Source organism: Indicator indicator, chromosome Z (genome assembly GCF_027791375.1).
Source record: "Indicator indicator isolate 239-I01 chromosome Z, UM_Iind_1.1, whole genome shotgun sequence".
In the NCBI taxonomy this organism is placed as follows: domain Eukaryota; kingdom Metazoa; phylum Chordata; class Aves; order Piciformes; family Indicatoridae; genus Indicator; species Indicator indicator.
The window spans coordinates 7,826,920-7,899,008 of record NC_072053.1 but is presented as its reverse complement, the minus strand read 5'-3'; positions in this window follow the sequence as shown (position 1 = coordinate 7,899,008).

Sequence of the window (72,089 nt, the reverse complement as noted above, 5' to 3'; positions counted from 1 at the left end):
TAGGCCAGACACAGATTATTCATTGGGTCATCAGCAATTTAAACTCATCTGGATGCCAAAGATCCAGATCCAGCCTGCTGTGAGGCCAGGCTGAGAGAGTTGGGGTTGTTCAGCCTGGATAAGTGAAGGCTCCAGGGAGACCTGGTGGTCTTTCAGTGATGAAAGAGGCTGAGAAGAAAGCTGGGGACAAACTTTTGAGCTGGGCCTGTTGTAACAGGACAAGGGTTGATAGGTTTAAGCTAAAAGAGGGAGATTCAGAATGGAGAGAAGGAAAACATTTTTTTATATTGAGGATGGTGAGACCCTGTCCTAGGTTGCCTGGGTGGTGGTAGATGCCCCATCCTGCAACCACTCTAGGTCAGGCTGTTTGGGGTCCTGAGCAACCTGCTGAAGTGGCAGATGTCCATGTTGACTGCAGGGGGTTGGACTAGATGGGCTTTAAAGATCCCTTCCCACCCAAACCATTCCATCATTCCGCTGATTATAGCCACAAGCCGAAAAGCCTTTGCCAAATTTTTTCCTCCCACAACCTGTTTCTCTGGTCTCAGAGAAACGAGCAGAAGCCTCCTTATTCAGAATAAATCATAACATATGACTCATGCTCATTTCTTTTAGATCCAACCCCAACTCTACTCGCCATTAGCTGAAGCATGAACCTAAATTAAGCCAGACGAGTGAAAGACACTTCGTATGCCTGTCAAATATAAATAGCCAGTGCCAACAGCAAGCATCTCTCCTCTTTCTGATAACATCCTAAAAAATCCCATGTGTGCCTTGAGGATTGGCAATAACAGAATGGCATTTTATGGGATTCCAAGTGTGAGACCTCTCCAGAAAGAGGAGTAATTGCAATTGCTCTCAGACACTGGAAAAATTAAACAAACCTCAAAAATGGATGTTTTTGACTCACAGAGAGCAGTTCTATTCACTTTTGCCAATACCTGCAAACAGCCCAACAGTGTCTCAAGGAGTGAATACAGGTGGCAGATACAACAGCAGTTCTCTGGGTGCCTCTCCTCTGTCTATCATGAAGAGATTATTGATCTTTGCCTATCTAAACCTCAACCCAAAATTGTCACAGATCAAGGAGATCTATGACACTCAGCTATTTGAAGTTGGGCTCAAAGGTTGTTCACCGACATCATGCCTGAAACAACAGTTTGATTTTAACCAGCCTTGACTTAACCAGCTTCAGGCTATAACTTTCTGAGCAAGAAAGACTCAGTGATCATCAGCTGGCAAAGGGTGTTGCTCATCTCTGTCCACCAGGAAAAGCTGTGGGCCTGGAAAAAAAGGTTTGTGTGATGAGGCTTTTGACGTTTTCATGGTGCCTTCAATACTGACTAGCATCTCTGGTACAAAATTAACAGATTCTGAGACCTCAAGCCCATGATTTATTTTACAGCAACACAAAGGAGTTGCTATCACACTTCTAGAACTATTAAAGTTGTCAATTTATTGTTTGCTTTATTGATCAGTGAGGATTGAGTTTCCTTTGCAGAGGCTATACTCCTTGTACCTCTTTTAATTCTTCCATCGATTTAATTGGTTTTGCAAGTGATTTTCCAGCCCTGTTTTGAAAAATAAAACAAACATTTCTTGTTTCAGAAGAAATCAATCCTCTTATCCCATGTACCTCTAAGAAGTATTTTGTTGTTACAGTTCTCAGACGTGCCTTCCCTCTGGCCTTGATAAATTGCTGTGTTTTTAGGTTCTCCTTTAAGGCCTTCTGACCTTCACTCTTATGATGGTACCCAGCAAATATCATCCACTGATATTAAGAATGATGGATTCTTTCCCCTCCTGCAGAATATAGAATTGCATTGTAGTACAGTCCTCCATTGCTTAGTTCTCAGGTGTTTTAATTTTTATTTCACCTTCTTGTTTGTAATTTAATTTTTAAACAACCAATACTTGCACAAAACCAGTCCCTGAAAGTGTTGAAATTCTATTTCCAAACATTGCTTTTACAAAACTGTATTTCCAATTGTGTTTATTTCCAAAATCACATTTCTGATTGTATTTATTGTCAAAATTACATTTCCAGTTGTATTTATTTCCAAAATTGTATTTCCAACTGTATTTATTACTAAATTATCAGACTATTTTATATGAAAATACCTAAAATCATTCTGTCTGTCTTATTGACGACTTCTTCTTGTCTTATTGACTTCTTCTTCTTCTTGATCAGATTCATTTGGGTGATCAATATCTGTCTTGGTAAATCTGGATTTGATGTGGTGGCTCTAGAAACATGTTCTAGAACATGTGTTCTGGAGGTCTGTTCAATCCACAGAATGGTTTTCCATTCATGAAATGTGTTGGATTTATCCCTCCATTTTCAACATCAACTTTTTCAACACAATCAGTCTTCAGTGTAGTTTATAGGTGAGTATTCCACCTCCCAAAAGTATGAACCATTCTATTATGCTTTTGTTGTATCTTTGATATTGAGGTAGGGGCTGAGGTGGAGTCCATCCCTGTTTTCTTCTCCAAGTATCTCAACATGTTTTTTGAGCATGAAGTGACAGCTGCTTTGTTTTTTAGCTCTATTTTTATATTACCCCAAATTTTATGTTGCTAACTCTGCAACTCCTACCAGCCCTAAGTGTATCTTTCTCCTTTTCATGTTAACAGTCTCATTTGCAGTGATTAGGAGAGAACTATTCCTTTTTATGATGGTCTTTTCATGACATTCTCTGCTGTGTTTTCTTAATTTTGTCAAATATAGTTTTATCCTTTTAACCTATCTTTGCTGTCACATGCAGAATTTTCCCACATGGGCATTAGTGGGTGATTAATCTTTTTATTCCATACTAAAACATAATCCTGAAACAGCTTATTCATACCCTTAATCTAATGAGTTGTCTCTGTGAATTCAATACAATAACTGGAATTCAAACCAGATTGTGTGTTTGCAGACTGGGACTTGAGAAGGAGACTAGTTGAGATTTGCAGTTTCTTTGGCTGTCTTTATCAGTGGTCTGCAAACAACTGTTTGCCTGCACATGGTCTATATCTATCTAAATAAATACAGTGAAAACAGAGGCTATAGGAATCTGAATTAAAAGCTGAATGATATCTTTTATGGGGCCCAGAAGGTATTCTGGGGGTGCAGTACTCTTTTGTTCTGTAAAATAAGGCAATAGTGAACGATACCATTAGACTGTCCATGAAATCTAGTCAGTCCCCAGAGCAGCTCTGAGAGATTTCTTTTTTTTTTTTTTTTTTAACCCTTCAGTTTGATTCAGTTATGATGTATTAGCAATTATTATTATTGAATGTCAGTAAAACATGCAACTCATTCAAGGACAAACACATTGTCCATAAAATGATAACCAGCTTCAGAGCAGTAAAATGTTTAAGTGAGTATTTACCATGAGGCAGCAAAATAGAATTTTTAAAGAAGTGATGCTTTGTATCTCAAGCACCAGGTTTTGTACTGCTTTATTTTAATCTGGGGAAAATACTCTGTGTTTGTTGTTTTTTGTTTGTTTGTGGTTTGGGGTTTTGTTCTGTTGTTTTTTGTTTAAGAAAGAATATTTAGTCACATAAATTTAATCTTCTAATTATGGTATCATCTATTCTTTTGGAATGCTAATGTTTAGAACAAGTGAGGGTTTCAACAACACACTCATTCTGCCTGCTGGGCTAAGAGTTAGCAAAGTCATGGTTTCACAAAGTTGGTGTCAAATATTCCCGTGGTTACTGTAATAAAGAAATTAGAATGAGTTTTTCCTGCTGCACTGAAGCAGCTTTGGAAGAGGGGTGAAGAAAGGAAGGTAATTTCTCTGTTGCTTAAAATACTTTTCTCATTGTTTATTGAGATGATGAATAAGGAGGCTGAAAGATGTAGAGCTTTGGTATAACTGAATTAATTTAGAAGGAGCTGGGTTTGTTGCAGGGGGTGCACACCCTGTGGACCAAGTGGTTTTTGTTTTTTTTTCTTTAATGGCATTTTCTCAGCATCCAATAATAACATAAAAATAAAGCCTTTATATTTTGTGAAAACAGACTTGCCAGGTTCTCCGTGGCATCTTATAATCCCGAAAAGTAAAGGTATGCTTTAACCTTCCTCTGCTAAGCATCTACATCGAGGTCTTTGCATGCTTTATTTTCCTCCATAGTTTTAAATGCGTGGGAGAATTTGATCAGTGTCCTTTTTATATTCAAAACAAGCCAGCTTCTGTCTCAAAAGTGTCTTATTGTCATGATGTCACCGCATCTCAAGATTTGTGACCTTTTGCTCCATATGGATTCATGGTAGACCTCGTTGTGCTTTCGCAGGCTGGATCGCTTTTGTCCCCCCGCTAGGGGGTATCAAAGCCTTTTGGACTCCCATTTCCACATATTTATTTGCTAATAAGTAAATAAATGGAATAAAAATAATCTACCAGAAGTACCCCAACAGCACCCCAACAAAGAGACAAACCTGAAGTTTATGTATAATAAGGACCGCCAGATGTCGCAAAGGCATCATTGATGAAGTGTTTTTTTGTCCAAAATGTGGCACTTATATGAGGAATGGTAGCATTGTGTGTGAGAGTTGCAGAGGCCATAACAGGTCAGTGAAATGTCCTTCAAACATTTGATTTTTACATTTGAGAATAGGCCAAGATGAAAAGATAACCACATATCTGACATTGACGTTACTACCATTTAGACAACCGATGCAATTGCCTTAGTCAGTGGGATCAATCAGACCTTTATTACTTTGAAAACCACATAAAAGATTTAGGTTTGTTTTTAGAGTTTATTTTTGAAATTTTTTTTTTGCTTTTTGTTGTTGTTTTGGGTTTTTTGTTTCTTATAAAAATAAAGGCTGTGAATATCCTCAGATTGCAAACTTCTAAACGTAAAATTATTACAATACACATACAGCTTTTTTTTTTTTCCTCCTCCTTGTTCTTTTAAAAGTCAAATATTGCCTAAAAAAAAAAAAATTAAGAAAGAATAACAAGTAGTCTTGGAAGAATTAGAACTGAGCTGAGCAGTATGCATAAATTGGCAGTTTAACAAGTAGAATTGGAAACAAGTATTTGATGATTGATTTTTTATTGAGACAGAATGAGAATGATAGTGGATAAAGTGATTTTTCCTTATTGAGAGAAAATATAGTGTTTTTCAACATGTCTTCAGTGTGAATGGAAGCCCTGTCAGAAAAACTGAGCAACACATAATATCTTTTAAAAGGTAAATTAACATAAGTATATCACTTAGTTTATGGATCAAATTTTACACTTGTCAGTTTTATTCAGAATGTCATAAAGTTTATATTGTAAAGATAGTGTTATTACCTTTGTTATGTCCTGGAAAAGCCTAATATTAACTGAGTTCATTGTGGAATTTAAAGTGTATTCCGCTAAAGAAATGCAAGTGCAGAAAATTAAGTCCAAAATATGTATTCATGTGCAGATCTTAGTCAAATCCCTGGTAATTTTAAGTACTTGAAATACATTATTCAACAAGTAACCTGCTGTACGCTTGCGTTTAATGGGCTCTGCCTGAGTATACAGAAGCTGTCAAGATAAAATATGGAACATGCATCATTCTAATTCAATTATGATTATTCTTAAAAAATAAAATAAATGTCTGTCTGTGCCTGTTTGTGTTGCAGGTGGGAATGTGCAATCTCTATTGCTGAGGTCAGGCTGGAATTTGTTTCTTGCTAATTTCTCTGTTGGTACAGACCACATAAAATTGTATAAATTACGTTTATCAAACTGCTGAAGACGTTCAGAACCTTCATTTATACTGAGTGCATGTATTTACACTCAACATACATTTCCCATGTATACATTTTAAAAAAAATAATTAAAATTAGTGATATAGTTATGCTTGAATGTATTTACATAATTGTTATTAAAGAAGTTAAACAGGCCTTGGACTTTTCCTCCAACGAAAATGCTTGACGCGTTGGAAGCAAGTGCATCGTTATCTCTGATTATGATTTCGATGACATTTGTGTTTTATAATTGTGATGTCAGTGAAGTTCTGAACTTAATAGGCAGTTCCCAAGCTAACAGACACAGTGGTGTAATATTCTGAACTCTTTAACTTCTACCTTTGAAGTCCTTGCCTGGCAACCGAGGGGTTTTCTTGGCCATGGGTTTTTTGGCAGCTGTGGGTTTAGGTATCTCTGCGTTTGTGTACTCTGCTTATGAGCTACATACATATGGAATACTTTTTGTTTTGTTCTAAGACTTTATGTATATTTAACCTTTAATTTAACTAGCAGGTTGTAAGATTTCCATAAAAAATAGATGAGCTTTGAACTCACTGAATGTTATTGGTGTAGCACAATCAATCATTTCTAAAGGTTAATGGTGTTAAAAACAATGAGAACATATGTCTTATTTTTAATACTGTTATATTAGTAAAATTATTTAGCATAGATAAGGAATTTTTGTCCTGTTCTTTGTGTCAAATCAGGATTTAGAGTTTCTGAGTAGCAGATAGTAGGTTTTATTGTCAGAGATGGGCGGGGGGAAACAAGTAAGTATTTATATAAACTTTTTTGCTATGAACACGATAATTGGTGATAGGGTAGCTGTGGCATCTTTTCTATAGCTAAGCTGATCTGGAATGTATGACAAATATTTTGAAATGTTTTTACTTGTCTCCATCCCTTCCTGCTATCTTTTAATAAAATATGACTTACATAGGTGTTATCCTAATTACATCATACACGCAATTCCTCAATGAAATAAAAAGTCAATACTTGAATGACAGTGTGGCAGAGGCAGGGGGGAGGAGGCAGCACGGGATTTCAAATGGCAAAAACCTGCTGTGGTAACAAAGACTGAATCCATCCCTGTGTTGCATAGCCTCCTGATCATATCTTTAAACCTGATAGTAACAAAGAATATTTATTTGTTGCCAGGCTATTGTAGGGTTTATTTCTGAATTCAAATCCCAATTATCAAGGAAATTGCATCCTCTTTATCTCGCAGAAGGGTATACTGCATCATAGCATATTTGGTTATTTGGTACTATAATATTGTTACCTTGCCTGAAACACATGGTCCCTCTTGATATACAAGGAAAAAAAAAAAACTGAATCCATTTCAATAAATTAATAGGGATGAGAATCCCAATCCATCGTTCTTTTCAGAGGTTCACATACATTGTAATGAAATGCATTAGGAGTTTTCTTCACTTGAAATCCAAATGAGACCCATTTTGGCTCACACCCTTGACAGTCTCTTTTATAAGCACTGCTGTCTCCTGTTCATGTGTGGGCTTAGTAAAATGCTTCCTTTGTAAGATGCACAGAGACAATATAATGCCATGAAAGACGAAGGTGTCAAAACACAAAGTTAGAGGCAATCTAATCAATGCCTCCTGATTTAGCCTTTGAAGGCTCTCTTCATTAAAACTCTTTAATTGTGAGGCTTATCTTGAGGTAGAGCTGTTACTTAATATTTTTCAGTGTCATTCTTTGGACAGTCATTTGTACCTTTTAAATGTAATTTCAATATTCATTGTTTAGTAAATTGGATGCCTTGTTAGCAATAGTGGTGGTATGAATGACTTGCATTCAAGTGATTGAAGGTAATAGTGTATAAATGCTTGGTTCTCTCCCCCTGAACTTTAATGTGGTTTATTTCTATGTATGTCATTATAAAATATATGGGTTTCATTATGAGTCTTTTTATTTTTATGTATAGGAATGCAGGTTAGCATATTTTGAAGTTATGCTTAGAAAAGCTCCAAGCTGAATCTTTCTGGACTTTTAAAAATGTTCAGATCTAGTACAAAGATAAATCCTGTGTAAGCAGTGAAGAAATGAGATCTCAGGCTATGTTATTCTGAATAAATTCTGAAAAGGTATGGGATTGGGGGAAAAAAAAAAAAAAGATGGCACATAGGCCATTTCTTCACAAATGATCACAAAGTTGGTTAGTGGCTGTTAGAAAGCAACTTCCTGAAGCTGGCTGAAAACAAAGTGTGTGTGGAAAATGCTTTTAAAGGAAATGCTTGGTTTCCACCTGAAAACTGCCAACCAAAAAAAAAAGAAAGAGAGCCTGCAATAGTAATTTTTTTTTAATGTTTTGCTGTTTTTTTTTGTTTTTTTTTTTTTTTTTGTGAGCTAGGTGACATATTTTGTTTTTAAAACAGATGCATGTATATCTGGTTTGTGTGTGTGTGTGGTGAATTGTGCTGTAGCACTGCATGTATATGCATGCAATGCATGTATGTGCTGTACAAGTAAATGAATTTTCATATTTATAGCATTTGCTCACAGCCCTCTTAAAATCTGGAAGGCTGTAGTGGAAAACAAATATTGCATGTTCCTGTAATATGTCCTACATCTATTTCACACCTGAAATATCAAGAAAGCTAAAACTATCTGATATTTCCCTTTGTAATAATTACCTAGAAAAAAAAATATTTTAACACATGGGGGGGTGGGGTAAGAAGACTAAGAAAAGTGGCTTGCTGAAATCCTTGAAAATGGGAAAGAAAGAATTGAGGCAACTTTGACCTGATTTTTAAATGAGTAGTGTGGTGAGTACAGCTGCTCTAGCTTAGTAATTATTTGTGATAGGTTGTTTTTGAGTCCCATATGTATAGAAGCTCCAGGCCCAACTACCTCATTTGCTGGCACACAAACAGATTCTTCCAGGTGCTGAAAATTAAATTTTAATATATTATTTAAATATTAAGAGAATTACAGTTTCAGTAATTTTACTGCTACAGCTGGAGTGCAAAGTGTGCCTGCACACTACAGAGGTTGTTGCATAGTCTACCAAAATGAAAATTCCCATTGGCTTTAAATACTTTCAAGGAAGTAAATATTTGATGTATAGATAAAAATCATGTATTTGTTATACAGTGTATTCTAAAAACACTATCTGGATCCTGACATATTTGTAGAATAAGATTTTTTTAAGTGTTACATTGCCGTTTATGGGGATTCATACTGTAAAGAGGCTAAAAGTTTTAAGAGTTAGTAAGGAAAAACTTAGCTACCCCTATGCTTCAATAAGGCAACAGTTCCAAAAAGCTGTTAGGCAGGTGGTTAACCTAAAATATGTACTTAATTACATTGATACCAAGTTAATATATTTTCTGGATTAAAGTTCAGGCATGCAACTCCAGTGCATTTAATCACATGGAGAAAAATGTGTGGCTGAATTGGGGATCCCAACCCTACTTGTGGGGTTTAAGAGAAATATATGGAGCTGACAACAGCTTGTGCCAGTTTTCTACCCTAAGAAAATCAGGGAAGTTGTCATAAGAAGGTAAAGCAAGTTTTAGTTAAGTTGTAGGAAGGTGCAATGGCACTGAACAGAAAAAGTGCCATACAATGAAATATATTTTCAGTTCCAACAATTTTCTGTGATGCCTGTCCCTTCTGTTTCCTCATTTCAGCGTATTTTTAACTGTCCTCAGAATGAGCAGCAACATCCAAGTTCAAATGTGGGTTAAGCAGACTTGGAATGCACTTCAGAGAGCCTTTTTCCCCCCTTTGTTTTAAAATATTATAACTGAATGTAAATGTGTCCTGAAAAGAAACCCCAAACCTGCTTATTCCACCCTGATTAGCAGTTAACAAGCATTGTCTTCTAAGGGTGGCATCTCCTGTAGTTCTGTGGTCCTCTAATATTGCAACCTGGAATCTTTTTCTTAATATGACATCAAAGAATTTGTTAATTAATATATTGATTTTGACTGTGCATCAGCAGACAACATCCAAGGCTCCTTGGACTAAACATCAGCCCTGCACAATGTCCTGTGAACTTACCCAGTTGAACTTTCATTTTCACTTCTTAAATCCCATCCTGTTTAAAGGGCTTTTATAGAGAGGACTCTGTTCTCAGCAGTCTGCAGTCTTTTAATTTCTTTCCTAACTGTGTGAATTCTGAAAAGTCACCTAGGTGAAATTAATTCAGTTATGGATTTAAGTTCTCCACTGATCATGCTTTGTGAAGGGAAATTCCTTGCATTTGTTTTGATTATAGTACTGAATATTGATTGGGATTCATTTTAATGGTGAATGGATCTTTTATTCCATTGTAACAAGATCATCACCCCTGCTCTTGTCCAAAGCCTGTCTCACTAAATCCATTAATCTTTGGATTAGCTGATTTTACTGAAAATAAGATAAGATGCATAGTCTCAGTGCTAGGTTGTTCTCGAGGCAAAAGTTACAGCAACTTTTTAAAACACATTCTCCTCTCCACAAATCATTTTGGAAAGAAGGAAATCGCAGTGCTTTTATCTTAATTATGTAGTTGCATTTCATGATGCATAGTTCACAGTTCCTCTTACAGCAATATCTTCCTACTATTTTTAATAGTCACAGAATTTCTGCGGCTGAGAAGTTGGAGATGGAACTGATTTAAAACAATGCAGCAATGTAAAACTAGGCAAATTAACCCCAGAAAAACAAGATCATCACCACATGTCTTATAATCTTTTACTATCCATAAATCTAAACTTCTCCACCTATCCATTGCCTTACTTCCCCCCCACCCCCTGAAGCATCCAATCGTGTGTCATATATAGACTGGTTTTGGGCTTGACTTGTGCTACGATTTAAATATTTTTTTTATCTGCTAAATTAAAGCAAATATTTGTGGTTTATGAATAAACTTAATTAAAAAAAAAGAAGTAGATGCTTTTTTTTTTTCTTTTTTTTTTTTTTGGTTGGGCCACACATTGATTGCAGTGATGCAGAATCAGTCCCTAACCTTCTGTCATACTTGAAATACCTTTCAAGTGTAATGGACTATTGCTGTTAATAGTTAGCATAACATATTTTTGAACAGTTCCTTTTGACTGCTGTAAGGTTTTCTTCCCCTACTGAGAGATTCCTTTTCTTGTGAAGGAGGAGTGTGTGATTCAGGCTTGCAAAACGCACATACAGCCCTATACTTGTGAAATAAATTGTTCCTCCTCAGTCCCATGTGCTAACAATGCTGCTGTTGGGCTTTTGTACCATGACAAGATGCATTTACCCAGCTTCACAATGAGATGGTTAAGGACTGTGATGGAATGCTTATCACCAGGCTTGAGGGGATGTGGACCATCACGTGGTGGGACGTGTGCCCCAGTCCCATGACACAAATCCACACATCTCTCTGGTCAACATCAAGGCTGCCTCCAGCTTAGTGATGCCTCTGATCGTTATCCAATCAGATCGCTTATGCCCTGCAATTTGATGAGCACTACTAATGAAGCTAAAGTAAATTGCATTTTCCCTTCCATCTTGTTAACTATTATTAATGTTTACACTGACCAGAAATCAGTTGTCTTAACTGGGTTCTCTCTGATAACTGAGCCTTGGAAAGAAAGACCTCCAGCTGCATGATGCTGCGCAAAATGTTTTGATTTTGGGTTTTGGTGGGGATTAAGCAGCCTTTATTTTATTAAAAGCACATAATCTATAATTCAAACTATCTACAGACTAGATATTTCTATGTACAGAAGTGGAAAAAAATAAAAGGTTAAATTGACCATAGTCAAAAGTATAAATGCTATAAATACCTAAAGAGAGCACCACTTTATTAAATTGAAAAAAAGAAAAGTGGTGTGTGATGTCATTTATGCCTCTTTTTAAGGAAAAAAAATACACACAAAACCAAACAAAACAGCAGAAAAAAGAAACTGCAACAAAATAGCTACATTACAATCTGTCTTAAGAACTGAAAATGCATTATCTGAAGAAAATCCAAAGCCTAATTTTGTAATCTCACCATTAGAAGACAACAACCTTGGTAAAGCAGAATGCTTTGCTCTTAAATGAAATTTCACAGTGGCCTAAGACTTTAATAGGAGGCATTCCCAGACTGAAAGTGTGAGTCTAATGAAGACACTGAGCTGAGAGAATTTCAGTAAGGCCGTGATTTCCTCTTGGGTGACAACATACTATTGTTATTTTTAAAATTTTCATCTAACATTTGAAGTCTTGTAAAAATTTTCTCTGAAACCTCTTAAAGAACCTGTGGAGTTCCTTACATGTGAAATAATCAGAGGAGGCAAGAGGTTGCTTGCTTTTTCTTCCTAGTAAGCATCATCCTGAGAATGTAAATCTGTACATAAAGCTCACAGAATTAATATGGTGAAAGAGGGGTTTAAAGTTTTTCTTTATAACACTGTGACTGGTTCTTGTGTGATTATGACCCTGAGACTGCTTAAGAGTATCTTCCCCTCAAGACAAGGGCAGATATACTGTTAGATTTCAAGTGAAGTACTTAAAACATAACCTCATTTCTCAGGGAATTGTCAAATTTTAACTTTTAACTGAATTTTCCTGAACACTGAGATATAAGGGATTGACCCTTCAAGATGGAACAAGTCTAATTGGAAGTAGCATAAAAGATGATAATATCAATGGATTTCAATGTAGTATAATTATATGTTGAGGCAGAACCCTGAAATTCTATTACTACACATTGACAGGCAGGATCTTAAAAGCCAAAGTCAGGAAGGTAATTTCCAGGGAAAAATAATAGTAGACAGATTAAAACAAAATATGTATTTTAATTACAAACCATCATAGCATAATCACCAGAGCTGCTTTTCTTTTTTTCTCCTTTATTTTTTCCATTTTATTTATTTTTAATAATTATTATTTTTAATAAATTTTTTAAACCCAATCAACTGTTGTGGTTTTTTTCATTGTTTCCTTGTATTTCAAATGAGATTTTAGTAAGAGCAGAAATCCTGTCATTCTCAGATTGTAAAGGGCCTACAAAACTTATGTTCAACATCTCTCCCTTTCTTCATGCTCAGTAATTAAAAATGGCTATGGGCATTTTTTCATCCTTTGAGATTTACCAACTGCTATAGCATTTGTAGAATGATTTCTTCACCTGCTTTTACATGGAATAACCAAATATCAGAGCAGCTTGAAGTACTTACAAAAAAAAAAAAAAAGTAAAAGTTTACCTCTAGGCTGCTCATCTTCAGCACATAGGCAGCTCTATCACTGTTCCACCATTCAATTAATTTTGAAAATCCTAAGAACAAAAGTCATTAATAAGTCTTTTGTCATGGATTAAAAAAAAAAAAAAGGGGAAATAAAAAGAAAAAAGAGAGAAAGAGAGAGAGAGAGTGATTCCTTTTTAGTATTTGTATGTCATCATGCCAGGCCTAGAAAATTAGCCTAATTTATTATTTAAAACACTGGTGGGATTCCTAATTGCGTTCATCATTAGATATGACACGTTTAGAACCGGGAACCGTACCCCAGTGAGAATTTTCCAGTTTGAATTTTGAAATAAAAATATTTTCCAAGAGATCCCTAGCTATGGCTTGTTACCATGGCAACAGCCCTATTTGTCTGAGAGCTCTGCCCGCTGCCAATGGGAGCCCGAGCGGCGTCAACTAAACACACGAATACATCAAAGACAAATTCATATGCTCAATCTGATCAGCTCAATTAATGTAAGAACAGAAGCTGAAGGGGGTTAAAAGAGGGCATCCATTCAGGATAGATGAAGCCTCTTTTAGCAGAATATATACGCCGGCCTTTTGGGGGAGGAATTTAGCACACTGTCAAAAACATTATCAGAAAAGGAAAGTACTAGGCCTCCTACACCTAACAGATATGAAGCTGTCAGACAAAGAATAGCACTATTCATTAAATGACACTTATTTTCTCCCACTTTACAAGAATACAGTGAACAAAACAAGCAGGGGAGCAGCTGAGAGAGACACTTTTTTCTTTTCCTGGTGATGACAGACATGCAGCAATTATGGTGATAACTAAGGAATACTAAACAAGAAGCCAGGCTCCATTCTGTTTATCACCTAAAATTTTACGTTGCTAAATTTGCATGCGACTCTTAGTTTTGTTTTATTATTTATGTCTGGGACAAATTAGGTCCTTTTTGGGTTTTTTTGTTTTGTTTTGTTTGTTTTTTTAACGTGGTGCTTTCAGTTTGGCGAAGAACTGCCGCTAAACTCTACGCCCCCTCTCCCCTTTTTCTTGTTTAAATGGCCACATCGAGTTGAAGTGCTTTTGAAGTGAGAAAGTTTCAAAGCACAACAAAACTGCTGTTACCAGTGGGGAGGGTGGAGGGGGGAAAAGGAGCATTGGAGTAATGGCAGGTATTGTGTGCTATTTCTGCTGAACATAGCTTAGAAAGGCAGTTGGTGAAAATCTCTGCTAATTCTCACTTTGACTTGCAGAACCTGGTGGGGCTTTGCCACTTATTTTTAGTGTTGTTATTTGCAGGGCCCCATAAAGTTTGTAGGTGTTAGCTAAGTTTGTTTTACAGCAGATGGAAGCGAGTGGGGAAGTCCCAGCAAGGCTACTGGCTTTTAAGGATCTGGTGCTTAAGCCATGATGATCTGATTTAAGGCCTATTATCAATAGTCTGCTACTTTTATCTGCATGATCATGGCCTGATTGATACTGACTTGGTAGCCATGTACTCCATAATACGCTGTCAGGCAATGCTGACAGCTGCAATGAAAGAACAATAAGTGTGGGGCAGCAGTAATGTAAAGGTCCAGCCAAGCTGTATGAAAACTGATAGCTGTGATATTGGCTCCTATGTTACCCCAGCCCCTCTGAGAATTTCTCGGTGAGTGAATTAAAATGGTCTCCTGATACATGGAGAGAGGGTGGTGGTGGGGAAAACCTTCACTTAAAAATCCTGCTGATGGAGGAAAACCTTGCAATAAAGTCGATGGGTAGGAACAAACTTACTTCCAAAAAAAAAAAACCCACAACAAAAATCAAGAAACGTTTATTCTCTGAAAAAAAATAAAATAAAATAATGGGTGCACAAAAATTGCAGTAGGTGTTTATATACTGATATACATGAGACATGATATGACTGAATCTATTGCAGTGCTTTAAGTGTCTTGGTAAGATATCTTTTAGTGTTCCAGCTAAGTTTTTGAGCAACCTTTGAATTCCCCTTTATTTCCACAGGTGTTAGTTGTAGTGCAGCAAGAAACCTACAGTTTACAATGATTAAAGCTCCCTGATCTTACAGACTAATACTCCTAAGATGACTTGAACTGGGCCTTTATTTCAGCTAAGGCATGTGGTCTACTGAGTTCACTGGATTTTTGTTCCATGTTGTGAACATACGTAGATGTTCACAGTTAAATTGGTGGAAGCCTCATCCCTGGAGCTTTTTAAGGCCAGGCTGGATGTGGCTCTTAACAACCTGACCTAGTGTGAGGTGTCCCTGCCCATGGCAGGGGGTTTGGAACTGGGTGATCCTTGAGGAACCCCAATTCTGTGATTCTATGAATTAAAGAAACCATTACATGAAACTAAAGAAATTATTAAAATGAGAATAAAGCAAGCAGTATGTAAGTCCACAGCAGAGTATTGTGTTCCTCTGCCTTTGGTTTCTTGCACTTTTATGGTGACAAATGTTTCAAGAAACTGTAGGCCAAACCACAATATCTATCTTGTAAAGACCTTAGAAAAGTGTGTTTTCTTACATTCTCTCCTTACCAAATATGTAAACAAGTGTCAAAATTGAAATATAAATATACACATTTGCATTTTGTTGATTATTTGTTTAGGAACATATAGAAACGATGAAGCCTCTACCAAGTTCAAGTCCCAGTTGTGTGAAGGATAAAACCCAGGTTCCTTGTCTTGAATACATGATGGTTCCTGTTATCAATAGGTACAATGAAAAGAAGTGTGTCAGAGAACTTCACTTCTTTAGCAGTATATTTAGTTATTGTAATATAGGTGAGGTGGATTGCAAACTGGCTCCACAGCAGAGCTCAGAGGGTTGTCAGCAGTGGCACAGAGTCACCTTGGAGGCTTGTGGCCAGTGCTGTCCCCCAGGGATCAGTGCTGGTCCAGCTTTGTTCAATATCTTTATCAAGGACCTGGCTGAGGGCATTGAGAGTCCCCTCAGCAAGTTCTGATGATACAAATCTGGGGGGGGTTGGCTGACACCCCTCAAGCTGTGCAGCATCCAACGTGACCTGGACAGGCTGAGAGCTGGCTGCAGGCAAACCTCATGGAGTTTAATAAGGACAAGGTCAGGGTCCTGCATCTGGGGAGGAAGAACAACAGGCACCAGGACAGGTTAGAGGCTGCCCTGCTGGAGAGCAGCTCCACAGAGAAAGACCTTGGAGTGCTGGTGGGCAGCAAGTTCTGCATGGCACAACAATGTGCTCTGGTGGCCAAGAGAGCCAAGGGGAGCCTGGGGTGCAGCAAGAAAGGTGTCCAGCAGGGCTAGGGAAGTTCTTCTGCCTCTCTGCTCTGCCCTGCTCAGACCACCCCTGCAATCCTGTGTCCAGTTCTGGGCTCCCCAGTTCCAGAGTGACAGAGACCTGCTGGAGAGAGTCCAAGGCAGAGCCAGGAGGATGATTTGGGGACTTGAGCATCTCCCCTGGGAAGAGAGCCTGAGAGCCCTGGGGCTGTTTAGTGTGGAGAAGAGAAGGCTGAGAGGGATCTGATCAATGTCTATCAATAGCTGAGGGGTGGGTGTCAAGGGGAGGGGGCCAGGCTCTTTTGGGTGGTTCCCAGGGATAAGCCAAGGAACAATGGTTCAGACTTGAACAGAGATTTCAGCTGAACATGAGGAGAAACTTCTTGACAGTGAGGGTGACAGAGCCCTGGAGCAGGCTGCCCAGGGGGGCTGTGGAGTCTCCTTCTCTGGAGCCTTTCAAACCCCACCTGGATGCATTCCTGTGCAGACTACCCTCAGTGATCCTGCTCTGGCAGGGGGGTTGGACCTGATGATCTCTGGAGGTCCCTTCCAACCTCTGATATACTGTGAGGCTGTGAGACTGTGATATCTTTTTGTGGTAACTGGCCTCAGAAAAGCATTACTTCTACAAAAAATTTAAAGCATTTATAATTTCTTCATAGATCTGTCCATCTTTGAAGAAAAAGAAAAAGAAAAAAGCAAGCTTCTTCATGTGATGTCCTTTAAATATTTCCTAGTCTTGATACAACATATTGTTCTTTTTGCTGTTACTGAGAATTAATGTGTTTCTTCGTGTTCATGTGCAATGAACTGGAAGAGGAATAAGTTCTTCACCATGAGGGTGGTGAGACACTGGAGCAGGTTGCCCAGGGAGGTAGCCTGGTGGAAGCCTCATCCCTGGATGTTTTTAAGGCCAGGATGGATGTTGCTCTGGGTAACCTATCTAGTGGAAAGAGAGGTTGCAACTGGATGATCCTTGAGGTCCCTTCCAACCCTGACATTTCTGTGACTTCATGGAGCATTGACCAACCTGCACTAACCCCTAATGCGACCATTTTGCTCTTTGCTCTGGCCACCTTGCATTTTGTATGCACTGTGGATAATGTGCATATTTACTGTTAGCTTGGGGCAGTTTGTGTGCCATTACCAACACCTTGAGGTCTAGGAGACACCACTTTAGAAGTGTAGAGGATGTCAGAAGTTTGTGACTTTGTGCTAATCCACTCTATGAACACTGTAAAGCATAGGGTTTACAGTATAATGTTATATAACATTTACATACTCCTGGTGATGTTCAAAGATACTTTATATGCCAACATGCAAGAAGTCCAAAGGAAGGATTAAAAAGTGGAGCATTTCCAAGACTATGACCACAGATGTAATCTGCTGATCAATGACACCATAAGGCCAGCTCCCTCTGTCCTTAATCATGAAATTGGGTTCTTTGTCTAGAGTATGATTAGTTGAATGAGGAAGGCAAATGGAATGATTTGACTTAAATGCTGCAATGGTGGTCTTTCTTCTACTTTGGATAATCAGTATGCAGCACTCAAGTTTCTAAAACAATAAGCTGCTTTTATATTACTGCCATTGGGAAAAGCATATGCTCCTATCAGCTCCTTCCTTTTTCTGTAGGTGTGGGTTAAAATGTCTAAACTTGGTAATATAACAAAAAAAAAAAAAAAAAAAAAGGGAAAAAAAAAAAGCCCTCAGTTCTAGCCTGATACCTTGCACAATATGCCAGGAATCAGCCTCAAGCAAATTTTAACATTCACATTATAACCCTCTGAAAGTAGGGATGTATAATGGGAACACTGACAGACCCTGAATGACACTTACATTGACAGACAGTAGCACCACTAGGCACCCATAATTAGATCTTTTGTGTGCTTGCAGTTAGCTAAAACATGCTCCCTATTTTATCAGGAAAAAAAAACTATTTCAAAATTAATTATCAAAAGGTAAGTTTGTGTGCTGATGATGGAACCAAAAAGGAATGTAACAATAAGGTTCTGAGGTTTTAATTCACAATGATGACCTCTGTCAGGTTTTCATTTAAAGGTACCCCATTGACTAAAGGTTTCATTCAGAGATACCCATCTGACACAACTCATCCATATAATGAATTTACCTTTTTCGGAGCATGGGCTTTACTTTGTTGTTCTTGTTGGTGTTGTTGTTGAATAGATGATACTCAGCACAGGGTTTTATGGAGTTTATTAGACACTGTACCAAGTGGTTAGCTTAGTAAGGTACCGGTGCATATCTTTGTATAAGTTCCTAATGGTAGTTTTGGCTTCTTTGCATTGCTGAGCACTCTGACATCTGCACAGGTTTGCAGTGAAATGCTGTGTGAGTTGAGCTGTGAGCTGGGTTATTTTCTGCACAGTTGTTGCACCATTCATCTGTCATGCTCTTGGTTTCTTGAAAAATAGGAAAGCTTCTGCAATACATTTACTAACTACAATTACTCTTATTCCAGAAGAAAAATTCAGACTGGGATTATCTGCCTTTGGAGGGGAGCAAGAAGCAAGTTTCCCAATTCTTGTGTTTAGCCAGTTGTTTTTCAGGGTGTTCCCTGTAATACAGGCAAGCTCAGGATGTCTTCTGAAGAGCACAGCTCAAAACAGAAGGCAGAGTTTTGAATTCCTGTGTTGTGCACAAGAAATAAGTATTTGCTATTTTGGGATGATAAAAATTAATGACAGGTCAAGAAAGTGTTGTGTTACATATAAGATGCAATGACATAAACTTACTGCACACTGGAGGTCACCCTTGCTACTCCAAATTTTTTTATGTTTTCCTAAAAAAAAAAAAAAAAAAAAGGAGAAGAAGAAAAGAAGAAGAAAAGCAAGCAGCCCATACCTTTTACTAAGCATGCTGTGCTTTTCTAATGACTTCCAGCAATAAAACAAGTGTTATGTTTGGGGTTGTGTTAACTCTTTAATTGGTTAAACACAGTCATGGACCTGTGGAAAAACTTCCCAAGTGTGTGTTTGTCTAAAGTCCCACGAGGACTCTGTTGCAATCTCTGCTACTGGCACTTGCTTTTAGCACTCTCCAGGAAAGCCATTTTAAAGCTGCTTGTAGGACATCTAGCTGAATTGCCAGTACTTTGCTAGATTGCCACAAGGACCCAACCATAGCTGTATACAAGTGTTAAATTACTATCAAAATAACTGTCCTGTCCTTAGGTAGGTGTAATTACATATTTTAGAATCACAGAATTGTCAGGGTTGGAAGGGACCTCAAGGGTCATCTAGTTCCAACACTCCCCCTGCCATGGGCAGGGATACCTCATCCTAGATCAGGTTGCTCAGAGCCCCATCCAGCCTGGCCTTTTACTCAGTTAGTGAGCATACTGTTGATTAGCATAGGAACAAAGCTGAAAGGTGTGGAGAGAGCCTGTCCACTATAGCCATAGGAGTCTCAGAGTAGTTTAAAATTAAGTAAGCTACCTAAAAATTTCCAGTCTTTTCTGTGTGAGCAGTCCTTCTGGTAGATCAGGATGGAAGTGGCACGTTCTCCAGGTTACAGGCAAGCAAGGTCTTAAATTGAAGAGCTGCCTTCTACAGGATTTGAGCAGAAAGAAAAATATTCTCTTTGACAGTTTCAGCACTCACGGAAAGATCTAAAATCCTGGAAAGTCCAGCTTTCTGGTTTCTAACAAATATCAGGCTATCAGGTAGTGATAGGACTAGGGGGAATGGACCAAAGCTGGAAGTGGGGAGATTCAGGCTGGATGTGAGGAAGAAGTTCTTCCCCATGAGTGGTGAGAGCCTGGAAAGGGTTGTGCAGGGAGGTGGTTGAGGCTCCATCCCTGGAGGTGTTTGCAGCCAGGCTGCATGAGGCTCTGTCCAGCCTGATGTGGTGTGAGGTGTCCCTGGCCATGGCAGGGGGGTTGGAACTGGATGATCCGTGTGGTCCCTTCCAACCCTGACTGATTCTATGATTCTATGATACAAATATTTGCCACTAAAACATTGTGTATCACCTTCCACTAGAGGAAATACAACACTCAACAAATACTACTTGACAAAAAGCCCTAAAACTTTGTGACATTCTCTGGTGGTGTGCGTGGCAAGTGTTTTCACTTCAGAGAGTGAGACACATAAGGCCAAAATGAGATTCCTCCACAGCCTTGAGTGTGCATGGGACAACCCACCTGGCCCCACAACATCAGAGCTGCTTCACTGAATCAGAACTTGCCACCAGCATCCAGTCTCTAACAGAATCTCATTCCAGTGACTTCAGAGGATGCTGTGATAGGTTTTCTAAGTAACTGATCTAATGATTGTGAGGTTCAAGATTATGACCCAGGTTTTGGGGCTTGCTGGCCTGTGCTTATGAACAGGAGTAATTGACTTTCTTCAGGGAGCCATCTGTGGCTCTCCCAAGTTCTGTCTTTTCATAGATGAAATTAATTTTTTGTCAGGGAGAAGTGTTTGCCATAATAAAAGACACATTGCAAGTGTATTGCTAATATATTGGGAAATGCGCTTTGTCTGGAACAAATACTGTGGTTTTTAAACAAAATCATCAAAGTTTTAGGTTCTTTGTTAGAAGGTGGGGACACAGTTGTCTTGCCTTCCTCTAAACCTCATCCTTGGTTGGATACACTCAAAGAATTAGTCACTTTTTTCTGCACTATCAAATTAGCATATCTCCCAGTACCTGTAGTGCAGTAGCTGTGTAGCACCACTCCTCTCCATGGTTTTTAAATCTCAGAGGAAGCAGCTCATAGTCACTACAAACAGTCAGTTCTGGAGCCCCTATTACAAGAGGGATCTGGACATGCTGGAAGGTGTCCAGAGAAGGGCCACCAGGATGAGCAGAGGGCTGGAGCTGCTCTGCTATGAGGACAGACTGAGAGAGTTGGGGCTGTGCAGTCTGGAGAAGAGAAGGCTCTGAGGTGACCTTCTTGTGACCTTCCAGGATCTGAAGGGGGCTCCAAGAAAGCTGGGGAGGGACTTTTTAGGCTCTCAGGTAGTGACAGGACTGGGGGGAATGGAATAAAGCTGGAAGTGGGGAGATTCAGACTGGATGTGAGGAAGAAGTTCTTCCCCATGAGAGTGGTGAGAGCCTGGAATGGGTTGTGCAGAGAGGTGGTTGAGGCTCCATCCCTGGAGGTGTTTGCAGCCAGGCTGGATGAGGCTCTGGCCAGCCTGATCTGGTGTGAGGTGTCCCTGGGCATGGCAGGGGGGTTGGAACTGGATGAGCCTTGAGGTCCCTTCCAACCCTGACTGATTCTATGACTCCGTGATTTCCTGAGTCTCTGGTAGGGCTAGCCATCAACAAAATATTCCCTGCTCCCTTCCTGCATCCAACCCCCTAAAAGCTCTTTTCTCTTGCTTTTCAGAAAAAGCATTCAGAAAGAGCTATCATTATACCAGTGCCACCAGTTAGTGTTCTCTAGACTGCAACCCAAACCTGAAAAGATACTTGCCCACAAGGAACTTCCAGTGTAAACAAAGCATGTCTTATAAACTGATCTACAATAAAGGTAGTCATGTGTCTTTCCTAGCACATGTTAGCTCAGGATCCTGTGGACTTTCCAGGTGGAGATATTTAATCACTCAACACCTGTCATCCAGACTTTTCACGCTGCTCCACATGATGCTTCCACTTTGCAACAGTGTCTGTCTGAAGGGATGTGTAGGAGCTGAGTATCCCAGCTCTGTGCTCTTCCATAGTGCTAGATGGGGTCTTAGCAGTCACCTTCACTGGGAAGAACAACTAGAGAAAAACAGGCCAAGGGATCAAAGTAGACCCAAAGTATTGATTTGTTCTTCATTTGCCACCGTTCTACCTGAAAATCTACATAAGATTAAAGAGGCCAAAGGGTTATTTCCTCAAACTTTGGGTAATTGCAGCAGGAAACCTCTTCCTGTTACACCTTCCACTCTGCTATGCATTTCAAGAATCAAGAATCAAGAATCAAGAAGGTTGGAAGAGACCTCAAGGATCATCGAGTCCAACCTGTCACCCTACACCTCATGCCTATCTAAACCATGGCACCAAGTGCCACGTCCAATCCCCTCTTGAACACCTCCAGGGATGGTGACTCCACCACCTCCCTGGGCAGCCCATTCCAATGGCCAACCACTCTCTCTGTGAAGAACTTTCTCCTCACCTCCAGCCTAAACCTCCCCTGGCACAGCTTGAGACTGTGTCCTCTTGTTCTGATGCTGGTTGCCTGGGAGAAGAGACCAAACCCCTCCTGGCTACAACCTCCCTTCAGGTAGTTGTAGAGAGCAATGAGGTCTCCCTTGAGCCTTCTCTTCTCCAGACTAAACAGTCCCAGCTCCCTCAGCCTCTCCTCATAGGGCTTGTGCTCAAGGCCTCTCACCAGCCTCATTGCTTTCTCTCAAACTGTATTTCTCCCACCAGTTGCCTAAATTCAATTTCTGAGATACCACCCTACCTCTTGTAGTTTCTGAAACAATTATTTGTGTGTTTGAGTTGCCTTTTCTCATCAAAGTGCTTTTCCCTACCAAAATCCAATAGTGTTTACTCCTTAGAGGTTCTTAATGGGTAGCACCACCAAACTCTAAGGAATCTGGCTTGTCTGTCAGTGGCAAAACCAAACCCAAACCCATCCTGAGAAGTGAACTTTGGGTTACAGAATCCCTCTGGAATGTTGGAACCACCAGCATGCAAGAGATAAAACTTTCAGTGCAGGACAGAATGACAAAGACAGGATAATCTGAATTAACTCCCCCCCCAAAAGGTGTGACCATCCCTTCTCAATATATGTAGACAGGAGCTGGAAGCAGAAGAAACCTGGAGCTGTAGAGGGACTTCAAGCACACAATACAATTATTTTATGTAAGACTTGTAATACTATTACCTGCAGCTGTCAGTGTACAAGCAGTGTAAGGAAAATATTTGGGGGGGCTTTCTGCTAACACAGTTAGTATTCAGTAAAATACGAATTTTATGGTCCTGGAGGATGAAACTGGTCTAGGTTTTGTAGCTGATGTGCTACTGCAAAATACTGTAAACATGGTTGTGCTAAGAAAGTCAAAGTTTTTAGCCTGATTTTATTCTATTGGGATGGAACAATAAAAGTCACCATCCTGAAAGAGGCCTGTAAGTGTTAGGTAGCATTATCATCACCAATTAGTGAAAGATGCCTTTCCAGTAGCTTCAACTGAACAGATAATGAAGAGGTGGAAGATGGGAGGAGAATTTGTCATTGACTGAGAAACAGGAATGCACTCCCTCCCACCAGTTCCCCAAACAAGGACTTCTTTTTTATTTGTTGTTGTTGTTGTTATTATTATTAATAATAATTATAATAATATAATATAATATATAATTATAAAATATAATAATAATAATAATAATAATAATAATAATAATAATAATAATAATAATAATAATAATAATAATAATAATAATAATGCCCTGGCAGCATGCCAACATGAGCAAGTCATCCTCCAGCTGCCAATTAAAGAAGTCCAGCCCATTTCCTTGCCAAAACCAAATTGTGGCCCAGTAAAAGTACTCACAGTACAAACTCTGTCATTGGAAGAGTCCTGAGACTGTTGAGAATAATTGTTTTTTTTCCCTTGGCTTGAACCAACCAGCCAACAAACAATCACAACTCCAAAAAGTGCATTATGAGGGTGAGATTGCATAAGTTCTATAGAAATGTGGTATCTCAGTGTATGGATTTAAATTATCCAGCAGTACAATTTTCAGTCTGACTTCTTTAATACTGTGTAGGCATTGGAGTCACTGAGTCATACCTAAAACCAAAGTGAAATCTGTGGCTGAGGGGAATCCCTTGGAGTTCAATAAGGCAAACTCTAAGGTTCTGCATCTAGGTCAGGGCAATCCTAGATGTCAGTCCAGGCTGGGGGATGAAGAGATTGAGAGCAGCAATGCAGAAAAGGACTTGGGGGTGCTGGAGGATGAGAAGCTAGACAGGAGCCAGCAATGGGCACTTGCAGCCCAGAAGGCCAAGGGCAGCCTGGGGTTGTTCAGCCTGGAGAAGAGAAGACTCCAGGGAGATCTAACAGCCACCTTCCAGTACCTGAAGCGGCTACAAGAAGGCTGCAGAGGGACTGTTTACAAAGGCTGCAGTGGCAGGACCAGGGGCAATGGTTTGAAAAGAGAGCAGAACATATTTAGATTGGATGTGAGGAACAAGTTCTGAGGGTGCTAGAGCACTGCAACAGGTTGCCCAAGGAGGTAGTTGAGGCTCAATACCTGGAGATTTTCAGGGTGAGTCTGGACAGGGCTCTGAGCAACCTGATGTATTGGAGGACATCCCTGCTAACTGCAGGGGGGTTGGACTAGATGACCTTTGGAGGTCCCTTCCAACCCAAGCCATTCTATGATGCTAAAAGTGACACAGCTAAAGAAACAGTCACACAAACACAGACACACAAATCCGTCAACAGACACACAAAATCAGCAAGATCAGTGGAAGAATCAGTAGTGTGCCCATAATACTGGAAAATACATTAGAGTTTAATTGTTGCAGATTTGTGGGGAAAAAGACAATATTCAGATTCTTCATGTTCCATGACAATGTGATCTCTCAAGAAAACTTCTCAGATACTTCTCTTAAATAGGACTTATTGCATCACAGCAAGAAATAATTGGAAAACCAGAGTTAGATCAATACCAGTTCTGGCTTTTTTATGATTATGAGGAAAAATGAAAGCTTAAAGTTATTTATTTCTTATGATGCTTGTCATTTTATGATGCACAGCTCATTAAAAGGCCACAGATGACCTCACATCCTGTCTTAGTTATTGACATCAAATCTGGTTTTAGCTATTTTGAGTTCTTCCTTCACACCAAGACAAAAAACATTTCAGCCAGCATTTGAGTTATTTCCAGTCTTTATAATCCACAATTCAAACTATGTTTTCCTCACTGATGAATTGTCATAATTAGAAGTAAAACTTTTTATCTAAGTAGACAATAACTCCCTTGCAACAGAATGGAGCTGGTCCATGAATTTAAGATGAGAGAAACTATGGTGACAAATGGCAGGAAATAAGTTAAAATTCTGCTGAATGAAGAAACTCATAAGGTAACAAGGATGCTTAATAATGGTGGAATTCAGTCTTTCTGGCAACCTGTGTGGTTATTTTTGCAAAAGAGTCTTGATGGACACATAAAAACAGGAAGGAATTAAGTGTGACTAAAAAGCTGTTGTCACTGTCAGTCATGCCAGCTTATTACATCACATTTATCCAAAATGCTGGAGATGTAAAGCAGTGGTACAGGTTACATTTAGAATCATAGAATTGTCAGGGTTGGAAGGAACCCCAAGGCTCATCCAGTTCCAACCCCCCTGCCATGGGCAGGGACACCTCACACCACAGCAGGTTGCTCACAGCCACATCCAGCCTGGCTGCAAAAACCTCCAGGGATGAGGCTTCCACCACCTCCCTGGGCAACCTGTGCCAGTCTCTCACCACCCTCATGGTGTAAAACTTCTTCCTGACATCCAATCTGAATCTCCCCACTTCTAGTTTTATTCCATTTTCCCCAGTCCTACCACTGCCTGACACCCTAAAAAGTCCCTCCCCAGCTTTCTTGTGGCCCCCTTCAGACAGTGGAAGGCCACAGTAAGGTCTCCTGGGAGCCTTCTCCTCTCCAGACTGAACAGCCCCCAGTCTCTCAGTCTTAGGTTGATCTGTCTGTAAATTTCACAGCACATGCTTCAGGATTTTTTTTCCCTCTTTTCACATGTTTACACCTTATCCATAACATCATGACTGCAAAACCACAGTATGTAAAGAAAATGTTCGGGCAGTACATTTGAGGCCACAGAGTCCTCATAGAATCACAGAATGGCCTGGGTTGGAAGGGATCTTAAAGATCATCTAGTTTCAAACCCTGCTAGACACCTCCTATTGGATTAGGTTTCTCAAAGCCCTGTCCAGCTTAGCTTTGAACAACTTGGAACCTCCACAACCTCCCTGGGCAACCTCTCACAGTGCCTCACCACCACCTCATGGCATGGAATTTCTTCCCATGTATTCCTTATGTATTCTTCTAATTCTTCTTGCATATCTTAGATCTTCACAGAAACAATTTTTTGTTTCTCTAAATTACTCCAGTGTAAGGCAAAGCTAACATTTCTCTTCCAAATACGCTGTTTGTAAGTATCCTTATTGCCTGATGCTTCTCTTTGGAATCATAGAATTATAGAACCATAGAATGGTGTGGGTTGGAAGGCACCTCCAAAGGTCACCCAGTCCAACACCCTCTGCAGTCAGCAGGGACATCGTCAACTAGATCAGGCTGCTCAGAGCCATGTTGAACCTCACTTTGAATATCTCCAGGGATGAGACCCCAACCACCTCCCTGGGCAACCTGTTCCAGGCTACCACCACCCTCATAGTCAAGAACCTCTTCTTAATATCCCATCCAATTTGCTATTCTCTAGTTTGAAGCTATTGCCTCTTGTCCTGTCCCTGCAGGCCTTTGCAAACAGTCCCTCTCCAGCCTTCTTGTAGCCCCCTTCAGGTACTGGAAGGTTGCTCTTAGGTTTCCCTGGACCTTCCTCTTCTTCAGGCTGAACACCCCCAGCTCCCTCAGCCTGTCCTCACAGCAGAGCTGCTCCAACCCCCTGATCATTTTCATGACCCTCCTCTGCACCCTCTCCATCAGCTCCATGTCCTTCCTATATTGAGGGCTCCACACCTGGACTCAGTACTCCAGGTGAGGTCCCAGCAGAGCCAAGTGGCAGAATCCCCTCTGGATCTGCTGGCAATGCTGCTTTGGATGGAGCCCAGGCTGCCCTTGGCCTTCTGTGCTGCAAGCTCCCCCTGCCTGCTCCTGTCCAGCTTCTCACCCATCAGCACCCCCATGGCCTTTTCCTCAGGGCTGCTTTCTAACACCTCCTCTCCAGCCTGTATTGACAGTGAGGATTGTTCCAGCCCAGGTGCAGAACCCTGCACTTGCTCTTATTGAACCTCATGAGGTTCACCTGCGCCACCTCTCCAGCTCATCCAGATCCCTCTGGATGCTATCCTGTCCCTCTGGCATATCAACAGCCCCACTCAGCTGGGTGTCATCTGCAAATTTGCCTCATTTCTGCCAAGATTCTTCTAAGTTTCAGTTTGGAAAATTTTTATTTCCTTAACAGATGTGGGGTTTGACTTGGAAGTAAATGAGATTAAAGTATTACATCTATCTATCTGTCTAACAATTTACATATATGTTTATATGTACATATATATATATATGTAATCATATCTAAATCATACATATATGATAAAGCTCATGGCTTGAAAGCCAAAGCAGAACATTTTAGTACTATATCAGTCTGTGAAGCTAATAAAGAGTTGTTTCTCCTCTCATTCTTGCACAAGTGGAAATGTGGAATACCTAAATATATATAATTTATAACCTATAATACCATATATCTATAATATATGTTTGTTTTTATTAAAAACATATATGCTAGGCTCTGTAAATTTATGGAGCAAGATATATGTACTAACAAACATCAACAGTGCCTGTTAAACATAGAATTATGTCCAAGTATACATATTAATTATGGCAATATAGTGTCAAGAAGTGCTCTTTATACTTGGAGTGAGAGGATTTCTGATGGTCTCTAGCTCCTAAGGGAAGGCATTTTGCAGTCTCAGACTTGCCCGCAGAAAGCTTTTTTTCCCTTTTGTGAGAGCTTCTTTAGGTCAGAGGACTACTGTCTAGCTTTAGTCAGTCTTTTAGGTGAGCTGCTGAAATCTTTTTTTTAATATTTGAACAGACTTTCAGCATCACTTAAACTCTAGGGGAAGCCACTGTGGCAAGTGGAGATGTTCAGAGGTATGAATACACCAGTTGAGAAACCTAATGCTAAGAATGCATATCTTGTTAAGGAAAAATGCACTGTGCTTGCCAGTTTTAAGAATGGAAATGTTGTCTCCAATTATTGTGTACAGCCCAGCCAAGAAGTAGACATAATGAGGCTAAGACATCACTCATTCATCCATTTTTGGATAGCCCTGGTCTGACCTCATGGCTGACCCTGCTTTGAGGGGCAGGTTGGACTAGAGACCTCCTAAAGTCCCTTCAAACCTGAGTTTTCCCATGATCTTGTGACTGTCTACCAGGGTTGGAAGAAGTTTCCTAAGCAACAAGAAATTGAAGGCATTAGAAATGGATGAAACTTAGTGCCAGGGGGAAAAAAAAGTATCCAAGAGTACTTCTCATCTGAATTGACCAATATCATGCATGCCTCCCTTAAAGGAAACATTGTGAACCCTTGGAAATGCTTTTTTTTTCCTCTGCTCATCTGTCATGCACTTCCTTCCCCTTCTTGCACCTCTTTCTTTCTGATCTGATTTCATCCATTGACTGGCAGGTAGGTGTTACTGATATGGCTGTAGGTGGTGATGGATAGGTACCACTGTGGCATCATCAATACATTGCTAGTCCACCCTTCTCTCATTGTTCTTCCAGATCATTCAATGGGTCCATGCAAAAATGAAAAGAAAGTTGTGGGGAAGCACACTGAGGAATGACTCACTCCAGTTTAGGAAGTTAACTGGGGGTTCATGTGTCTCTCTTAAGAGGCACAGCCACAGTCAGTAGCATTATGAACTATGACAATAGCATTAATGCTGTGGAGACATCTCAAGATTAAGATGAATGTCAACCCCTACCCATCTGTAGAGAAAATCACACAGCAGTGCCACTATCACCTCCACAGCCTATCCCATTTGTACTCAGAACACAGCATTGTTCATTAGATCCACTTCTTTTGGCTTTTCAGCAAGCTTTCTAGGAGTGTATTTGAGAAAGCAAATTTAGTCTTGAGCAATGGTTAAAAGGCTGCCCAGGGCAGTGGTGGAGACCCCATCCCTGGAGGGACTTGAAAGCTATGTAGATGTGATGCTGAGGGGAGTGGTTCAGTGGTGACTTGGCGGTCTGAAAGGTCTTTTTCAACCAAAATAGTTCTATGATTCTACAAATGAGTGTAATCAAAGTGCAGTTTTGCCCAACTTTCATTCTTTCATTCCTTCAGTTATGGGCTCCCCAATTCAGGAGGGACAGGGATCTGCTGGAGAGAGTCCAAGGGAGGGCTATGAGGATGCTGAAGGGCCTGGAACACTGCCTGGGGAGGAGAGGCTGAGAGACCTGGGGGTGGTTAGTCTAGAGAAGACTGAGAGGGGATTTAATGAATGTTTATAAATATCTGAGGGCTGGGGGTCAAGAGGGAGGGGACAGCCTCTGCTCAGTTGCACCCTGAATAGGACAAAGGGCATTGGATATAAGCACAGGAGGTTCCACCTCAACATGAGGAGGAACTTCTTCACTGTGAGGGTCACAGAGCACTGGAAGAGGCTGCCCAGAGAGGTTGTGGAGTCTCCTTCTCTGGAGCCAGTCCATCTGGATGCATTCTTGTGCAACCTGCAAATCCAGAGGTGTTGGACTCAATGGTGTCCTGAGGTCCCTTTCAACCCCTAACATACTGTGATCCTCTGATCACAGTGCCACAAGTCAATCTTCTTAGAATCATAGAATCGACCAGGTTGGAAGAGACCTCCAAGCTCATCTGGTCCAACCTATCACCCAGCCCTAAGCAATCAACCAGACCATGGCACTAAGTGCCTCATCCAGGCTCCTCTTGAACGTCTCCAGCGATGGCGACTCCACCACCTCTCTGGGCAGCTAGACTATCCCAATCCAGTCAGAAATGTCAGAGGAAAAGGTGTCTGCAAACAGTTATTATTAACCTGCCTGCACAACACAGAAATATTTTGGGATGCATGAGACTGTCTTGAATCATGACAACAAGTTCAAACAGCCTCCACAGGAATCAGCAACTTGAAATAGCTGTAATTTTAGCACAGAAGAGGAAATTTGCCATGAAGTACATAAAAGGATACTGTTTGTGTGTCTTACCAAAGGAAATGTCTGGTCTGCTGTGGACAAAAGACCCCTACATGTGCCAGCAGCTTTTGTTTGAGTAGGGTAAGCAACAACTTCACTTTTTCTGCCACAAACTCTTCTACAGAGTTGAGAGATTAATTAATCTCAAATGTTTATCTGCAGTGAGAAAGGCTGGAAGTTAAGTGCAATATCTTTGGGATTGTGGAGAAGAAATCAGAAGAAAATTTAATGATGTGGACTGTCTCAGATCCACTTTCCCTTGCTGTCAGGAGTGGACAGTGCTGCAGATGGGACACCAGTGGAAATTTTTCCCTTTCAACTAACTTTCCCTTCCCCCTTTTCCCTGTTCAACTTGGTGAAGGGTCCTTCAGTTTTATATTGTGTATTTAACATCAATATTAGTAACACTATTTCTTACATGTAATGTGATCTAGGTGATGAAGCTTGTGCAATGTGACCTTTAAAGGTCGCTTGAACCCCAAAAAGTCTGTGGTTAACATCTCAAGTGAATGACCCTGCATGTACCCTGGAAGTTCTGATGTGTTTAGATCTCAGGTTGAGATTCATTTCTGGTGCAGGGTCCTTTGAGAACAAATTGTGAGCTGTCTTGTTTGTTCCTGGTTTGATCTCTTCTTTCTCCAGTGTTTTTACAACCCTTTACTGGTGCAGGGTTCAGGCATTTCGAAGCAGTCAGAATATGTTTTCCCTTAGCCTGTCTTGATGGGTGTTTACTTTTATTTCTTACCCCAAACCATATTGTCTTCTTCCTCCAGCCTCTGTAGAACGGTTGGTTGAATATCAAGCCCCTTTTTAAACCTCATGAAAGATATGAAAATATGTTGCTGCTCATCAGGAAGCAATGACTACATTATACAGACAAAGATGGATGCATAGCAAATATTCATAGAAGACAGCTGCAAGCTAAAAGATGTTACTCCCAGATCAAAAGTTTCTTGATTACATCACCGTAACCAAAAGATCAAAGATAATGTGATTTAATTTGATCACTGAGTCATCCAAATAAGCATGGAGCTCTACTGGCAGTTTTTCTGAGGTAGCAGATTGCAGTTGGTATTTAATCAGGAAAAGTATTTTCAAATAATGCTTATAATAACTTTCTCTCTCTTTTTTTTTTTTTTTAAATCCCTCCCTAAGTATTAAAATAATCTCTGTAGTTTCCTAGGGCTTGATGGAGTTTAGCCATTGGCATAATGGTGTTTTGCTGAGGCTGTTTCCAGGGTATTTGCAAGCACCTCGCTGGTGGTTGTAGGTGTGGTGAGTCACCCATTCAGCATGCAGCTCCCCTTCATTCATTCCCACGTTGTAGCCTCCCTGGTTTTTGCATAACCTATGCAGTGTTCTGTTGTCAGTCAGCCTTGGGTTTCTGCAGTAAAATCCCTGGATCTCTTTTGACATGAATGAATGCTGCCATTCATTCACATCGTGCAGGTATTCTTCCAGAGAGAGGATTGAGCAGTTGGCTTGTCATGTGCAAGAGTGGCAAGGTGTTGGAGACCAAGGATTTGTTATGTGTGTAAAAAAAGAGGTGGAGCAGAAGAAGGGAGCAGAGGAGTTAATTTCACAGAATCACAGAAACATTTAGATTGGAAAAGACCCTCAAGATCACCAAGCCCAACCCTCCTCTACAAGGTTCACCCCTAAACCGGATCCCCAAGCACCACATCCAAACCACCTTTAAACACATCTAGGGTTGGTGACTCCACCACCCCCTTGGGCAGCACATTCCAATGCCTGACCACTCTTGCCCTGAAAAAAGTTTTTCCTAATATGCAGTTTAAACCTACCCAGTTGTAGCTTGAGGCCATTCCCTCTTGTTCTATCACTAATTGTCTGTGAGAAGAGACCAGCACCAGCCTCTCTCCAGTCTCCTTTCAGGTAGTTGTAGACAGCAGTGAGGCTTCCCCTCAGTCTCCTCTTTTCCAAACTAAACAGCCCCAGCTTCTTCACCTAAAGGATCTGTGAGGGGCAAGAAGATGGGGCCAGACTCTTCTCAGTGGTGCCCAGGGACAGGACAAGAGGCAATGGACACAAACTGGAACCCAGAAGATTCCACCTGACCATGAGGAGAAACTTCTTTAGTGCGAGACTGCCAGAGCTGTGGAGCAGGCTGCCCATAGAGGTTGTGGAGTCTCCTTCTCTGGATAGATTTCAGCCCCCCCAGCCATTGTGATCCTGGGCAAGTTGCTGTGGGTGCCCCTGCTTTAGCAGGGACTGGATGATCAGGGTTGTTCGGTTTTGGGCTCCCCAGTTCAAGAGAGACAGAGACCTGCTGGAGAGAGTCCAAGGCAGAGCCAGGAGGATGATTTGGGGACTTGAGCATCTCCCCTGTGAAGAGAGCCTGAGAGCCCTGAGGCTGTTTAGTGTGGAGAAGAGAAGGCTGAGAGGGATCTGATCAATGTCTATCAATAGCTGAGGGGTGGGTGTCAAGGGGAGGGGGCCAGGCTCTTTTGGGTGGTTCCCAGGGATAAGACAAGGAACAATGGGTTCAAAGTTGAACAGAGGAGATTTCACCTCAGCATTAGGAGAAACTTCTTGACAGTGAGGGTGACAGAGCCCTGGAGCAGGCTGCCCAGGGTGGTTGTGGAGTCTCCTTCTCTGTAGACTTTCAAAGCTCACCTGGATGCATTCCTGTGCAGCTACCCTAAGTTACGCTGCTCTGGCAGGGGATTGGACCTGATGATCTCTGGAGGTCCCTTCCAACCTCTGATATACTGTGAGACTGTGATCTCCAGAGGCCCCTGTCCATCCCCACTGTGCTGAGATTCTGTGATCAGCAGTGGATTTTTCACCAGGCAGCAGACAAGGCAGAGCAAGCACAATCATTGTGCCATGCTCCTCTACAAGGGAAAGCAACCTTGGTTTGTCTATCATGTGTTCAGAAGTTGTGAAAACAGTGCTGTACACATTTACATCTTCTATTATTTGTTTCCTTTTGGAAGAAACAAAGATTCATGTTTGTTAACGATTTCAGTTCTTGAACAGCATCATCCTTGCTGCAGCTCTTACGACACCTACCATGAGCAGGTGTATTCAGCATGCCTCAGGTTCTGTCACGGCCTGCAAGCCCTTTAGGGGAATGCAGAGAGAGATCTTCAGGCAAAGGAGAATAAGAGAAACAAGAGTCTTCTAGGAGAGAACTGCTGGAACAGAGGAACTGATCCCAACCTGTTAGAGAGCAAGAAAGAGCTCGGTGTGCTGCTATCCATGGCCTGGAAAGCGGAGTCCTGCATTAGAAAGGATGAGAGTGTAAATGGGGTTCTACCAAACCCCCAAACTTTCTGTGTTTGGTGTTCCTACTGAACACAGAAGAGCACTGATGATCCCACAGGGCCTATTGTTTGAGCTTTAATATTCTCCATAAAATTTGCCTGATTTGCCAGCAACAAAATCTCTGCATCATCTGCTATGGTAAGGCAAGGAATTATCTCCTAGCTGATGGGAAGACCTTTGGTGTTTGTGAAAGCCTTTTCTGATGCATCATCTTCCAGCTTATCCCTTTAGTGAAATTTGCCATTACTGCAACTCATTGCTTATTGAAACATCAGATAAGGCCTAATTTAGAGCACCTCTCTGGTTGGCTGTCATTTTTAATTCTTCTAACTCTTTAAAACTGTCTAAAGCTCATCTCTGATTGTAGCTGAGTGCTGTGACTAAGCAAGATTTAAAAGTCTGGGAGAGGATCTTCCTTCATTTCAATACTTTTATTATGCTGTTAGTTGGAGGGTCTACCCAGACTTTATTGATACCTTCTAATTTAAGAATTTGCTTCTTCCATTTCCTTTGATCTCTAACTGTTTCAAAAAAAAAAAAAAAAAGAAAGAAAATTATGTAGTTTTCTTCTGTTTGGAGCTGCTGAGGAAAACCCTAAATAAAGATGCAGATAGATCAGTAGATAAAATTGCATAACTAATTAAATATAACTAATAAAGATATTCATAATTCTGATGCTAATATGTATCAACAGCTCTTGTTAGTGGTTAAGCACAAGGTCCTCCAATAAGTCCAACTGCTTCACCTTCTCTTTCTCCCAACAGCATCTCTGTTACAGTCTAAGGCTATGCTTAAATTTTAATTAGATCCTTCCAGAGAATTTGATTAAGGGGCTGGACAAATTTTTCTAAGAGGCTAAGCAAAAGTAAATAGTGATAAATTTATTCAATTTCATTGGCTTTGCACATTCCTATATAGTTTAGAAACACAAGTTTTCTTTCTGTTTCCTCTTGCTTGCTTGGCTGCTTTATCTCCTTTCTGACTTTCTGCTGGCTGAACTGACTTTTGCTGTGTCTGTGAGGTACAGGGAGGAGGGGAAGGAGAGAGAGGTGAAACAGTCTCCCTCTGGGCTGCCCAGGGGTGTGTGTGAGTGTGAATCATTCCAGGGGGGTACTTCTGATTGTTGTTGGGCATTACATATATGTGAATATATTTTCTACATGTCTTATTGCCCTTTATTATTTCACCTTTAGTCCATTTTGTAAACATAACTTGTAAATATATCCTCACTATCCATACAGGCTGGGGAGGAGGGGATAGAAAGCAGCTGTGAGGAAAAGGCCATGGGGGTGCTGATGGGTGAGAAGCTGGACAGGAGCAGGCAGTGTGAGCTTGCAGCACAGAAGGCCAAGGGCAGCCTGGGCTCCATCCAAAGCAGCATTGCCAGCAGATCCAGAGGGGATTCTGCCACTTGGCTCTGCTCTGGTGAGATCCCACCTGGAGCACTGTGTCCAGCTCTGGAGCCCTCGATATAGGAGGGACATGGAGCTGATGGAGAGGATCCAGAGGAGGGCCATGAAAATGATCAGGGGGTTGGAGCAGCTCTGCTGTGAGGACAGGCTGAGGGAGCTGGGGGTGTTCAGCCTGAAGAGGAGGCTCCAGGGAGACCTAAGAGCAACCTTCCAGTACCTGAAGAGGGCTACAAGAAAGATGGGGAGAGTCTGTTTGCACAGGCCTGCAGGGACAGGATGAGGGACAATGGCTTCAAACTAGGGTAGATTTAGATTGGATATCAGGAAGAAATTCTTTACTATGAGGGTGGTGGAAGACTGGAACAGGCTGCCCAGGGAGGTGGTTGAGGCTCCATCCCTGGAGATGTTCAAGGTGAGGCTCGATGAGACCCTGAACAAACTGATCTAATTGGGGATGTCCATGCTGACTGTGGGAAGGTTGGACTGGGTGACCTTTGGAGGTGGAGGTGATTAGGGAACTTGGGCATCTCCCCTGTGAAGAGAAACTGAGAGCCCTGGGGCTGTTTAGTGTGGAGAAGAGAAGGCTGAGAGGGATCTGATCAATGTCTATCAATAGCTGAGGGGTGGGTGTCAAGGGGAGGGGGCCAGGCTCTTTTGGGTGGTTCCCAGGGATAAGCCAAGGAACAATGGGTTCAAAGTTGACCAGAGAAGATTTCAGCTCACCATGAGGAGAAACTTCTTGACAGTGAGGGTGACAGAGCCCTGGAGCAGGCTGCCCAGGGGGTTTGTGGAGTCTCCTTCTCTGGAGACTTTCAAAGCCCACCTGGATGCATTCCTGTGCAGACTACCCTCAGTGATCCTGCTCTGGCAGGGGGGTTGGACCTGATGATTTCTTAGGTCCCTTCCAACCTCTAATATACTGTGAGACTGTGAGACTGTGCCTTCTGGCCTGGACCACTCTATGATTCTATGACTTTTGCTTCCAAGTTCTGTGTTTGTCTGGTAGATTTATTCTTGAGGTCAATCTCCATTCTAGGGCCGAATCTCTGATTTGTTGAGGGGGGTCCAAATCCAACCCACAACAGTCTCCCAGCACAACTGGATGGTAAAAAGAGGGTGGCAGAATCTCTGGTGCACTGAAGAACATTTAGATATCATGAACAACATCTGTGCAATGATTGTAATATGGTGAAGCTCCATGGCACTTGACTGTGGCCATGCAAATAGTATGTCACTGGGCAGGAACTGGCTGATAGCCAGGGCCAAAGAGTGGTGGTGAATGGACTCAACTCCAGATGGTGGCCAGTCACTTGTGAGTAGTGTTTCCCAGGGCTCAGCACTGGTGCTAGTTTCTCTTTATTATTTTTATCAGTGATCCAGAGAAGGGAATTGAGTGCACCCTCAGTAAATCTGCAGGTGACAAGAAGATTTGAAGGAATGTTGATCTGCTTGAGGGTAGGAAGGCTCAAGAGAAGATCCTGGCTGGGTCAATGAGCCAAGGCTGTATGAGATTCAACAAGGCCAAGTGCTGGATCCTGCTCTTGGGTCACAACAACCCCACGAATGCTCCAGGCTGAGACAGGAGTGTCTGGAAAATTCACACCAAAAATACTGATACTGAGCTCTGGTAAGACCCCACCTGGAGTACTGCTTCCAGTTCTGGAGCCTGTATTACAAGAGGGATATGGACATGCTGGAAGGTGTCCAGAGAAGGGCCACCAGGATGAGCAGAGGGCTGGAGATCCTCTGCTATGGAGACAGACTGAGAGAGTTGGGGCTGTTCAGTCTGGAGAAGAGAAGGCTCCGAGGTGACCTTCTTGTGGCCTTCCAGGATCTGAAGGGGGCTACAGGAAAGCTGGGGAGGGACTTTTTAGGCTATCAGGGAGTGACAGGACTGGGAGGAATGGACCAAAGCTGGAAGTGGGGAGATTCAGACTGGATGTGAGGAAGAAGTTCTTCCCCATGAGAGTGGTGAGAGCCTGGAATGGGTTGTGCAGAGAGGTGGTTGAGGCCCCATCCCTGGAGGTGTTTGCAGCCAGGCTGGATGAGGCTCTGGCCAGCCTGCTGTAGTGTGAGGTGTCCCTGCCCATGGCAGGGGAGTTGGAACTGGATGAGCCTTGTGGTCCCTTCCAATCCTGACTGATTCTATGATTCTCTTCTATGATTCAGTTTTGGGCCCCTCACTCCAAGAAAAACATTGAGGTGCTGGTGTGTGTGTCTAAGTGAAGGGCAACAGTGATGGTGAAGGGTCTGGAACACACATCATGAGGATATGTCTGTAGAAAAGGAGGCTGAGGAGAGACCTCCTGGCTCTCTACAGCTCCCCAAAAGGAGGTTGAAGCCAGGTGGAGGTCAGCCTCTTTTCCCAAGGAGCAAGTAATAAAACAAGAGGAAGCAGCCTTGAGCTGCCCAGGTTTAGGTTGGACATCAGAAGAAATTTCTTCCCTGGAAAGGTTCTCAAAGCCTGGCACAGGCTGCCCAGGGAGGTGGTTGAAGCCCCATCCCTGGAGGTGTTTCAAAGAGACAGAGACGTGGTGCTGAGGGACATGGTTTAGCCCCAGCCTTGGTGGAGTTAGGGACTGGTTGATCTTAAAGGGCTTTTCCAACCAAAACAATTCTGTGATTCTATAAAAGCACGAAGCAGGTAACACCTAATTTAAAGTGAGGACTGGATATTTGTTTTTCTGAATAATAAAAATGGGTTTCTTCCCTTTTGTTTTTTTTTTTTAATGGCATTGAGAGGTAATTTTTTTTGTGTAAATATATTGCCAGCTGCTTGTTTTCCTGTCTCCATGGATATTTACACTTGGAAGTTCAGCTTTCCTTCCAGTTGCTCTGCAGCTAACTCATGGTTTACATAGTCAGGACTATAAAGTAAGTGTTTTTCTGGGTAATTAGCTTGAACTAACCTATTTTTTTTCCAGTGATCTTGAACTTCACTTTTTTATTAAATGAAAAAATGAGGAACAATCCTCAACATTACAATACACCTTCTTACTAAAACTAAGATTTTTTTGAGCATTATTTTTTAACCTAAATGGCATGATAAAAGTCATTTTTTTTCAAATTCCCATTTGGCTTAAAATAATACTTTCATCACCCACCCCCCAATTATATATATATTATATTATTTTAAAAATATATCTATTTTAAATATATATTATGTATATATTTATTAAAAGTGTATAATTATATAATTTTACATATTTACCCCCAACTATATATATATTATATAATTTGAAAAGTGTATCTATTTTAAATATATATTATGTATATATTTATTTAAAATGTATAATTATATAATTTTACATATTTAACCCAGTTATGTATATCTTATTATATTATTTTAAAAATATATCTATTTTAAATATATATTATATGTATTTTTACATAAAATTTATGATTATATAATTTTACATATGTATATACTTTTATATAAAAATATAAGTACATAATTTTATATATTGTATCTATACTTATATATAATATTTTATGACAAAAATGCATAGTGTGTATATATATGTATATATCTATTTTGGTATATCTATTTCTAATATATATACTTTTATATATACTATATATTAATATAAATATATATTTATATATATTTTATGAATATATATACTATATATTCATAGTATATCTATACTATATAGTCATTTAAATATATATGCTAGATATTCACATATATTATATATAAATATATTTACATGTAATATTTTATATTTGTATAAATTTATATTTATTTTATATTTGTATAAATTTATATTTGTAAAATATGTATATTTCATATATACAGATTTATGCATATATACACGCTAATTTTTTAATATATATATTTATATTATTTATATATATAAATATATATATGTACATGCATTATATGCACTCTTTTCTAGGTAATACCTAAACTGTAAACTTTGATAAGTCATTAAGCAGTTGTCAGCAAAACAATGGATTTAATATTCTTTGTTTAAAAATATTCATCCCTGTTGTTGGATGAGACAGTGAGTTCAATCTTACCTATATCATATTTAATAAAGAACAATCCACAGCAGGAAGGGAGAAGGGGTGGGGGGAGAAAAAATGTCTTTATCCATAAGCAACCAGATGAGAAATGGATTTTTATTCAGTCAAATCCTTTTAGTCAATGAAACAGCACTTTCATGCATACTGCACTCAAGTGATAATTAATATAGTCTAATTCCAGACATGATGCCTGAATTGATGTACTGTCATCAATACCCCGTGTTAAAATCAAACCTTGACAGGGACTTAACACCCTGGAACAGGTCATCATATGATAATACTCTTTTTTTTTTTTTTTTCCTTTCTTTTCCTTCTCTCCTTTCCTTTCTGTATTTGTCTTCACCCAAGCAAAGTATTGCAAGTTGTGGGGGAGAAGAAGGGAAATAATTACAAATGAAGAGTGACGCAGGCTGTGAATAGAACATATGTTAGGCTAGGCAGAGGCATCAGTGAATTATATCATTTCATGATGAAGTGGCAGTGGGGCTGAACGGACCTATTTTAAACCTTGATGTATTTTATCTCTACTGTATTTGGACTGTCATCTTTGGAGGAAGACTTTGTGTAATTGAGAGTCAGCTCCAATCTGCATGACTCGAGCATGAGGCGTAAGCCAGACGAGCGGCGCTGTGGAAGAAAGGGAAGCATCTAATAAGGTATAAATGAGTAATAACCTTTATACCTCAGCCATTTAAATGTGTTTTATGAAATGAGGTGTTTAATAGTATTAATTTCACGGTGCTTTTATTAAGATAAACAAGGGCTGGAAATGCTTACAAATTTACTTAATTCTGCTGCGTTGTTTTAACCAAAGCTGCAGGTTTTGAGACATCCTTTGTCACGTAGAACAATTATAACACAACCAGTTCCTCCTTACATCCATTTTTAGTATTCCAATCTGCTTTTATTCTTGAAGTCAAGCTCCATCTTCATAGGGTGAGATGATAGTTTCATAGATATTTGTTAATCATGAGGTGAGTTTGTGCTGGTGACATCACTGTCTGTAATGTCATGAACATGAACACCTCTGAAAGAGTCCTCAAGGAGTCACTGTTTGTGTGTATTTGGAGTTCAGTGTGGTAAGAAAGATGCAAGGACAGTACGGTTTTTGCTTTTCAGCTATTGCACAGCCAGAATTGAGTGTATTGATAGTGTATCATGGAATTGGTTTGGTTGGGAAAGTTCTCCAAGGTCATCAAGGCCAATGATTAACCCAGCACTGCCAGGTCACCATTAAACCGTGTCCCTCAGCACCACATCTCCATAGACTGGGACTGCCCTTGATGACCCTTTTGGGGAAGAAATTGTTCCTCATGTCCAACTGAAACCTCCCCTGGGGCATCTTGAGGCTGTTTCTTCTTGTCCTTGGGAGAAGAGACTAACCCCCTCCTTGCTGCAACCTCTTCTCAGGGAGTTGTAGAGAGCATTGAGGCCTCCCCTCCTTTTCTCAGCCACTCTTCACAAGCCCTCCACACCCTTCTCCAGCTTCATTGCCCTTCTCTGGATGCACTCCAGCACCTCCATGTCCTTCTTGGAGTGAGGGTCCCAAAACTGAACCCTGGATTCCAGGTGTGGCCTCACCAGTGCCCAGAGTAAGTGAATGCCATGCAGCATCTCCAGCACAACTCAACTTGCATATTGCAGACTTACTTATTGGGAATTGGGGGATCACAGGGTTCTGGAAGAAGTTTGTCCTTAGAACCTGCACATAAAAAACGTGTTATGGTGTAAATTCTTTTAAATAACCTTCCTCATAGAGCAAAGCTTTCCTACCACTAGACTAGCGGTCTTCCTGTGGCAGCTTCTTGTACAGGTCACAGCTCTGACATGTTAAAGGAAGTATTTTACTTTAAAAGTCTGAAGGATCAGACCAAAGTGCTGGTGTTACTGGACTATCTTCTCTTTATTCCTTGCTTTTGCATTGTTTCATTAAGCTCGCCTCATGTTTCCCTTCACAGTCAGAGCTCTGTACAGCTAAATCCTTCTAGCAATCTGCAGATACTTTCCCTAGCAGTCAGTAATTATGTCCATTAACATTGTTACACTCTGTCCAGTATGAATAAGTAAGTTTCTTGTGAATAAAACAATATGGCATAAAAATCTTAGCATCCTCACATTCACTTACAGTGGTAAACTGCACAATGAACTACCCCAAGTACAAACAGGTAACTTCATTCCAGCACATGCTGGAGACCCAGGCTATGAAATGAAGCAGATGTAATGATGAGAAGCTTGCTTTGAAAAAAACCCCACCAAAACAGAGCATAAGGCTCCAAGTGAACAGCAGAAATGAGAGCTGAGGAACACTGATAGAAGTCATCAAGGCAACCAGAACCTAACACCTTCTTTTGGCATCACTTTTCTCTGCCCCATGCGCTGCTGGTGTTTCAGTTCCCTTCATTGCTAGTGAGCCTTTTGACTCCTTTTGCTCTCTACACTCTGATTTAACTACTATTTTAAGGCACTGGATATGGCTGTTGAATAGCTTTCTAGTAACTTCAGACTATATATGTATGCATATACACATGCACACACACACACACATGTATTTAAAGAAGGACAGCTGTCATAAAAAAGTTATCTGTTACCCAAAGACCAAATGTGTTGCTTTTGAACTGTGTTCATCTCTTTACATGGTTGCACTGTGAAAATTCACTTGAAGCTGACACTCTTCTTGCAAATCAAAAAGCAAGATGATTTCTGGATGAGGAGAAAAGAGTAACAAGAGCAGAATCTGCGAGATACAGGGACTAGGCAAACAAGGAATGGAATTTGGCTTTAAATTAGCAATAAACTTTTGTGTCTTTAGAGAAACTTTTCCAAACTACAGTTTACCAGCAGGCCAAGGGAGAAAATATCAATAAAGCTGTTAAAGTAGCAAATCTTGTGCACAAATAAATTCAAGGTAGGGCTAAAAAAATGCTAAGGGGCTTGTGAGGAGGAAAGGCTGAGAGCCCTGGGGCTGTTGAGCCTTGAGAAGAGCAGCCTGAGAGGGCTCTGATCAGTGCTCAGCAAGAGCTAAAGGGGTGCAGGGGGCAAGAGGCTGGGGGCAGACTCTGCTCAGTGGTGCCTAGGGACAGGAGAAGAGGCAAGTGGACACAAACCAGAACCTAGAAGGCTGCATCTGAAAAGGAGGAGAATCTTCTCTGGTGTGAGGGTGCTGGAGGCCTGGAGCAGGCTGCACAGAGAGGTTGTGGAGTCTCCTTCTCTGGAGAGATTCCAAACCCACCTGGACATTGTGATCCTGGGCAAGCTGCTGTGGGTGCCCTGCTTTAGCAGAGGGCTTGGAGTGGATGATCTCCAGAGGTCCCTTCCAACCTCCACCATGATGGGATTCTGGGATTCAATATGATGTAACATGAATCATTTGATCACACTGATGAATAATTTATTTATAGTATGAAATTTATGAATGAAATGTTAAATCTGAGTATCTTCTGGTAAAAACTGATGCACATTTGCCATGACACAGATGATTTCTAGTTGAAGTTTTCCCTGATGTGTGTTGTTCCAGGCTTTACTCATGTCCTCTGTGATGTGAAGCATCCTGTCTCCATCCAGGTTCATTCTCACCCTCATCTATTGCCTTACCTGGCAAATTTCATGTGAGTGGTTTTGATCTTCTGCCTTGGAGATGCCCTTGTGTGGCCACTCAGGCAATCTCTAAGGGATTATCACTTTGCTGTTAAGAGTCTTTAACAGGAAGAAGGAGGATGGGAGGTTGTTTTTAAAAATTACTGACGTAGAATGATATAAAACTTACAGAATTAGAAGTAGCTCACCAGTGCTTTAAAACGCAGAGTAAAACTTCACCAATTTGACATCCCCAAAGCAAGGATCACTCAATTGCTGGGCAGACCATGAGGCTTTTGCTGGCCCAGCTGGAACTGACATCTTTGTGAAGACTACTGTGCAGTTCAGAATGATTTGGACAAGTGTTCATTCAGGTTCAGCTCCTGAAAGGAGATAGATAAGAAAGTATAACTTCATTCTTTTTCCCTTGTGGGTGTTTTTGGGTTGAGTTGGGTCAGATTGGGGTTTTTTGGTAGTTTTTTTGGCCCCCTAGTTGTCTTACAGTAGTAAGACATTATCCTGAGTTAAGAGTTGACTTAGAGTCACAGAACTGTTGAGGCTAGAAGAGACCTTCAAGATCATCAAATCCAACTGCTCACCTAGAGCTCACATTGCTGCTAAGACACTGCCACTGAGCCAGATCCCTCAGCACCACATCCACACAGCTTTCAAACACCTCCAGGGATGCTGACTCCACCATCTCCCTGGGCAGCTTGTTCCAATGCCTGAGAACCCTTGCTGGGAAAAAATTGATCCTATTATCCAACTCAAACCTCCCCTGGTACAATCTGAGGCCATTTCCTCTTCTTCTGTCACTTACTGCATATGAGAAGAGTCTGACCCCCACCTCACTCCAGCCTCCTTTGAGGTAGCTGTAGAGGGCAAGGAGGTCTTCCCTCTTCTGAAGGATAAACAAACTGAGTTCCCTCAGTCCTTCTTCACAAGACTTGTGTTCAAGGCCCTTCACCAGCTTGGTTGCTCTTCTTCAGACACAGTCCAGCACCTAAATGTCCTTCTTGGAGTCAGGAGCCCAAAACTGAACACCACTGATGAGTGGAGTCAAAAAGAGAGCTTAGTTCAGTTTTCACATAAGGCATTGTCATGGATTCTAGTGTGAGGTGTCCTCTAGTGTGAGTTGTCCCTGCCCATGGCAGGGTGGTTGGAACTGGATGATCCTTGTGGTCCCTTCCAACCCTGACTGATTCTATGATTCTATGATTCTATCATTTATTCACAAAAGAACAACAAACAAACAAACACAAACCCATGCACATTTAGTGTAAAAAATCTGTTTGAGGAAATGCATAATGGTAGCTCCATGGTGAGTTTGGTACTGAAAATTAGGTGTTCATTTCATCTGTCTGCACATCAGTTTGTGATATTCCTTGTGAGCTTCCTGCTGAGAGTTTGACAGTCGGTGGCAGGACGATGAGCAGCACTGCCATTGTCTGTCCTGAAACACGCACAGCTCGTTGATTTAGAGCATGACTCATGGAGCAGAAATCAAAACTGATCCTCTCCTCCTTAAATTTTCAGATACATAGAATTTCAGGGGCTAGAAGGGACCTCATTCCTTGAGATGGAAAGCTCATCCAGTCCAACCCCCCTGCCAGAGCAGGAGCACCCAGAGCGGATCACACAGGAACACATCCAGGAGGGTCTTGAATATCTCCAGAGAAAGACTCCACAACCCCCCTGGGCAGCCTGTTCCAGGGTTTTGTCACTCTCACAGGGAAAAAAATTCTTCCTCATATTTCCATGCAACTTCCTATGCCTTAACTTCCACCACTGCCCCTTGTGCTGTCCTTGGGCATCACCCAGCAGAGCCTGGCTCCAGCCCCTGGGCACTCTCCCTGCACATCTTTAGCAACAGCAATGAGGTCACTTCTCAGGCTCCTCCTCTCCTCAGCTCCCTCAGGCTCTCCTCATGAGGAAGATGTTCCACTGCCTTCAGCATCCTTGTGGCTCTGTACTGGACTCTCTCAAGCAGTTCTTATAATCATAGAATCATGGAATCAGTCAGGGTTGGAAGAGACCACAAGGATCATCTAGTTCCAATTCCCCTGCCATGGGCAGGGACACCTTACAGTTCCCTGAGGTCCTTCTTGATCTGAGGGGCCCAGAACTGGACAAAATATTCCATATATTGTCTCAGCAGGGCAGAGCAGAGGAGAAGGAGAACCTCTCTCAACCTACTAACCACAACCCTTCTAATACACCCCACAATTTTCTGGAAAAACACAATAATTAAACAATAAAAATCCAGAGGAGTGAAACTATAAACAGATAAAGGTGTGCTTGTAAATGTTCTTGAGATTAACTTTAATGGCTTGAGATTTATCGCTGGTTTTAATATACTCTGTAGAGGCTTGTGTACTTCATTGTAAACCTCAGGTGCTACAATTCTGCTATTAATATTATTAATAATGGTAAAATTTGACAAGAGTCAAATTACAGGTTTTTAGTATATAGCTTTTAGATTCTACCTGTGATGGCTTTTGGCCAGTCCCGTAGGTCAGTGTTAGCAATTAAGAAAAATTTTAGAATCATGTGTTTGGGTTGGAAGGGACCTCCAGAGGTCCACTCCCCTGCACTCAGCAGGGACATCCTCCAGGTTGCCCAGAGCCTGTCCAGCCTCACCTTGATTACCTCCAGCAAAGGGGACTCAACCACCTCCCTGGGCAACCTGTTCCAGGCTTCCACCACCCTCATGGTGCAGAACTTGTTCCTCACATCCAGTCTAAATCTGTTCTTCTCTAGTTTGAAGCCATTGCCCCTTGTCCTGTTACTGCAGACCTTTGCATACAGTCCCCCTGCAGCCTTCTTGTAGTCCCCTTCAGGTACTGGAAGGTCATTATTAGGACTCCCCAGAGCCTCCTCTTCTCCAGGCTGAGCACTGCCAGCTCCCTCAGCTTGTCCTTGTAGCAGAGGTGCTCCATCCCCCTGGTCATCTTTGTGGCCTCCTCTAGACCCTCTCTATCAGCTCCATGTCCTTCTTGTGTTGATGGCCCCATGGCTGGACACAGTACTCCAGATGAGCTCTCAGCAGAGCAGATGGGCAGAATCCCCTCTCTGAGTTTTTCCTTTCATTTTTACATGTGCTGTTAGCCTGAAAAGATTTAGAGACATTTGGTATTTTATAAGACCTTTCCTTTAGTACTTACCTTCCAACATTGTAAAACTTGGTAGGAGCAAAGTTCTGAAAAGATCTTTTTGTGTGTGTGTGTGTTTTCATTATTTTAACTTTTAAAGCTTGAATGCTTTTAGTACATATCACAGTCTTTCTGATGTTTTTAAAAGAGGCAATGGTTTTGAAATCATTGTTGAATTCTAGAAGCTAGAAGCAAAATTCTCCATCCCATCAGTAAAAATGACAATGTGTCACATATATGAATAACAGCAAGCTGCAGCTCTCAAAAGAAATGTTTGTTACAAAGTTGGAAAATAATATATTTTGCATTAAAAATAACCTTAGAGAACATCTCTCTGTTGGGGGAGAAAAAAAAGTAAAATCAGAATTAAAACTATTAGGAAAGAATATTTTAAAAGGAAAAATAAGCATTCCAGATCCATGATTTCTGTCATTCTCATCTCTGATTAAAAAAAAAAAATATAGAGGACCCAGAATAGAAATGCATCTAATTCAGATGTTTTTATTGACCACTTTTGAGTGAGTTCCATTATCCACAGCTGTCAGTGAACAAATGAATGACAAAAAAATTAAGCATTAGTATTTTTTTAAATTAAATCTCTAATTAGCTATTATCTAGGAAGCAGATCTGATGGAGTGGGTCCAGAGGAGCCCCTGCTGGAGCACCTCTGCTACAAAGACAAGCTGAGGAAGCTGGGGTTGTTCAGCATGGAAAAGACTCCAGGGGGACCTTAGAGCTGCCTTCCACTTCTTGAAGGGAGCCTACCAGAAGGCTGCAGAGGGACTGTTTGCAAAGGTCTGCAGTAATAGGACAAGAGGCAATGGTTGGGAACTAGAGAGAAGGAGGTCTAGATTAGATGTGAAGAACAAGTTCTGCACCATGAGGGTGCTGAAACACTGGAACAGATTGCCCAGGGAGGTAGGTCCTCATTGCTAGAGGTAATCCAGGTGAGGCTGGACAGGGCTGATCTAGGGGAGGATGTCCCTGATGACTGCAGGGGGATTGGACTGGATGCCCTTTGGAGGTCCCTTCCAACCCAAACCAATCTGTGATTGATTCTATGATTCTAAGTAGTACTAGGCTAAACTCTTTTGGAGTTTGACCTTGATTGACTATAATGATGATGATGATGCAGAACTTCTTCCACAGTTCTTTCCAGATACATTTTTATTTCACCTTTTATTTTTTTGCCCCCTTCAGCAATTGTATTTGTTGCAGCCATCACTGAGAAATATCTTACTTCAGTTTATATTTTACTTTGCCCTTGGAATGTAAGAGACTGTTCTGTACTTGGGGAGGGACATTTTAGGATATCAGGGAGTGATAGGACTGGGGGAAATGGAATAAAGCTGGAAGTGGGGAGATTCAGACTGGATGTAAGGAAGAAGTTCTTCCCCATGAGAGTGGTGAGAGGCTGGAATGGGTTGTGCAGGGAGGTGGTTGAGGCCCCATCCCTGGAGGTGTTTGCAGCCAGGCTGGATGAGGCTCTGGCCAGCCTGATGTAGTGTGAGGTGTCCCTGGGCATGGCAGGGGGGTTGGAACTGGATGAGCCTTGTTGTCCCTTCCAACCCTGACTGATTCTATCATTCTACGATTCTATGATTCTACTTGTTGTGTTTATCACAGGATTCCCTTTCCAAATTCCAGTACGATGGAGCATCTCGAAGTGTTTAGTGGCTGTCTAACCCCAGCAGTCCCATCTTCTTAACATCAAAATTAATTTTCCTCATTTTGTCATATGAAGAACCCAAGTGTGCCCCTTACCTCATTACCTGATATTTTACAGTGACACCAGCAGCAGGGGATATGGCAGAGCAGCTTTTTTCAGATATCAAAGGAAGAAGCTCTGGGAGTATTTGCTTGACTGGACACTGGCAGTTCTTGCGGCCTTTAATACGTTCCTCCTTCCTGCTCCTGCTGGTGGCTGGAGGAGTGTGGGTGGGTATCATCCAGGTTTTCCTGTGGCTCTGGTAGCTTGCAGTCTTTGCAGCTAGGTGAAGAACTACCAGGCACGCATCTGAAGTGTGTACTTGGTGCGTTGTGCTAATCAGCAATCTTGTTGGCTGTCACAGAGGAGGCAGAATAACTCAACATGTTTATTTATGTATAGTGCAGTGTGTAGTGACACCAGGTAGAAATGAAAGTATTTTGTTTGACTATCTGAGCTGCTGTTCCAGTAATGCACTTATTTTCAGCGTGAATATTGATTTTTCAGTTCGGGCAACGTACTGAGCTCCTTAAAACCAGCACTGCTGAGTGTCATATTTCTGTAGAAGGCAGTGTTTTGATGTGAAGAGACATAGAGGTAGCAAGTGAAGGGTCTTGTGAGGAACAGCTGAGGGAACTGGGGTTATTCAGCCTGGAGAAGGGGAGTCTGAGAGGAGTCCTTCTGGCTTTCTACAACTTGCTGAAAGGAGGATGGAGCTAGGTGGGGGTTGGTGTCTTCTAAGGAACAAGTGCTTACATTCCTGGAAATGTTCAAAGTCAGTTTGGGCAGGGTTTTGAACAACCTAGCTGAGTGGAAAGTGTCCCTGCCCATGGCAGAGGGGGTAGAAGTAGATGGTCTGTAAGGCCCCTTCCAGCTTGGACCATTCTGTGTTAAGCAAGTGAACCACATGAAAGGAGATCATAGTTGATGTTGGTCTCTTCTCCCAAGGAACACACCATGGGGAAGGGGAGGGAGACAGAGGTTGTGCCAGGGGAGTTCTGCATTGGATGTTAGGAAAATATTTCTTCTCAGAAGGGTTGTCAGGAACTGAAACAGGATGCCCAGAGAAGTGGTGGAGTCCTCATCCCTGGAGGGATTCAGAAGACCTGATGATGATGGGCTGAGGAACATGGTTTAGCAGTCAGCTTGGTAGTGTTGGGTTAAGAGTTGAACTTGATGAGCTTAAAGGTCTCTCCCAGCCAAAACAATTCCATGACTCTATAGTTCTATGATAATTAGATGCCTACAGGGGAGGGAGTGCTCCAACTGGGAAATCAACAGTAGGCCCCTGGCCTTCCTTGGGAAGAAAGTGGGAATTAGGAATTTTTATTGCACTTGCTTTCTTTTGATCTCTATTCCATTTGTTTTCTTTTGTGCTCAGTAATCTTTCTTAATTCTGAGTATTGAACAGGACCTCAAGAAAATTTCACATCTTTTAAATTTGCAGGTGAAATTTTCCTTGAGTTCCTAACAATAGGATGACTTTTTGAGAGCACTGACAAAAAGCTTCCAAGGTGACTAAGTCAGTTTTGAAACAGAACTTTGAAAAGAGATGGTTATGGGTATTATTAGAAGTCAAAAGATTAAAAGAAAGCCCTGAAAAGAGAAAGCAGAGGAAACAGTGCTCTAAAAAATTAGAGAGGGATGTAGAATAAATTTGAAGCTAAGCACAAAAAATTGTCTCAGGGTGACAGGAAAGCCACAGTGCAAAGAAAAATACAGAACAAACAATCAGGTAAGAAATATCTTCACTTGCCAAGTCATTGTCAGTGAGATCCTTTCTTGGATCCTTCCACCATTCTCTCCCTTAAAGGCTGTTCCTTTTCTCAAGCTCAGATCTGTGCCTTACAAACTCATGTAATTGGTTTCAAAAAAGGATCAGTGTGATTAGTTCAACACTGACTACTGTCAGTGAAGATGAAGGATCAGATTTACAGACAATAGGATCTGGGGGTTAAATTCATGGGATCTAGGCTCAAATCATCATTGACATGAGTCAAGTTTTGTCATGGACTGCAGAGGTGCTGGTATTCACCTCTTTGGAATGAGCCAGAAATGTGTCCTTGTGGCCAAGAAGGCCAGTGGTCTGCTGGCTTGCATGAAGAAGAGTGTGGCCAGCAAGTCAAGGGAGGTTCTCCTCCCCCTCCACTCTGCCCAGCTGGAGTACTGGGTCCTGTTCTGAGAGACAAGGAACTGCTGAAGAGAATTCAGTGGAAGCTACAAAGATGCTGAGGGGCCTGGAGCATCTCTGTGAGGAGCAAAGGCTGAGAACCCTGGGGCTGTTGAGCCTGGAGAGGAGCAGCCTGAGATTTGGGGAGCTGAGCAATGCTCAACAAGAACTAAGACTTGGAGGCAAGAGGCTGGGGAGAGACTTTTGTCAGTGGTGCTCAGTGACACAACACAGGGCAATGGGCACAAAGTAGAACCCAGGAGGTTCCACCTGAACATGAAAAGAAACTTTGGTGTGAGGGTGATGGAGTCCTGGAGCAGGCTACCCAGAGAGGTTGTGGAGTCTCCTTCTCTGGAGAGATTCCAGACCCACCTGGATGTCATGATCCTGGGCAAGCTGTTGTGGGTGCCTTGCTGGCCAAGGGGGGTTGGACTGGATGATCTCCAGAGGTCCCTTCCAGCCCCCTTTCAATCATGCTGGGATTCTGTGATTCCATAGGTACCACAGCGGAAATTGTGAGGCCAAAGTTATGTCTTTATATAATCTTAAGGCTAAAGTATCTATATAGTCATAAAAATACAATTTGCTATTGAGGTACAAATATATATACATACATAAAAGCATATATATATATATATATATATATATATATATATATATATATACACACACACCCCCACATACATATATATAAAATTACTATATATATTAAATATGTATATACATACGTAGTTATATATATATATATATATATATATATATATGCAGAAAGTACTGTGAAGCTATTGTCTGAAAATGTTAGGCCACTTCTCTCTGCTCTGTGAGATGGAGATCCTAAATCGGTTGTCGCAGAGTGGTATGGTAACAACATCCACAGCTGCCTCTAAAGCAGGTTCGTATTGAAGGGAAATATTTTCCTTAAACATGAGAGCAATTTTACAGCAAGCAGTGTTAAAAGAAAGGGGAGAAAAAATGAGTTAAGGAACTTTAGAGAGTACTTTAGTTAATTATATAATTGTAATCATCATAATTTAGTATAATCATATTTAGATTTGTTTAGTGCAGTGATTAAAATTTAAATATATCTCTTGAATGTATTTGGCATAAAACAAGCTCAACATTTATGAGGGGAAAATGGGATAGAAATAATTGGATTCTTTGATAGGAATTTAGTCCTGGAAACTGCCTGTACATATCCTTTTGTAATTATTATTATTGTTGTTATTATTTTTATCCTTATTATAGGTAAGCACTTTGATTAAAGTAATTTAATTTAATCCATTCACTTGAATAAAAACAAGTGTTTGAAGAGTGAAGTTCAGTTTTCAGTACAGGATTTTCCTATATTCCTTGCTTCAGTTGATAATTTTACAACCACCTAAAATATGCAAGAGCTGCACAAAACACAGTTAATAGTGCTGGAAGGACTGGTAATGTTTTTTGTTACCTTATTTTATTTTATTTTATTTTATTTTATTTTATTTTATTTTATTTTATTTTATTTTATTTTATTTTTTAAAGGAAACCCTGGAAGCCTTCTGTTTCACTTCTAGCATGTTCAATGACTCGGCGATCAATAGGGGGACGAAACAATTACAGAGATTATTAAATTGAGAAATAAATGGCAGCCTCTCTGCTGTAAACACAGCATCTGACTGACTCAAGTATTTGCATAATTGGGATATTATGACAGAGCAGCCATTATCATGCAGTTCAGTGTTACTTTATTTTTTTTTTTTTTTTTGAATGAAGCTGCGGACAGCCACTTGGAAAATTGAGACATCTTCATACATTTTTATGCATAAAGCACTATGGATGCTTGCAGAATTTTCCCTTTTTTTGCCTTTTGGTATTTTTTGGTTTTTTTTGTTTGTTTTTTTTTTCCTGAGTTGTGCATTTTAACAGAGGTCCATGGAAATGGGTAAATGGGTAGTAGTTGTTTTACTAAAAACTGTTTACCTCACAAGCATTATTCCAGAGTCCTCTGCAACCCAGGCCTTGTCCCCAGCTGCCTTGTCCCTACCTGCTTTTGTCTAATAAAATTCAGTCAAAAATGATGGCTAAGGTAGGGCCATTCCTTCTAGAATGAAAAAAGAGTGATGCAAATAAATGAAAGATTGTCACAGATACCACTACTGTGGGCCTGCAGGAGCTCACCTGCACCTCTAGGCTCTTCTTTTTCCCTTCTTCAGCATCCTCAGCTCTTTTTCTAATTCACCTCTCATGTGGCTGACACTTGTAAACATGTTTAGATATCAGATCACCATTGCAATACTGTAGTGCCACTGAAATTGTTCATCAGTTTCTCCACAACAGAAGTAAAGCATTCCTGCAGCTCTCAGGTATGAGCAGAAGCTTCTGGATAATAATAATATTAGTAACACCACCACCACTGCCAATGATAATTATGGTAGCAGTGACAATAATGATGATTGTGATAATAATAATAAATGATAATAAATAATAATAACAATTAAGAAGAACAACAAGAATAATAGTAATAATAATCATTAAGAAGAAGAGGAATAAAAATAAGAACAAAAGCAACAACAATACAACAGCAGCAAACACAACGATAACAATAATATCAACACTAACAACAATAATAAAAATAATAATAATGATATAAAATGTCTGTGATAGATATTTTTTTTAGTCACAGCCTGCTATGAGGTCTCTCTTAGTAGATCACTTCAAAATTACACAATTCCACTGTAAATAAACCTTGACCAATGTGCACCACTGCATTCAGCTCTAGATAGACAGTGCCATGACCTAGAGTTGTGGAATAAACTCTCCCAAGTTTTCTTTCAAGTATCATCTGTTGAAATTAGACTTCTCTACATATATACATATATTTAATAAGAATATTTCCCTTTTTTTTTTCTGGTACATTTCCAGAGTTCTAGCATGCAGTGAGGGTTTTATAGTCACTGTGCAGTGCAGCAGATGTCATTCCATTTGCCTAAGTCCTGCTGACATTTGGAGTTGTGGATTAATTGAGCTACAGAATGAAATTTAATTAAAATTAAATACAGACTTGGCCATTGTATCTGTTCATTTTCTACACACTAGTGTGTACATTTGCAGTCAGCTCCGTAGTTAATTTGTTTAATCAGGATGCTGTGTGGGAGAAGCTGCACTTTGTTTCAAGCTAAAATTGTGGCAGATGCCAAGTGGAGCATCGTTTCTGTCATTTCATGTGATACAAGTCATGGAAAATGATGCTATTGATGTGCCTCAGAACAACCTGAAGGGTGCAGATTGTTGCAGATTGTTCTATTTGTGAAGTTATTGGAAAAAAGAAGAAAAAAAAGTAAAGAAAAAAGAAAAGATATTAAAGGTTGGGGCTTGGCTTGCGTTCTGCGAGGCAAAGATTTTTTTTGTTTAAACTGATGTTTTAAGTGCTCTGCTAATTTAGTTAGCTTGTGAGGAAATGTATTGGAAGTGAAAGAATAACAAAAGTGCAATTTATTTCTCCCATAAAATGCCATTGTCAGAATCAGTTTAGCCCTGAGATAGGTCTGTAATGGAAATGTCAACGGAAGGCATTAAAAAATGCCAATACTTGATTGTAAGAGTCTTTTTTTTCCCCCTTGATAATTGAGTAGGTATATATATATATATATATATATATATATATATATATGTAGAAACACTCGGGCTTTTTCCCTTCTCTCTGACCATATTAATACTAGGCAAAGCAGAAGTAACACTGGAGGGAATATTTATGGATTCTGTTTTATGCATTTAATTTAGGTCCATCTGGAAACACTTTACTTCTGCTCCTTTACATGTAGGTAGCACTAATTTTAGGTATTCTGACTCAGTCTAAATTAGATGCCTAAAGCAGCCAAGTTGGATGGTACAAATACCTCTCCATGCATTAAAGAAGGCATTAGTAGATGCCACCTTGAACATTGCATAATAAACTGGGTGACACGTTGCTGCTGTGAAAAAAATAAGAACATTAAGTCATTTGTAGCTTACTGAATGAACAGACTTCTTAAAAACTGAGTCTGCTTTTTCTACTTGGTCCTTCATTACTACAGATCTCTTCAAGCATAGCATGCTTTTTTAAAGTCAATTGAAATGCCTGAAACCTCCCAGGATGTTCATTCAGTTTCTAACAACTCCTAACTCAAGGCTTCTTTTGAACAGAGAAAGTGCCATCATGTTTAACACATAATAAAGGATTTCTCTTCCATGAACTCATCCATTCTCCTCCTGAATACATATGTATGTATATATAGAATCACAGAATCGTCAGGGCTGGAAGGGGTCCCAAGGATCATCCAGTTCCACCACCCCTGCCATGGACAGGGACACTTTCCAGTAGTTCAGGTTGCCCAGAGCCACATCCAGCCTGGCATTGAAAGCATCCAGGGATGGGACTTCTACCAGTTCCCTGGGCAACCTGTCTCTTACGGTGAAGAACTTTCTCCTAACATCTAGTCTAAACATCCCCACCTCTAGCTTGGACCCGTTACCCCCAGTCCTATCACGACCCAACACCCTACAAAGTCCCTCCCCAGCTTTCTTGTAGCCCCCTTCACATACTGGAAGACCACAAGAAGGTCTCCCTGGAGCCTTCTCCTCTACAGACTGAACAGCCCCAACTCTTTCAGTCTGTCTCCATAGCAGAGGAGTTCCAGCCTTCTGATCATCCTCATGGCCCTTCTCTGCTGGAGCATGTCCAGATCTTTTCTGTAATTTATGTATATATATATATATATATATATATATATATATATATATATATATATATATACACATATATACACACACACAAATGCTAAGCACCTGCAGCAGTTTTTATGCCCAGAGTGTGGTAGTTTAGGGCTATGCCTTTAAATTTTTCACAGATTTGGAGCAGAAAGTAGTAAAACTGTAAATAAATCACTATTGAGGGTAAAAAGGAAAAATATTGATTATTCTCAACAATTCCATTGGAGGGATATCTCCCATAAGATTTGGTTCCCAAAGCAATGTCTAGAGTTTTGTTCTCTTCTTCTTGCTTCTTCACTGGGAAGATACTAACAGGGTTCTGCTGACCTTGACTGCATTGTTTCGACTGCTATTAACCTATTCTGCTTCTTTGTCTCTTCCCTTTGTACAGGGGGATCTGGAGGAGGCAGAGGGGGGTGAAGCAGGGAGCCCAAGGGGGTCTTTGTGATATTTTGTTAATTGTAAATCCCTGTAAATATTGTGAATGTTGTACATATTCATTGCATTTAATTGTAGATTGTAGTCTGGCTTGTAAACACAGCTTTCATTTGCTTCCAAACTGAGCAACACAGCAGGTGAAGGGTCTGGAGAACAGGTCCTGTGAGGAGCAGATGAGGGACCTGGGGTTGTTTACTGTGGAGAAGACGATGCTGAGAAGAGGAAGCTCTCTGCAGCTCCCTGACAGGAGGTGGGGGTTGGGCTCCTCTTCAACTAACAAATGACAGGATAAGAGGAAATGGCCTCTAATTGCAGCAGGGCAGGTTTAGGTTAGACATGAGGAACAATTTCTTCCCCAAAAGGGTGGTCAAGGCCTGGAACAGCCTCTTTGGGGCATCCATGGAGGGGTTTCAAAGCCATGTAGATAGGTGCTGAGGGAGCTGGTTTAGTGGTGAGCTGGCAGTGCTGGGTTAGGGGTTGGACTCAATGACCTTAGTGGTCTCTTCCACCCCAAACAATTCTATGATTCTATAACACATAACTTCCTGCAAGTTAAATGAAGAAATGCCTCTTGTTTCGTTTTCCCTGGGGTTTAAGCCCCACAAACAGTGGAGGACTGAAAGTGGATTCCCTATCCCTAATTCCATGCTCTTTGAGGTATTGCAGACTTCTTTCAAACCCTGCTCTACCGTATCTTTCCCAACTCAAAACAATACCCCCTGTTTTTGATCTACTGTTCTGTTCTGCTGTTTCCTGTTATTTTTTTTTTTTAAGGGAGCAGGGTAGTAGAACCAGAAGTGCATAGAGCACTTCACATGTGAGTAAATCATTGAGACAGAAGAATAGTGAAGAGGTGATTTGGTACAGTCAGCATGGCTTCACCAAGGGCAAATCCTGCCTGACAAACCTGGTGGCCTTCTATGACAAGGTGACAACATTAATAGATGAGGGGAGAGCAACTGATGGCATTGACCTGGACCTGAGCAAAGCCTTCCACACTGTCCCACACCACATCCTGGTCTCCAAGCTGGTGACACATGGGTTTGATGGGGGGACCACAAGATGGATAAAGAAGTGGCTTGATGGCTGCACCCAAAGAGTGGCTGTCAATGGCTCCATGTCCCAGTGGAGGCCAGTGACAAGCAGAGTCCCTCAGGGATCAGTCCTGGGACCAGTCTTGTTCAACATCTTTGTTGGTGCCATGGACAGAGGCATTGAGTGCACCCTCAGCAAGTTTGCTGATGACACCAAGCTGTGTGGTGCAGCAGACAGCTGGAGGGAAGGGATCCATCCAGAGGGACCTGGACAGGCTGGAGGGAAGGGATCCATCCAGAGGGACCTGGTCAGGCTGGAGAGCTGGGCACAAGCCAACCTCAGGAGGTTCAACAAGACCAAGGGCAAAGTCCTGCAGCTGGGTGAAGGCAATGCCAAGCACAAATCCAGGCTGGGCAGGGACTGGCTGGAGAGCAGCCCTGAGGAGAGGGACTTGGGGGTGCTGGGGGAGGAGAAGCTCAACAGGAGCTGTCAATGTGCACTTGCAGCCCAGAAAGCCAAGCAGAGCCTGGGCTGCATCAGGAGAAGTGTGGCCAGCAGGTCAAGGGAGGTGATTCTCCCTCTCTGCTCAGCTCTGCTGAGACCCCACCTGGAGTACTGCATCCAGTTCTGGAGCCCCTATTACAAGAGGGATCTGGACATGCTGGAAGGTGTCCAGAGAAGGGCCACCAGGATGAGCAGAGGGCTGGAGCTGCTCTGCTATGAGGAGAGACTGAAAGAGTTGGGGCTGTTCAGTCTGGAGAAGAGAAGGCTCTGAGGTGACCTTCTTGTGGCCTTCCAGGATCTGAAGGGGGCTCCAAGAAAGCTGGGGAGGGACTTTTTAGGCTGTCAGGGAGTGACAGGATTGGGGGGAATGGAACAAAGGTGGATGTGGGGAGATTCAGACTGGAAGTGAGGAAGAAGTTCTTCCCCATGAGAGTGGTGAGAGCCTGGAATGGGTTGTGCAGGGAGGTGGTTGAGGCTCCATCCCTGGAGGTGTTTGCAGCCAGGCTGGATGAGGCTCTGGCCAGCCTGATCTGGTGTGAGGTGTCCCTGGGCATGGCAGGGGGGTTGGAACTGGATGAGCCTTGTGGTCCCTTCCAACCCTGACTGATTCTATGATTCTCTGATTGATTTATATCCATTGCATAATACAATACTCCTATCTATTTTTCTGCTAGATCCAAAAGCTTAAATTGCAAGGCTGAGTTTTGTTGTGTTTGGTTATTTTTTCCCCCTAATTTTTCCTATATTTGAACTTATATTTTCTCAGAATTGTTTAAGGCCTGAAGTCTTTGGTAATGACCATCTCAGGGCCCATAAAGTTTACCAATACCCTAAGAAATATACATCACCTTTGTTTGCTGAATTTCATCTTCCATCTTTAAAATCATAGAATCACAGAATCCCACAGTGGTTTGAGTGGGAAGAGACCTTTCAAGCTCGTCCATTCCAACCCCCCTGCAGCCAGCAGGGACATCCCCAACCAGAGCAGGTTGCTCAGAGCCCCAAACACCCTGACCTGCAATGGTGCCAACCATGGGGCAGCTCCCACTTCTCTGAGCAACCTGGGACAGGCTCTTACCACTCTCAGTGTGAAATATTTTTTCCTTCTGCCTAGTCTGAATTTCCCTCTTTTCATTTGAAACCATCAGCCTTAATCCTGTCACAACAGGTCCTGCTAAAAAGGATTGTGCCCAGCTTTTTTTATAGCTCCCCTTAACACCACAAGTTCAGAGCTGTAAGGAATTTCCTGATGTGCACCATCAGTTCTTGACTTCAGCACTTGTGTGTTTTATCATCAGCAAACCTTTCTATCTCACAGTCTACTCACTCTTTTCTCATCATTTATGAACACTTAGAGTAGGTTGTTGTGAAGTTTCTCTCGCATGCACCATGCAAACTGACCATCCATCCTTACCTGCCTCCTGGGTCTTAATCAGATGTATCCATGTCATGACTTTCTTTTCCATGATGAGTGCTTAATTTCTGTAGAAGAGCTTCTGTCAGAAGCTTCTGAAAACCTGAACAGACTAGGGGGGTTGGAACTGGATGATCCTTGTGGTTCCTTCCAACCCTGACTGATTCTACGATTCCATGATTCTATGAACAGACCTTCCTCTATGGGCAGAGGCTGGGAGACCTGGAGCTGTTCATCCTGAAGAAGAAGGGGCTCCAAGGAGACCATAGAGCAGCCTTCTGGTACCTGAAAGTGACTGCAGGAAACCTGAGGAGGGACTTTTGACAATGGCTGGGAGTGACAGGACAGGTGGCTTTGAGCTGGAAGAGGGGAGACTGAGACTGGAGATGAGGAAGAAATTCTTTAGAGTGAGGGAGGGGAGACACTGGAACAGGTTGCCCAGGGAGGTTGTGGCTGTCCCCTCCCTGGAGGTGTTCAAGGCCAGGTTGAATGAGGCATTGAGCAATCTGGGCTGGTGGGAGGTGTCCCTGCCCATGGCAGGGGGTTTGAACTGGATGACCTTTAAGGTCCCTTCCAACCCAAAGCTTCTGTTACTCTATTTTAGTGTCTAATGGCAGGCCTGGTGCACTCCTGGGGCTGGTCTGCTTGCACATACTCCAAGAAGCACATTTCCAGTGATGAGTGACACATTTGCCACACTCCAGTTCTTAACTGCTAAGTCATTTTTAGTGCATTCCTTTGCAATGACAACACAAAACCCCCATTCTGGTCCTCATAGTTTGCTCTTTTTTTGTCACATCAGGTTTTCCACTGATTTTCTGTGGAGATGTTTATTAAGAAAGCTTCAAATGTAGAAACTTTCTCAAGTTTTCCACAGTTTATTAAAAAAAAGGGGGAAAAATCTGTGACACTTTGCACACTGATGGTATCTTTTAATTGTGTGAAGTTGGAGCAGAATTCCTGCTCCTGGTCTGTTTGAACAGACGCTGTGGCATCAAAAGCTCTTCACGCCTTGTGTGGGTTGTTACTCAAACTCTTACCTCTGGACTCTGTTTTTATAACTAACCTACCATGGTTTGTGACACTCTCCATTTTCAACTTCATCATGATACCTTCTCACTTTCAATAATTTGCTTTCTTCTCATGTATAATTATTTTAAGTTCTTCTTGCCATGTCTGCTCTCTGAAGTGACCGCTGGCTCTCAGCCTCCAACCTGCTTGAGGGTAGAAAGGCTCTAGAGAGAAACCTGGACAGAGTGGATTCAAGTGCTGAATCCAGTGGGAAGAGGTTCACCAAGACCAAGTGCCAGGCCCTGCCCTTGGGTCACAACAACCCCACGAAGGCTCCAAGCTTGGGGAAGAGTGGCTGGAAACTGCGCAGCAGAAAAGGACCTGGGGGTGTTGGTGAACAGCCAGCAGATAATGAGCTGGCAGTGCCCAGGTGGCCAAGAAAGGCAAGAACATCCTGTCTGGGACCAGGGAAAGTTCAGCCAGCAGGACCAGGGCAAGGATCATACCTCTGTACTCAGCACTGATGAGGCTGCCACAGGTCCATTTTTGGGGCCCTTGCTGCAAGAAGGACAGTGAGGGGCTGGAGCAGGTCCAGAGAAGGGCAACAAAGCTGGGGAAGGGTCTGGAGAACAGGGCTGGGGAGGAGCAGCTGAGGGAGCTGGGGGGGTTCAGCCTGGAGAAGAGGAGGCTGAGGGGAGACCTTTTGGCTCCCTACAGCTCCCTGAAAGGAGGCTGCAGTGAGGTGGGGATTGACCTCTTATCCCAAGGAATAAGAGATAAGGAAAAGGCCTCAAATTTTACCAGGTGAAGTGTAGGTTAGGCATGAGGAATAATTTCTTTCCTGAAAGGCTTTTCAGGGCAGTGTTGGAATCACCATCCCTGGAGGGATTTAAGGACATGTAGGTGTGGTGCTGAGGGCCATGGCTTAGTAGTGGACTTGGTAGTGTTTGGGTTCATGGTTGGACTCTATGATCTTGAAGGCCTCTTCCAACCAAAAGAGTTGTAAGACACCTGTTGTCTTTTCACCTCTCTCAAGAGTACAAATCTTTCTGTCTTCATACGCAGCAGAGCTGCAGCATTGCTGAAAGCTGACCACAGGTGAGGCACAACTGCATGACATTTTGAGGGTTTGCTCAAGAAGGCTGAACATCAGCAGAGTATTGTGGCTGCTCTTACAGAGTGCATTTTTACCAACAACATTTCAAATCAAGGCTGTTGGTCTGCTCAGAAGACAGAGGTTGATTCTTCTCTCATGGGCTGCTAAACAGACTGCTCCATCAATCAACTGCTGACCATGTCTACAAATTTAGCCACATTGTCAGGTCACAATGTGATGTTTTTCCAACCCTCAGCATGAGAGAGTAGCCCAATCCTCCTATACCTGCAGCATCCTTGCTGTCTGCATATCCCTTGGCATATCAGAGTCAGTGTCACCAGTTCTGGTCAGGCAGTCAGCAACATCACTCCAATACTAAGTTTTTCCCATTTAGGTCTTGAATTTCAATCATTAGAGAATCCATTTTCTTCAGACTGCTGCAGTCAAAGCCAAGTGTGTGTGGTGATTGTAAGCAGGCTGAGCCACTATCCCAGCTAACCTGGTGTGATGGTTTGAAACTGTCTTTTTAATTTTTCCTTGCAACGTTCAGAACAGAGAAAGTGAAAGAATGTAAATCAGTCACTATTGGGTGTAAGAAAGCAAAATAACGATTGTTCTAAACACTTCCATTGGATAGATAGAAATGTTTAAGAACTATTACCCAAAACAAAGTAGGCACTCTGCACATTCTGCGTTCGGCAGTGGGGGCAGTTGCTGGGCTGTCTGGCTGCTGTTTCTTCTTCTCTTCTGGCTGAAGATAACACGTACTGACCTTGGCAGCTAAGTTAACAACCTTCTGCTCTAACTAAACTCTGCTTCTCTGTCCAGGGGGGTCTGGGGGGGAAGCTCCTGGGAGAGGGAGGCCCCTTTGGGAGGGTCCCCTTGGGGGGAAGCAAAGGGAGATCGATTGTGCTTTTTCTGTTGATTGTATATAATTGTGAATGTTGTGAATTTTGTATATTTGTACATATTCATTGCATTTCATTGTAGATTTTAGACTCTGCTTGTAAATACAGCTTTTCATTTGCTTCCAGACTGGGCTAGCCTGGTTATTGTTGGTGGGGGGGGAGTTTCAGCTCACACCGACACACTTTTTATTTTTGGCGCCCAACGTGGGGCTCGATTGCTTGTGATTTATTTCTGCTCAGATTAGGAAGCAAAATGAAGCTGTTTTGGATTTTGAGTAATTTTATTTCCTCTGTTATCAGTGTGATTGTTTACAGATGGGCTGTTTCCTGCATGATAGACAAGATTGTGAGATACGTGGCATATAAGTCGTTTCTTTGGGTTAAGAACAAGTTACTGAATGTTGGTGAATTCTGTTATGGTCTTATTGGGCTAAGAAGCTATGGTAACTCAACTATGGATCTTCTAGCAGACACATATGAGTTTGTTACTCCTCTTACAACTACAGAGGGTCTTTGGAACCAGTGGTACCCTAGATATCTTGTGCTAGCCTTAATCTTAAATTTGTTGCTTCTTGGAATAATCATATGGCTACTGATAGCACTGTGTCAAGAAAGACATAAGGCTACTTGCTCTTCCAACTCTGCTGTGAATGTGAAAACCAAGCCAGTAAATTTGGTTGCCACTATCACCAGAAAGCGCAAAGGAGCTGCAGAAGGAGATGCAGATGCTGCAGGAGATGGTGCAGATGGAGATGAGGGTCCTTCTACTCAGGGTCCCTCTCTCAAGAAAGATCCTTCTGATGAGGAAGAGAGGGTTAGCCTTAAAACTCTGGTAGACCTCTTGAGACCCCACATGGATGATGGAGATGTAGGTCAGGATGTAGACCCTAGTAGATTAGCAACTGCTGGTATTGCCTCTGAACTCAAGGAAATTCAACGGAGGATTAAAATAGGATTATGGGGACAGCGACCTCAGGATGATGATGATGATGATGATGAGGATGACATACAGTCAGCTAATGCACCCAGACAGGAAATTAGACATGTGAGGAAGGATTACATCAGAGGAGATAATGAGCCAGTCCTGTCTTGGCTAGCCAGGTGTTTTGATATGGGAGCCCCAGCATTGGTGGTAGGTGACAAGTCAGCCTCTCAGTTGGGGATGCTCTCAAAGGATACAGGCATAGACAGGCATCTAGGCAAGTGCATTGGTAAAGTTTCTCTGTGGGCACGCCTCCTACTGGCAGTCTCGCTGAGGTACCCCAGCAGAGATGATTTACCATGGAACCCTAAGCCTTGGACCACAATAGCTGAGGGAATCAAGCGTCTGAGAGAGTTTGCTGTGAGAGAAGTAATGTATGGAGATCATAAGACTCTGAATCCTGATGAAATTCCTGTTGGAACAGGCCTTGCCAAAAAGCTCATTAAGCTTGCTCCTCCTAATTATGCTACTATTCTGGCAAGCAGGATTGTGGCAAGAAATTATGGTGGAGCACCTCCCACTGTTGGCCATTTCACTGACCAAATGAGGCAGTTGGAGGATAGTCTTGCACGTACTTCTTTGGTTTCAGCCATTGAAACTTTGTCTGGAGAAATGAAGAATTGCATGAAAGAGCTGAAGGAGGAACTTAAAACCTCCATATCCAACTTGATGAAGGGGGATGATTCTAATTCCTCTTCCTCCAGATGGATACAAGTTTCAGCTGTTAGAAACAGACGTGCTCCAAGGAGGCCATTCCAGAATAGGTCAAACCAAAACAGACAGCAGAGGCAATCACGTGGCAGTATCTGGATAACTCTGCGTGATCAGTTTGGTGAGAACATGAACAGATGGGATGGTCAACCAACTTCTGATCTTTTCAAGAGGTTACGGGAGCTGCAGAGGGGCAGATCCCGAGGTAGCAATACCAGGAGGGTAGCTGTCGCTTCCTCAGTTTCCCAGAACAACTCTGATAGCTCCAACAGTGATCCTAATTCTGGTGCTGGACATTGTGCCGGCTGTACATGTGGAGGTAATCCCCACCATTAGGGGTGCCCTGCCTTCCGCCAGGGGGAGGTAAGGGATAATGGAGATAACAGAATCTATTGGGATGTGTACATCCAGTGGCCTGGCACTTCAGAATTTCAGAAGTACAGGGCCTTGGTTGACACAGGAGCTCAGTGCACCATAATACCATCAAATTATCAAGGGGGAGAATCTATAACTATTCAGGGAGTCACTGGTGGATCTCAAGAGTTGTTTAAGATAGAGGTTGATATAAGTTTAACTGGGAAGCAGTGGAAGAAACATACTATTGTAACAGGTCCTAATGCACCTTGTATTTTGGGAATTGACTTTCTGAGAGAAGGGCGTTTTAAAGACCCTAAGGGTTACAAATGGGCTTTTGGAATAGCAACTGTAGAAATTGATGGAGGAAAATTGAAGTTGTCCATTAGACCTGAGCTTTCAGATGAATCTGCAGTTGTGGGACAACATGAGATAGAGGATGTAAAGCTGCCGGTTGCTTCTCAAACTGTGCATCACAGACAATACAGAACCAACCGTGACTCTTTGGTGCCCATTCAAAACTTGATTCGTCAGTTGGAGAGTCAGAAAGTCATCAGCAAAACTCATTCACCTTTCAACAGTCCAATCTGGCCTGTGAGAAAGCAGAATGGAGAGTGGCGTCTGACAGTTGATTTCCGTGCCTTGAATGAAGTAACTCCACCCATGAGTGCAGCTGTACCAGACATGATGGAACTCCAATATGAGCTGGAATCCAAGCAGGCCAAATGGTATGCTACCACAGACACTGCTAATGCTTTCTTCTCTATTCCCATAGCAGAGGAATGCAGGCCTCAGTTTGCTTTCACCTGGAGAGGCATTCAGTACACATTCAATCGTTTGCCCCAGGGGTGGATTCACAGTTCAACCATCTGCCATGCAGTGATCCATGATGCTTTGGAGAAAGGTGGAGCTCCAGAACACATTCAGTTCATCGATGACATCATCATCTGGGGTGAGACTGCTGAAGAAGTCTTCGAGAAAGGTAACAAAATCATTGACATTCTCTTGCAAGCTGGTTTGGCTATCAAGCGAGACAAGGTGAAAGGACCTGCCAGAGAAATCCAGTTTCTGGGAGTGCGGTGGCAAGATGGTCGCCGTCACATCCCAATGGATGTGATAAACAGAGTCTCCACCATGGCAAATCCCATCAACAAGAAAGAAACTCTGCGTTTCTTAGGCATAGTGGGATTTTGGAGACTGCACATTCCTGGATACAGTCAGATTGTGAAACCTCTCTATGATGTGACTCGAAAGAGAAACAGTTTCCAATGGGGTCCTGAGCAACAAGCAGCCTTTGACCAGATCAAGCGAGAGGTAGTCCAAGCGATGGGTCTGGGACCTGTCCGAACTGGTCCAGACATTAAGAACATTCTGTACACGGCCGCGAGTGACAATGGTCCAACCTGGTGCTTATGGCAAAGAGCTCCAGGGGAGACACGAGGACGTCCTCTTGGTTTCTGGGGTCGTGGCTACAGAGGCTCAGAGGCAAACTACACTCCAACAGAGAAAGAGATTTTAGCTGCTTATGAAGGAGTGAAAGCTGCTTCTGAAGTGATCGGAACTGAGTCACAACTTCTTCTAGCTCCTAGATTGCCAGTTCTGAATTGGATGTTCAAAGGCAAAGGTTCTTCACCACATCATGCAACGGATGCTACCTGGTCTAAGTGGATGGCTCTGATAACACAGTGAGCTCGAATGGGAAATCTCGAAAGGCCTGGTTTGGTGGAGGTGATCACAAACTGGCCAGAAGGCACAAGCTGTGCTAAACCTCCAGAGGAGAGAGTAACTCGTGCTGAGGAAGCTCCTCCTTACAGTGATCTGTCTGATGATGAGAAGAGATATGCTTTGTTCACAGACAGTTCCTGTCGTCTTGTTGGGAACAAGCGAAGGTGGAAATCTGCAGTGTGGAGTCCAACGCGCAGAGTTGCAGAAGCGAGAGATGGAGAAGGAGAATCCAGTCAATTCGCAGAGGTAAAAGCTGTCCAGCTAGCTCTTAACATAGCTGAACGTGAGAGATGGCCAAAGCTTTATCTCTACACTGACTCGTGGATGGTAGCCAATGCCTTGTGGGGTTGGCTGAAAGACTGGAAGAAGAATGGCTGGCAGAGGAAAGGAAAGCCTATCTGGGCTGCAGATCTGTGGCAAGACATTGCTGCTCGCATTGAGAGAATCCCAGTGAAAGTGAGACACATCGATGCTCACATTCCTAAGAGCAAAGCTACTGAGGAACAACACCACAACCATCAGGCAGATCTAGCTGCAAGAGTTTCCCAGGTGGACACAAACTCTGATCCTGATCCTGATCTTGACTGGAAACACCGAGGTGAGCTGTTCTTAGCTCGGTGGGCCCATGACTCGTCAGGACATCAAGGCAGAGATGCAACCTACCGATGGGCTCGTGACAGATCCATTGACATTTCCATGGATGCTATCACACAAGTCATCCATGACTGTGACATTTGTGCTGCTATTAAGCAGGCAAAGCGGATCAAGCCCTTGTGGTACGGTGACCGATGGTCCAAGTACAAGTATGGTGAAGCCTGGCAGATTGACTACATCACTCTACCTCGTTCTCGATCTGGTAAGCAGTATGTGCTGACTATGGTAGAGGCGAGCACTGGATGGCTGGAAACTTATCCAGTTCCTCATGCAACTGCACGTAACACCATTCTTGGTCTGGAAAGACAAATCCTGTGGAGACATGGAACTCCAGAGAGGATTGAGTCAGACAATGGAACTCATTTCAAGAACAATCTTGTAAAAAACTGGGCCAAAGAGCACGGCATCGAGTGGATATTCCACATTCCCTACTATGCACCAGCTGCAGGGAAGATCGAACGCTACAACGGTTTGCTGAAAACCACTCTCAAAGCCATGGGGGGTGGATCTTTGAAAAACTGGGAGAAACATTTAGCACAAGCAACCTGGTTGGTGAATAGTAGAGGTTCAGTGAATCGAGCTGGACCTGCCCAATCAGATTTGTTGCGAAAGGAAGAAGGTGATAGAGTTCCTGTTATCAGAGAAAAGAATCTGTTAGGCAAAACTGTTTGGGTATTTTCTCCTTCAGGAGAGGCCAAACCTGTCCGAGGGGTGGTTTCTGCTGAAGGTCCTGGTCACACCTATTGGGTGATGCAAGAAAATGGTGAAATTCAGTGTATTCCACAAAGAAATCTAACTTTGGCTGAGAGAGGTTAAATTCAGAGTGTTGTGCAGATACAGCATCGCGCCCAAGAGGAGAGTTCATGAGATCTACGGTGCACGAACCCTGAGAGCCCTGAGTCACCTGAGAGTCCCTGTTCCTTTCTTCGTTCCATCTGCGAGGAAACAAGCTGTTTGCTGTTTTTCCTGTGATTTGACTCTTTTGAATCATCTACATCTGAGATAGCCGGAATGGACTATGGTCTTTATTCACCTATTGTTGTAGATATTATTTTAGATTAGATAAATGATAGTAGCAGCGAATGGAATTGTTTAGAAGGGGTGGACTGTGATGGTTTGAAACTGTCTTTTTAATTTTTCCTTGCAAAGTTCAGAACAGAGAAAGTGAAAGAATGTAAATAAGTCACTATTGGGTGTAAGAAAGCAAAATAACGATTGTTCTAAACACTTCCATTGGATAGATAGAAATGTTTAAGAACTATTACCCAAAACAAAGTAGGCACTCTGCACATTCTGCGTTCGGCAGTGGGGGCAGTTGCTGGGCTGTCTGGCTGCTGTTTCTTCTTCTCTTCTGGCTGAAGATAACACGTACTGACCTTGGCAGCTAAGTTAACAACCTTCTGCTCTAACTAAACTCTGCTTCTCTGTCCAGGGGGGTCTGGGGGGGAAGCTCCTGGGAGAGGGAGGCCCCTTTGGGAGGGTCCCCTTGGGGGGAAGCAAAGGGAGATCGATTGTGCTTTTTCTGTTGATTGTATATAATTGTGAATGTTGTGAATTTTGTATATTTGTACATATTCATTGCATTTCATTGTAGATTTTAGACTCTGCTTGTAAATACAGCTTTTCATTTGCTTCCAGACTGGGCTAGCCTGGTTATTGTTGGTGGGGGGGGAATTTCAGCTCACACCGACACATAGTATGAGAGGTTTGGGTTGGAAAGGACCTTAAAGATCATCCAGTTCCAAACCCCTACCATGGGCAGGGACACCTCCCTCTCAATTTGACCTTGAACACCTCCAGGGAGGAGGCATCCACAACCTCCCTGGGCAAACTGTTCCAGTGTCTCCCCACCCTCACTGTCAAGAATTTCTTCCTCATCTCCAGTCTCAATCTCCCCTCTTCCAGCTCAAAGTCATTGCCCCCTATCCTGTCACTCCAACCCCTTGTCAAGTCCCTCCCCAGCTCTCCTGTAGCTCTTTCGAGTATTAGATTCTCATCATCCCTCCAAATCTAGCTACTGTACCTGTAGAAGGAAATGTGGAAGCAAATCTATCCTGAAACTATCCCATATAATTCACCTGTAATCACCTGAAGTTTGACTTCTTTTGTTGTTCTTATTTCTATCTTACTGCTCATTTACTGAGTAACAAACAAGAACATGGCACTTTCTAGACAGAGTCTTCTGAAAGCCTGTCCCTCTCTTAGAATCTTAGAATGATAGAATCCTTAAGGTTGGAAAAGGCCTCTGAGGTCATCAACTCCAGCCTTCTACTCAGCACCACCATGGCCATTAAACCATGCCCTAGCAGGCCACATCTGCACGTTTTTTGAATTCCCCTAGGGGTGGTGACTCCACCATCTCCCTGGGCAGCCTGTTCCAATGCTTGGCACTTTCAGTTGAATTCATAAAATGCCCTGGAAATAACAGAGATTTTAAAAGCATTCTAAAAAGCTTTTAAGAGGGCTTTCATGTGGCTTTCTTACTTGCAGGGTGAGAAAGGGATTAGCCAAGACGTTAACACTACTGATGCTATTAGCAGAGCACATGAATTGTGATTAAAGAGAGGTAGCTGGATGGAAGGAGGCAGCATTTTGAACCAACCTGAGAGAAAAGTGGAGAAGGGAGAAGGGCTGGGAGAAGCACTAACATAATAACTTGGAAGGGGAAGGGGCCAGTGGTGTAAAGGTTTGTTGCTGTATGCACAAAAAAGTGGTACTGTGACTAGTGGGCACATGGCTGCATGAGAAAGGCCTCTTAAGAGTGAGGTGTATACTAAGAATTGTACCTTTGTCAGCTATGGGCATGGAAAAGAAAGATTTGGTGGTGAAATAAGTGGCATCTGTCAGGAACAGGTAACACCTGGGGTGAAAAACTTCATGGCATGGCTCTGGGCAGCCTGTTCTAGCTGAGGATTCTCCTGCTGACTGCAGAGGGGGTTGGACTAGATGATCTTTGAAGGTCCCTTCCAGCCCAGACCATTCTTCTGTGAAATAAGAATTATTTAGAGAATGCTGGGGTGATGTATCTGGTAGTCACCCAGCTAATGGAATGGTGGGGTTAGAAATGGAGACAGCTTTCTTAGAGAGAATAGAAAGATTTTTTTTTTTTTTTTGTACATAAATGTCAAGTTAATAGCATTCCATTCAGGAGGAGATATTAAAGGGACAATTGGAGAGAAGAGAGAAAATAGAACAGGCAGGAGGATTTTTTTTTTTTTGCAGGCTGTGGTCAAAATTGAGTACTAGGAATGAGGAGAAACAGAGGAATGATATTGAGAGTAATAAAGTTTTTAAATTAGAGTTTGTGAAAGAAAGAGGGGAAGATCTGAAAAGGCATTACAGATACAGGCTAAAGGTACCAGAGAAGAACATTCAGTAGTGGAAGGGGTGTGTGAGAAGATAGTCATGGCAGAAGAGGTGGGAAAGATGCTAGAGAAGAACAAACAGAACACAGTGCTGAAGACGAGAGTAGGAGGAATGCAGTGGATATATTTAGGGGTGTTGTTATGTACAAGTTATGTAGCTCAAAAGATGCAAGAACGCATAACAGGAATATTTTAGAATGTCTTTTTTAACTGTCAGAAGGGAAGAGGCTAAGCAGTCCACCATGGTAGGAAGCCTGTGTTCAGCAGGAAAAAAATAATGGCATAATGTGCTTTTTTACCTGATTGAGGGACAGTCTGGTCTTAGGGGAGGCATCTTTCAGGGGTACATTCAAATCCATGTGTGTAGAATATTTAGTTTGTATACTCCTTTCCAATTATAGCTTTTTTATTGATGCAGTATCACAGAAGCACAGACTGGTTTGAGTTGGAAGGGACCTTTAAAGGTCATCTGGCCCAACTCCTCCCCCCTGCAGTGAGCAGGGACATCTGCAGCCAGATCATCTATTGTTTTAAAATATGACTGATCTATAAGTGTCAGGTATTGCATGATCCTGAGCTCACTGAATTTGCTTTTAAAGTTTTAAGATGATTGCCAGTTGTGTGCATTTTCATTCCTCTAATCAGATGTCTCAGTCCAGAGGAGGAAGGAGACCTGGTTCTTTTTGGAAGATTTCTCTGTTGTGAAATCAAGGCACAAAAGAGGCTAAATATCAAAAGAGAGACCATTTATTAAGGGATTAAGTAAACAAAAATGAAGGGAGAAAAGGAGAAAAAGAGAGAAAGAGAGAGTGGAGACAGAGCATGAGAGCAGGAATGGGAGCCAGCAATGTGCTCTTGTGGTCAGGAAGGCCAAAGCCATTCTGGGGTGGATTAAAAGGGCTGTGGTTAGCAGGTTGAGAGAAGTTCTCTTCCCTCTCTACTCTGCCCTGCTGAGGCCACATCTGGAATATTGTGTCCAGTTCTGGGCCCCTCAGTTCAAGAAGGACATTAGGGAACTGCTTGAGAGAGCCCAGCACAGAGCCACAAAGATGCTGAAGGCAGTGGAACGTCTTCCTCATGAGGAGAGCCTGAGGGAGCTGAGGATCTGTAGCTTGGAGAGGAGGAGCCTGAAAGGTGACCTCATTGCTGTTGATGAAGATGTGCAGGGGGAGTGCCCAGAGGCTGGAGCCAGGCTCTGCTGGGGGATGCCCAAGGAGAGCACAAGGGACAGTGGTGGGAGCTGAGGCAGAGGAAGTTCCATGGAAAAAGAAGGAAAAATGTTTTCCCTGTGAGGGTGACAGATCCCTGGAACAGGCTGCCCAGGGGGGTTGTGGAGTTTCCCTCTGTGGAGATATTCAAGACCCTCCTGGATGTGTTCCTGTGTGACCTGCTCTGGGTGCTCCTGCTCTGGCAGGGGGACTTGGACTGGATGAACTTTCAAGGTCCTGTCCAGCCTCTAACATTCTGTGATTCTGATATTATCATCTTTGTGTCTGGTTTTGATGCTTAGAATTTTTCATATTTATAGAAGCATTACTCAGTGTGACAGAACCTCTTTGTCCTTGTCCTGTGCTGTGGGAAATACACAGATGGACTTCTACATTGGAAACTATGATAATGTGAGACACGCCAAACAAGAGTCTTCCTCTCCATCCCATTAGGAATTAATAATCTGCATGTATTATAGCCTTTTGTCTAAGTGATATAGCGTCTAATACCTCTGACATTTGATGCAGAAATTGCTCCGTGGGGTTCTCTGCTTCACATAATTTGGAGTTGCCCCAAGATTATCTAATTATGGAAAAAGAAAGTTGTGCTGTCTTTGAACTGGTGTTGGAGATTTCAAGCAGAGCAACAAAAGCTAAGCTTCCATAAATTATTAAACCAGATACAACTTAAAACTTTCTTTTCCTTTTCCATGTTGTAGATGGAGTAGCCTGTGTCTAGCCTAGCAGATACAGTCAGAGCAACGACTTCCATCCTGGAGCACTCATTGTATAAAGAGAAATAATTCTGATTTCCTTCTTCTGAAAACAATACAGTGTCAAGAGGCAGAAAAATAGAATTTCAGAGCAGCCTCCTTAAAGTGTATGATTGCACAGGTTACCTTGAATTGGTGTAAGATGGTCTTCTAAGGATATACTCTTGTTTTACTAGATTTTGTCAGGTGAGTCCCACACTGTGGGACCCTTTTTCTGCTGTATTATTCAGGATTGCAAGGTTGGGCTTTAAAGTTGCATTCTCTCAGAGTTGTTTTCATCAATCCTGAGAACTGCTTCTGCAGTGTGTTTTATTTTCTTTTTTGGTTTTATGGTGGTTTGGTTTGGATTGGTTTGGATTGGTTTGATTGGGTTTGGTTTGGGTTGGGTTTTTTCCTTGTTCTTTAGCATAACATTATGTAAATCATAAATTACCTTGAGAAGCTGACAGGCTTTTTTTTTGTTTTCTCTCTAATAAGTATTTTAGTTTGGTGGCCCCTGATCATTGGGCAGAGGAGAATGGAAGCCCTGTGACAAATGCCACTCTTTGATGCTTTTGATGAGGAGATGCTTCATGGAGCCAGTGTGACACACAGCATGGGTGTAATGCTTGACTACAGGCCCACTTTAAAACATCATGTGCCAGCTGTGGTCAGCTCTGCATTAGGGTGCTTTGGGGATGGACTTTTTCATAATGAAAAGACTCTTGCAGGACTGGAGACCTTCTTGCATCCTATCCAGTAGCCAGAAGGCATGCTTTATAATTGCACAGATGCATTGTCATGGCCTGTGCTGTAAACTGCACTAATGACTTTGTATGGACTGAGCAAAGACAATAAACAAGATTGTAGCAGTGTGGTTGGAATCCCTGAGAACCAGGAAGGTAGAACTCTTTGTGCTGACTCACACATTGCTGTGATTCTTTTTGAACAAGTTATATCACCATCATGAGGATTTTTGTGTGTGCTTCTGGCTGTTTGTGAGGGTTTAAGAAGTTTTCAGGGTTGGGGGCTTTTTTGTTGTTTTTTTGAGGAATGCTGAATGGATATTTATGGGGAAGTGTTTGGTTTTGTGTAAGAAAATGATGATTTGACATAGACATGCTGGCCTGAAAAAAAAAAAAAAAAAAAAGCAAGAAAATTGAAAAGAAAGTGAAGAGATAACTTTAGGAATTTCTGACATTCCCATATAATTTTGGCAGTTCTAAACTCAGGCTTTCAAAGATGGGCTCTGAAAAATCAAAAGGACAATTAACAAACAGTCACAGTTTGACTCAGACCCTACAGAGTGATGAATTTATTTAAGGAGAATGTTACTTTATGATTTTTTTTCTCCTTTTTCTTGTGTGGTTTGCTTTTAAGTCTGTAGATGTGCATGAGTCACATTTTGCTGTTACTTTAAAATTTTACTTTTAAGAGAAAATGAAAGTTGTTTCTCTTCAGTTTGGCACAGTGAACTAGATTGGGACTTGACAAACAAATATTGAAGCAAGTAATAGTATTCCTGCTCTTCTAGGTGGTGAGGAAAGATAAGGTAGATCCACATGTCACAGAATCATAGAAACATGACCTTTCAGCTCTTCAAGTTCAACCAGTCTCTAACTCCACCAAGGCTGGGGCTAAATCATGTCCCTCAGCACCACATCTCTGTCTCTTTGAAACACCTCCAGGGATGGGGATTCAACCAGCTCCCTGGGCAGCCTGTGCCAGGCTTTGAGAACCTTTTCAGGGAAGAAATTTCTTCTGATGTCCAACCTCAACTTCCCTTGGTGCAACTTAAGGCCATTTCTATTCACCCTGATGTCTCCTAATGTCCCTCACT